Here is a 72,089-nt window from a genome sequence, read left to right as displayed (position 1 = left end):
GGCATTGTATATGGTGTTGAGAACCATTGTATTGCATTGCTTGTTGATCTTATCTTGATTGGTTGGATCATCAGGATCAATGATAGCATAGTCATTCTCGGTCACTTCCCATACTTGATCATTGATTGAACCAAGATACATCCTCATCTTTCTCTTCCAATAACCATAACATGTGCCATCAAAGAACGGTGGTTTGCCCCCCACATGGTTGAACACAACTTGAGCCATAATTTGACACCGAGGTTGTTAAACCTTCAATCAAACGGTGACCACGGCTCTGATACCACTTGAAAGGTCCTAATATGGCTAGAGGGAGGTGAATAGCCTATTTAAAAATCTACAAATCAACTAGAGCAATTTGATTAGTATGACAAAAAGCATAATGCAAACTTGCTCTAGCTCTACAAGGGTTGCAAGCCACATATCCAACAATTCTAGTTGCAATGATTACTTAGGCACCCAAACTTGCTATGTAACTACTCACTAAGAGCTCTCAATCTTGCTACTCTAAAGAGCTCAGCTAGATGAATATAAAAAATGAAGCAAGCTCTCAATTCTAATTATACTAAAGAGCTTGTATCAACTAGTTTGCAAGAATGTAAATAGGTGAGTAGGGTGATTATACCGCCGTGTAGGGGTGAACCAATCACAAGATGGATATATAGCCAATCACCGGGAGAATGCCAAAGACAAGAGACAATTGATTTTCTCCCGAGGTTCACGTGCTTGCCAACACGCTACGTCCCTGTTGTGTCGACCAACACTTTGGTGGTTCGACGGCTAAGAGGTGTTTCACAAACCTCGTCCACACGATTGGACACCGCAAGAACCTACCCACAAGTGAGGTAACTCAATGACACGAGCAATTTACTAGAGTTACCTTTCGGCACTCCGCCGGGGAAGGTACAACTCCCCTCACAATCACCGGAGACGGCCACAAACAATCACCAACTCGTGCCGATCCTCCACCGCTGCACCAAGCCGTCTAGGTGGTGGCAACCACCAAGAGTAACAAGCGAAATCCGTAGCTCAACACGAATATCAAGTGCCTCTAGATGCAATCACTCAAGCAATGCACTTAGATTCTCTCCCAATCTCACAAAGATGATGGATCAATGATGGAGATGAGTGGGAGGGTTTGGCTAAGCTCACAAGGTTGCTATGTCAATGAAAATGTACAAGAGAGAGAGCTAGAACCAGCAATGGGGCTTAAATAGAAGCCCCCACGAAATAGAGCCATTGTACCCCTTCACTGGGTACACTGGACGCTCTGGTCTAGTTGACCGGACGCTCAGACCCCAGAGTCCGGTCGTTTCCAGTAAGCTCCCAAAACCATCTTTTGCCGACCGGACACGTCCGGTCATGCTTGACCAGACACAGACCAGCGCCCGGTGCTTAACCCTAGTCACTGTGCCATCCGACAACACGATCGGACGCAGCCCTTCAGCGTCCGGTCGCTGGGTGATCCAGCGTCCGGTCAGTTGACCGACGCCAGCATCTTTGCGACCAACTCCATTTCACTTCAAACTTCTTCACCCTTGCTCATGTGTGCCAACCACCAAGTGTATCACCTTGTGCACATGTGTTAGCATATTTTCACAAACATTTATCAAGGGTGTTAGCGCTCCACTAGATCCTAAATGCATATGCAATGAATTAGAGCATCTAGTGGCACTTTGATAACCGCATTTCGATACGAGTTTCACTCCTCTTAATAGTATGGCTATCTATCCTAAATGTGATCACACTCACTAAGTGTCTTGATCACTAAAACAAAATGGCTCCTATCATTTATACCTTTGCTTTGAGCCTTTTGTTTTTCTCTTTCTTCTTTTTCAAGTTTAAGCATTTGATCATCACCATGCCATCACCATCGTCATGATCTTCGCCATTGCTTCATTACTTGGAGTAGTGCTACCTATCTCATAATCACTTTGATAAACTAGGTTAGCACTTAGGGTTTCATCAATTAACCAAAACCAAACTAGAGCTTTCACCGGCCCCAGACACCGCCCGCCCCGGTGGTTGGCCCCGGCCGGCCGGCCTCCCCAGGACAGCCCGTGCGGGGAGTTTCCCCTCTACAGGTCGCCCGCCCCAGGACCTGCTCCAGCTCTGTTTCGCGCGGTGGATGACGGCCGTCTTCAACCTGTGCGCGCTGCCGGCACCTCGTCTCCAGCCTCCACTAGTCCCCGCCACATCTCAATCTGCTGGAGGAGCTGAGCCCACCGGTGACGAACTCCCCGCCCAGATCATATCTGCCCAATCTGACGTGCGACTCCCGCCAGGTGCTCATTTTCCTCACCCTTTCTCTCCCTCTTCTCTATTGCGTGCATACAAGAACGTCTCCAGTAGGATGAATGGTTAGTGAGCAAAACTGAGTTGACTTGAATCAGTTGAGCAAAAAAAAGTAGACACTGCATATATGATTTAAGATGTAAATTGAAAACTGAGTTGACTTGAATCAGTTGAGGTTCAGATAAATGATTTCAAGACTGCAGTATGTGAAAAGTATTTTGGACTAGGTACCCTAAAATATTGACAGGGAAAATGACATGCATTAGCCACTCTGTGGACACTGTACAGGTTTGGAGTTCAGGTATCCATTTTATTGAAGACACTAAAACTTAACATTTAAAGTAACTGCAGGAGTGTAATGCTTTTGTTTTTATGAATCATGATTAACACCAAATCCCTGTTCTCCAGATGCACCTGCCATTTCATCATATGTCAATGTAATAGGAACAACCTTTGTGATTAGCAGTCTGCCTTTTTCGTTGACTATCCAGAGAGGCAAGAGCCAAGAAGTTAGGCAAAATGGTACCAAGGCCACACAGGCTAGTAGAGAGTATAGTGCCTGAGCATCAGACATATCTTTTTCTTTAAACAATTACCAGTTGATTCACATGCACGCCGGACTCGCCAGTGTGCCACTATCACACACTTATGAAGAGATCGCTGAAAGAACTTGCATTTGTGTAACTCCTGCTCACCAGGATTTTAAGCCTGATGGGTGGAGTTGTACCTTCGTGTCTCCACCATCACACAAGAGGCGGTTCCTGAGCATTAGGCATATTGTCTGTAGACTGTTTGAGAAGTATTGAACATTCGACAATCTGCCAACACCTAAGAGCATATTTGTAGAATATGTGCCTGCATCAACCCATTTTAATATATCTTCATATTATTGTCATAGATAAGGAATTTTCCTGTCAACTGAAAACAAATTACATCTCAGTGCCTGTGGTTTATAAATGTAACAGGTGTAGGATTATTTGAATCACTTCTTTCCTCTTTTATCTTGTATGGTTTCTGAGAATTCTGGTTTGTTATAGTGCAGCAGTGGTCCAGTGGCCCAATGATAGACTTTTAGCATAGGCTTCGACATAAGCCTGTATCTTACAGATTTGATTGGTTTGCTGTACCTTTTAAGTTGGTTTCTTTCCAAGTTTGTTAGCTAATAGATTAACAAAGAATTGATTCTATTAGGTTGTCAGGGGCGACTGTTTTAAACCTTCTGATCACCTCTTGAGATTAAGTGAGAATAGATCAAGAAACACCCCTATAATTTATACCCCTCACCTCTCATGCTTCTCCCTGTTCTCCTGAACCTCTCTGTAGTCTGCGACTTAAACTACTGTGCTCCAATGGCACTTTACTACAAGTTGTCACGGTCCATCTTTCCTCTAACGAATGTTTATCACTCCATGAACAAACTACCATAATACATGTGCACAAATTGGAGCAGCTACTCGTCTGTTTAACGAATATCCTTGGCCACCACCAGCTACTTTGTTCTTTTATGTGTCATTATTGAACCTTCATTTTCCTTATGTAGAATGAGAAACTCCACACAATTAGACATCTATGCAACCTCCTAGCCTTCTATATATGATGAAATAATCTTTGATTAGTTTCTACTATTACTATATTTCTCACCTCTCTTCTCCCTTCTACTCACCTCTCTTCTCTATTCTCCTCCTCCTCCTCTTACTACTCCTACTACTCCTCTTACTACCTGCTACTCCTAAGTGGCCGGTGCACTTACTCTACTACTACCACTCCACTGCTACACTTACTCTACTCTACTACTTTCTACTTACTACTACTACTTGCTACTTCTAGCTACTAACTGTTGGTTGCTGTTGCTTTTTTTGTCAAATCTCCCAGGACTCGCCCAGGACTTGTTGTCCTGTCTTTTGCCATCAGCTGCTGCACTATGTTTATTAAGCTGTTGTTGCTTTTTTTTTGCCAAATCTCCCCTCTCCTCTCCTCTCCTTTGTTTTGCCGATGATGAAATTGTCCAAGTCCATATATTATATGGAATATGAGCTGATGATCAAGAACTTATGAGGAACTTGGCATCATTAGCAGCCGCCCCTATATTACCTTCTCCTCTCTTCTCTGTTATGATGCCTTGATGCTCCAAGTTCAAGATCAGATGATGATTGACATGTTTCTGAGGCCTCTACTACTACTACTTCTCGTTTTTTGACATATTGTTGTTTTATAGGACTACTTTGTTTTATAGACCTTTTTATTTCTTATACCTTCTCGCATACCTAAAGCACACTTTCTTGCATCTATTAGAACAAAGCGCGAAATAATGTCACGGACACCAGACAGTGCAGCCCGATGCCCCGAGCAAGATGAGCAACCAACCCTTGAGGAGCAAGAACTAGAGGACCAGCTTACTCAGGAACAGTTCGATAACGAGGTAGAAAAGGATCTAGAAGTGATGCTTACTCAGGTAGGGAAAAAGCCTTAGCGTAAATTTTGCTAAAGCTTTGGCTGTGTTACCTCTGCTAACACTTTGACCTGTCGTATATACAGGTCCCTCCTGAAACTCAGAAAAGACGACGTCGATGTCCGCGACATCTCGCTGGACAAGACGGAGTAGAGGAAAGGAGAGTAGAGGCAACAGCCACAAAGACAGATCACGATGCCTCTGCTCCACAACCTCAAGACACAACCACGACTACCAAGCCTAAGAGGAAACGAGGGGATAGAAAAGGAAATCTATATCCAGATAAGACATGCTATGTGATAACGGAGGTCGGGCCAGCAGGGGAGATCCTTGAGCCAAAGGAATTAAGAGGACGATTTCGTAATGCGATCGGGGCCCTAGTAAGAGATAAATTAAACCCAGCAATCCCTAACTGGAAAGAGGTACCAGAGAACACAAAGAAGGCACTATGGGATAGGCAGCTGAAGCTTAATTTTAGATTTCTGGAGGGTAAGCACGAACTGGTAAAAAAAATGCTTTCAGGATGATGGGAGAGTCATTCCGATGTTGGAGGTCGGAGCTCAACACAAAGTATATCCAAAATGGGTTAACTCCCTTCAATGAGTTCGGCAAAATAACTCCTAGTCAGTGGGAGGAGCTCGTGGCTCAGAAGACTTCACCGGAGGCATTGGAGCTCAGTGCCCGTAGCACCGAGCTGGTGAAGAGGAACAAACACCACCATCATCTAGGCCCTGATGGCTACTATGCCAAGGAAGAGCAATTTAGGAAGATGGACGAAGAGGCCACAGCTGCTGGGAATATCGATGTGACGAATTTGAAGGTACGCTCAAGGAATTGGATATATGCGAGGAGTACAGAATCATCCGGCAGTAATCTTAAGTTTAATAAGCCAGAGACCCAAGAGACAGTATCAAGGATACTGAAATATTCTGAAGACAAGGAGAAGGGCTCATTCAATCCTTCCAGAGAGAGGGACGAGCTTAGCCTTGGCTTGGGAAACAAGGAGCACACAGGCCGCACTAGGGGGCTAGGGAAAAGGACAACCTAGAAGCAAGGATTCGAAGAGGACAGGCACATGTACAAGAAACATGGCAGAGACCGGGAGACTAGTCTTGAGCTTCAAGTGAAGGCTCTAGTTGTGAAGGCGCTAGAGGAGCAAGGACTGTCTACGAAGCCACGGATATTAGTGATGCCGCCGGGAGAACTAGCATTAGTTGGCAGCCCTCCGAAAGTTCCTAGCAGCCAAGGTTCCACTGTAGCCACAACCCCCGTCGATCGCATACGGGAACCAACTAGTTGCACCTTGGTATTTCTCAGCGGCCGGCAGAACACTGTGATGGAGGTGGCAACGGGTGTGGCACATCCTCCCGGTGGCTTACACCACAATAATAAGATACCACCGGACTACACTAGGGTCGAGGTGCATACAGTGAAGTCCGAGTTCATGCAGTGGAGGATAGACTACGCAACTCCTGAGAGGCTGGTGTTACTCGGAGACGTTATGGGGTAGTTCATCCTTTGGCACAAACGGGACATTATATTGACTACTTCTTCGCCGCCTCCCCCTCTCCCAAATTTGGAGCAAGTTGTTGAGGTCGGGGAGATATTTTCATCGTCTCGTGACCACCACATTCCTGAGATGCCACATTCTTCCCCGCCTCCTAGCGAGCATGTGCCTGAGAGATGCCACAACCTTCTCCAGCTCGTACCGAGCAAGTGCATGATGGGATGCCACAGTCTTCTCAACAAGCACAGCCGATACATGAACGAGTGCCTCCTGAAGAAGGTGATGCACAAAAAGATGAGGACATGCCTTAATGGGAACTTTGAAAGAAGATTCCAATCAACATAAGACCAGTTTATGTTCCGATCAAAGACGTCTCATCGGTGTCCAAGTGGTATTCCCATGACCAGTTCAAGCCTGAGAACCAAGTTAAAAAAGTCCCATCACGGGATTTTGAAGAGGCCGTCACTAGCAAACTCCACCAAATTACAAAGCAGTATACAAATGTTGATGCCATCGAATGGTCAAAGGATTGCCTGAAAATATATAAAAGAGGCAAGCCCTTCCTACCAAACCAGGACATCCAACGCCTACCACTTGGAATGAGAAGGTTCCATGATTGGTACTTGCGTGTTCTCCCAACGAGCATAGATCTCATACAAGCATGCTTCCCCACCAGCACATTTCGAAGCCCAGTCGGGAAAATTGTCTTTGACTTCGATGACATGCACACATGCTTTCACCTGGGAGAAATGGAGATGAATCTAATTCACACGTGGTGCCTGTAAGTCCTTGTCCTCCCGATATGATATGAATATAATCTTTGAATTTTGTTGTAACTAACCCACGCCGTGATTTGTAGAATGCAAGTGCACATTGTCAAACAAATGCCAAGTGTGAAAGCCAAGTATCTAGACCCTCAAGCTATAGCCCAAACAAATTTTAATTACCCTAAACGGTGGACACTGGATGCCAAAGAGCTAGCTGCTGCAAAGACTCTTCGGGAGAAAGAGCGCATCCGTACGGCGAAACTAAGGGAAGTCCATTAAGGTTGCGGCATACATTGCCCTGGATTTCAAAAATCTCCAACAACACTCTACTATATGGCTACCATACAACTTCGAGTAAGTTCAACTCTATATTTAAAGCTTTGTTCGATATATTTTATTCTATGCAAAAGAGCTTATCTAGTTCTATGATTAAATCAATGCAGCAACCACTGGATTTGTATAGCCGTCGATATTGGGAGGAGCATGGCATGGGTCTTTGATTCATTAGATAGGGACACGGTGACATACAAAGACTTCATATCGATTCTCAAGACGTATACATATCGACAATCCTCATTAGCTTATATGTTTGTATATATACTTGTAACGTTCACTTTTGGATGCTAACAAGTTGTATTTGCTAAAATAATTCGAACAGGGCATTTAGGTTCTATGTCACTAATCATCATGGAAGGCATGATCCAGCAAGGAAGGAAAAGCTGGCTATAAAAACACTATGTGCGGTAAGTGTAACTTACTTCTTCAGTACTCCGTTACATGGCTGTCAAAAGCATTACTTAACATTTTTATATGCAAAACACATAGTGCCCTAAGTAGAAGCCTGGGAGTGTACATTGTGGATACTATATATGTTCTATGATGAGTAACACCGGTGCCTACAGGAGACACCCCTTAAGGGTAAGTTTGAACCTCTTCACCTGTAGTATAAAAACTTCGTACATGGTATGAAATACTAAACCGAAACTTGTTCTCTTGTAGTGGAGAGAAGAGAAAGGAATGAAAAGAGACCCATACAAGGATGACCAACTCTTAGAGCTCGTCGACGACCTTTGCAACTTCATATTGGACCAGATTGTACACGTCAGAGGCGCCTACCATGACCGAGAGTCTGAGTTAGGTACAAATCCTCAGTACCAACACCTTCATGAGAATGAAAGGCTAGCTCTAGGACGTTGATAACAATGTGTATGAAATTTGTATATTTAATGATGGATTATATATATTCTTGTTAATTGGACTTGTAATTGTAGTTTATAGAATACTCTTGTGCTTGTAGTCGCGGTCGCGGGGCGTTCGGTAACGCGAATGCGGTTCGGAACGTTGGTCGCGGGGCGTTCGGCAACGCGAACGCTGGCCTCGGGGTGTTCGTCAACGCAAACACGGTTCGAAACGTTGGTTGCGGGGCGTTCGACAACGCGAACGCGGTTCAGAACGTTGGTCGCGGGACGTTCGGCAACGCGATTTTGAATTGTAAATTTGAATTTTTTTTACGGGAAAATATACTGTAGGGGCGGTTGTAGATTGAACTGCCCCTACAAATACATGTTTGTAGGGGCGGCTGGTAATACGAGCCGCCCCTACAAATCGATTTGTAGGGACGGCTGGAAACACCAGCTGTCCCTATAAATCGATTTGTAGAGGCGGCCTGGGAACCGTCCCTACAAATGCATGATTTGTAGAGACGGTTCGGTAGGGGCGGCTGCAGTGGCGGAGCTTGCATGAATGTGTAGGGGGGGGGCAATTCAAAGCTACGCTGCTACAGTAATTACCAATAGTAGTATAGACAATTGGAATTCTGTGAAAAATCTTTGTTTTTTCAAGTTCTATCTATATAGACTGCAATGAACAATTGAAATTCTGTCAAAGAAGAATGAACAATGTGTGGATTTACATATTTGTAAGCTGTGATCCATTCATCAGCAACATCAAGCATGGTACGAGAGAGGCATGAATTAATTACATGCATGCAGTGGCATGCAAACCTCTAGAGTGATACAGCCGGAACAAGAGAGGCCAGGACCCAGTTTGACCCCACATAGCTCCGTCCGTGCTTCTAACCGCGGGCTAACGGGCTATTTGACACGGCTCCGATAGCAGAAGTGACGAGAAGCTGTAGCAAACACCACAAAAAGCTAAACTATTTTTTTTTCTACGGAAGAGGAGTGACCAATACCTGAGTAAGGGTATGTACGTACCTCAGCCAGAGGTATAACGACACATATTTCAAATCCCCGAAAGGTCACAAGAAACAAGGCGCACTAAATGGGCGGACACTAAGCCTTGGGGCGAGGACTCCATGTGCCACGAGTATCCTAGAGTAACTCGATGGCAAGGACTCAGTTGTGCCCAGGTCACGCAAGCCATCGAGTCACGAGGCATAACTAGGAAGTTTATTAGTCTATGTTTATTAGAATCCTATGCCTGACTACCCTTTAAAAGCTTGTCCATGCTCTGATCCAATCCCACAGCATACATCCTCATTTTTTTTACCGGGCAAGGGGGGGCCGGAGCCCTCTATGGCCAATACATGGCTCCGTCGGTGGGCGGCTGGCCAAACCGCCTCTACAAATGGTTATGAGCCACTCCTAAAAATCGATTCTGTAGTAGTGGCACAATCCAATTTCCAGTTGAACACAAAACAATTATGTTGGGCTATCAAGGGGACCTAGAAGAGGGAGCAGCACATAGTAGACATGTCATTGGGAGGGACGAGCGGGGCTAATGGATGTGTTACATTAAAACTCAACTGGAAAATACTTGCATGAAGTACGTACAGACTTGCAAGCTGAAGGCCAATGGCTGCAGCCAGTGACGGGGGAGGCGAGGACAGACCCTGAAAACGGACAAAATCATGGTGGCTGAAGGCCTCTCGCTGTTGCTGCCGCCGTACTGTTGCACAGCACAGCACTAACAGATGGCAGATGTGTCCGTGACGATGATCAGAACTTGAGAAGAACAAGTCCAACAATGGAGTGCTCCCTCAGGACGAACATGCGACTTTTGACATGGCTCCATGGTCCATGCCTCCATCGCGCGGCGGGGCAAGCTTGAGAACCTTGCATTCTGAACCTGATTAGCGCCATTGCTGACGCAGAGCACACATGATTAGGGCCGGTGTCGTCGGTCGACGTGCCATCGTCTTCCAAAGAAATTACTACTGCTGCGCGCCTGTTTGGTTCATCGATCGCCGGTTCCCTTTAATTTGTTTAGCACACATGCATGATAATTCTTGACTCATCAATGAATTTTGTCAGCTGGCTCAGTTTTTCTGACAAGTTCTTACTCTGTAAAATAAAAAGCATTATCCATTTGATATGTTTTCTTGTGGCTCATGTAACGTGCTCGAGTTGTCCTAGACCATGTATACGTACGTACTAATATATGTAATGTAAGATAGCGGTACATGTTTGTCAGCAAGTTTCATGACAACATATAACGAATTATCGTTGTATGAAAGCAAAGTCGGGTTTCTTTTTTTCTTCTTTTCATTCAAGGGGTGAAATTGATTATGATCATATCGTGTGGCGTGGACGCGTGCCACGTCGCTCCACTTGTAAACTACACATACACTAGACGGCCTACCACATCTCTCTATGCTATAATGGTCCAATCAAAATTATACTAGGCCCCCTACGAAAACGTCCCCCGTTGAGAGCCTACAACCATTGTGTACCTAGAAAAATACACACATGATTTCGTCTCCATTAAAATCAAGGGCTAATAAAACACCAAAACCCATCCGACTGCCGATCTTTGATGTGTGATGCCAGGCTTCTCACCCTCCGCTGCCAGGCTTCTCACCCCCCGCGCCCTCACCACGCCCGACTCCGGAACCCTAAACCCGATAATTATGGAGTACTGTGGTGGTGGAAGCGTTGCCGACTTGATAGCCATCACAGAGGAGCCTCTTGATGAATCCCAAATAGCTTATATATGTAGAGAAGCACTAAAGGTTCTAACATAGTTGCATCAGATTTGAAGTATTTGCTGCCTTGTGGGGCAACTAAATGTCTTCGGATATTGGACTTTTGCGTGCTTATTTTCTTCTCCAGGGCCTTGCTTACCTGCACTCCATTTTTAAAGTTAATAATACAGATATTAAGGGTGGCAACATTCTTCTAACTGAGCAAAGCAGGTGATTTTGGTGTAGCTGCCCAGCTGACAAGAACCATGTCAAAGCGCAACACGGTATTCTAAACAGTGTTTGTTTTGCCATTCAAATCCATGGTTCAAGAAACTTCAAATCGATGTAACAAACAAAATGAAGTGGCAGATGAAACTTGTCCATGTCAGTTTACCATAAGCGGCGCCATTTGTGCTTTTTTTTTACAACAACAACTTTTAATATATAACGTTAAAGCACAGTAGAACAGTGTGGGAAAAGAATTCCTAGATTACAGAGTATAGTCAAGTAAAAGCTACTTCTGATCTGCTTCTGAAGACATAGGTGATGCTTTCATCGGAGGCACGGGGCCCGTCGGGGCCCTAGGGCGCACGAGAAGTGGCCACGACAGAAACATCGAGATCCTCGTTCTCGCACTCTGATAGCACAGTCAGCGCTCCCCTCGGCTGTCTAATCGGCCTGTGTCTTTGAGGATTAGTAGTCTCGAGCCGTAGATAGAATGGAGGCTTCACCGGGCTCAAAAACATGGATCCACAACCACCGATGTCAAATCTAAGGACCTGCTTAATGTTGACGGTCAACCCGAACAGCTGTGTTACCACTTCCATGCCTGCGGAAAGACCAAAATGCAAATGGAAAAGGACCAGAAAAATGCTCCGTATCCACGCCACTGCAACAAAGAAGATGGAGACAGAGAATCCGGGCGTCTATGTCTGAAGAAGCTCTTGTTGCCATCCGCCAGCCACCAAGAGATAAACTGAGATTCAGACACATGATGGCGTGGCAGACGCGTGTCACCATTTTGGAGCAGACCGGGGCACGCATACCTCCTGCATGGGATCCACGATGCACCAGCGGGGCCCAATGCACAGTAGCGGGGCCCCACAGCACAACAGATGGGCCCCACCAGCACCGAGCAACTCGGCGGTGTCGTAGAAGATCGGCGCGGCGGCGGAGGCCCCCGCCGCTTCCTTTCCCTTGGCGGACGACAGCACCGGCGAGTCCTTCAGCGGCCGGGAGCACCGGCGGAGCCATGTATTGGCCATAGAGGGCTCCGGCCCCCCCTTGCCCGGTAAAAAAAAATGAGGATGTATGCTGTGGGATTGGATCAGAGCATGAACAAGCTTTTAAAGGGTAGTCAGGCGTAGGATTCTAATAAACATAGACTAATAAACTTCCTAGTTATGCATCGCGACTCGATGGCTTGCGTGACCTGGGCACAACTGAGTCCTTGCCATCGAGTTACTCTAGGAGACTCGTGGCATTTGGAGTCCTCGTCCCAAGGCTTAGTGTCCGCCCATTTAGTGCGCCTTGTTTCTTGTGACCTTTCGGGGATTTGAAATATGTGTCGTTATACCTCTGGCTGAGGTACGTACGTACCCTTATTCAGGTATTGGTCACTCCTCTTCCATAGAAAAAAAATAGTTTAGCTTTTTGTGGTGTTTGCTATAGCTTCTCGTCACTTCTGCTATCGGAGCCGTGTCAAATAGCCCGTTAGCCCACGGTTAGAAGCACGGACGGAGCTATGTGGGGTCAAAGTGGGTCCTGGCCTCTCTTGTTCCGGCTGTATCACTCTAGAGGTTTGCATGTCACTGCATGCATGTAATTAATTCATGCCTCTCTCGTACCATGCTTGATGTTGTTGATGAATGGATCATAGCTTACAAATATATAAATCCACACATTGTTCATTCTTCTTTGACAGAATTTTAATTGTTCATTGCAGTCTATATAGATAGAACTTGAAAAAACAAAGATTTTTCACAGAATTCCAATAGTCTATACTACTATTGGTAATTACTGTAGCTGCGTAGCTTTGAATTGGCCCCCTACACATTCCTGCAAGCTCCGCCACTGGCCGGGAGGAGACCTAGACGTCCTCCGTTCGCCGCCGAATCAGGGACTGTGGGCGCCTGATTCCCGCTTGAACATCTCGCTGGCTCGCATGCACAGCTGACCCGGTCGGGCGCTGCGCGGCGAGGGGCGCCTAGCACGGTGAAGTTGCCAGCATCGCCTGCGACGGCCTCGCCAACTCCGGAGCAGGATCCCTCGCGGAGGAGGAAAGGCCTGTAGCAGCCTTGGTGCTCCAGCGGGGTCGCAGCAGTCCGCATGAAGGCCGTGATGGGTAAAGCAACGCCGGATGATGAGTACGGCACCGCCTCACCGCCCACCGACGGAAGGGACGAGGACGGCAGCACCGCAGCGGCAGTCACGTAGGGCCGCATGATGGCGTCGTAGTAGTAGTCGGCGCTGAGGTTGAGCGGCACCTTCATGCTGATGACTCTAACGCCGACCGGCTTCACACGCAGCGAGGCTCCAAGAAACGCCGTGACCACCAAGCTGGAGCTCGACGGGCCTTTGATGGTTGCCGAGAGCAAAGGTACACCAGGCGCCAGCACTGGCAGAATGGACAGCATGGTGGCCATGAAGCTGTGCTGCGACTCTTTCTTGTAGGCCTTCAGGTTGCACGCCATGACGTTCTTGCAGTTGCAGCACCCGAGCGTATGTAAAAACGGCACCATGCTGTCTTTGCATCCACCAAGCACGCAACGAAGAACAAGGTAGGAAGAAGAGGACTTTATCTTCGTACTCACCTCATCGTTCCGGTGAGGACCACCGCCAGTCACCATGACCGCAAGTAGCCCGCCCATCACCGAAAGGATAAAGATGAGGAGAACCTCCGTTCTCGACACAGAACCCATCCCCGGTAAAGTTATTTAACAAACTAGACCTAAGGTACCTGCTGGACGGGAGAGGTGGCCAGCCCACCTCCCACAAGCCACCGGCGAGTTCGCCTGAGAAGCCCTGGGAGGGGGCCGGAAGCTGGAGAGAACTGGGAGACTGAAAGAGGAGGAACCGGCAAAACGCCTACGATAGCGTGCACGCAGTTGACGCGCGGTGGGAAGGGGCACGCAGTTGACGCGCGGTGGCCGCGTGCACGCAGCGTGATTTGCTTCGTGGTTGTGGCCTGTACACAAATGGGCATCCTCTTGGCGCCATTTGTGCTTGTGCTTAGTTCTTCAATATGATGGTACTTTTATGGGAACTTGAAGCAAGTTTGTGTTGGAAAATGATTGCTGTGCAGTCCTAACTATTTCTTTAAAGTGTCATACTGCATTATGTTCTATTAGGTTTAAAGTGGCTCCTCTCAAGGTTCCTTTCGCCAGATTGGTGGTTCAGTCGACTGAAACATCAGCCACATTTCAGTCGACGGAACAATAGGAAAAGTGAAAAAATAAAGTACTGCAACATCAAAAAAACATATATTGCAACATCGAAAAAATATGTGCTGCAACATCGAAAATTATGTGCTGCAACATTAAAAATTATGTGCTGCAACATCGAAAATTATGTACTGCAATATCTCAAGCAGTAGTACTGCAACATCGTAAAAACATCTGTTGCAACGACCGGAAAATCCCATTGCAACATTTGGAAATCATCTGTTGCAACATCTCAAAAACACCCATTGCAACATGGGAGGAGAGAATAGAGACCCAGAGCTCGTCGGAACCCTAGCCACTGCCGTGTCCCTCAGATCTAGAGGAGGAGGATGGCTCAGATCTAGAGGAGGAGAGTTCAGATCCAGAAAAGGACCACCTACCTCATAGGAGCCGCCGCCGTCGTCCTCGTCTCCGGTGTGGGCACGGGAGCTGGGTCGCTAGGCAGCGCGGAGTCGCATGGAGCTCGCAGAGGGGGAGGGAGGGAGGGAGGGAGGAGAGGGGAGGAAGGGAGGGAGCGCCGACGGGCGGGCGCGACAACGAGGTGGCGCGCGGCATTTCCTAGCGAGCATGCGACGCGCGGCAGCAGAATGGAGAGGGCGACGCGAGCGCTGCGGGACTCAAGAGTGAGCGGTCGAGAGGAAAAGGGCCGGGAGCGGCGTGCGGCAGGTTGGTTCAGCGCGGGCGTGTCCGGGGCGTGCGGCGGGTTGGTTCGGCGCCGGTGCGTCCGTCGCCCATCATATATCATTATCTCCAATCTTTCAGTGGTTTGACACGGCCCCGTTCGGCTTACCTTATATTCGGCTTATTCGGCTTCTTTTTTTTCACCCGGAACCGTGTTTTTCTCTCACAACATTTTAGCCAGAAATAGTGTTTTCAGTCACTTTCAGCCAAGTTTTAGCAAGACGAACTGGGCCATATAATCTAATAACGATCACCAATATACGTATAACATACGAAGCTTTATCCAAGGGACCAGAGTCCAATTAATGTCTGGGTGGTGGGTACGTACTACGTACGCTAGCTCGCGTATCGTTCTCGTGGGTTGCCTGCTCTGCTCTCAAGCTGATTGTTACATTGTTTCTGCGTTTCCAACTGGGACGATCCTATCATCACGTCACTCATATGGTAGTGCACCTGCACCAACTATGTGACGACGCTACACCCCAACTAATCCCCTACGTTCTACTCGCCACGTCTTCCTATATATGAACACCCCTCTGCTTACTTCGTATTTCAGAAACCACGTCCCGCACTGTGTATTTTTTCAGGGCCTGGCTGCAGATAATTTACACCGGCTCAGCTGCAAACTCTGCAGCGCGGAAGGAGTTCAGAGTGGCCAGATAGAAGGCACCGAGGCAGCTGTTTCAACGTAGGACATCTGTCGAGATGAACTCTGGTATCAGCCTGTTCGTTTGGCTGGGATGGATCGTTGCTGGATTGTGAAGAAGTACTGCTGGCTGGTTTGGTGTGAGAGAAAAATACTGTTCCGGCTGGAATTTTACGATCATTTACGAGGCAATAAGCCCAGCCGATCAGACTGGTTCATAGCGCGCACTCAAATGACAAACAACGGGCAACATATAATTTGGATATTTTTTCTCATGGATGGATGCTAAGATGGATAAACTACCATGAACATATATTGGAGTATAGGAAGGCAGCAGGCTTGATGATACCATTGCTATATTGAAAATTTGTTGTAAGGTTACCCATCCAAGTTATATATACGAAGGCTCAATAATAACATTACTGGTGAGTTCGTACATAATTTGGCAAGCTATCTATTTAGGATATAAATGGCGCATATTTCTTCGAAAAAGTGAGAGACAGGCATTTATATGACACAATGTCACATTTATGGAAATTCGAGATTAATATTTTCTTCCTCTTTCTGCTACTCCTAATATTCGTTTTCTGTTTTTCTAAAAAATGTATGACACCCTAGAGTAGTATCCCTCCCAACATGGGCGAAGAAGACAGGGCCGGTGCTGCTGGCGCTGCAACACGACGAAACCTATTTATAATACGCCACTGAATTTGGTCATCTGCGCCACTGAATTTTCTGATTACAATTTGTATTATCATAACATGATAGGTAGTTAGTTTCAAAAAAAAACATGATAGGTAGTTAGCACATCCCTTCCGTCTATTGTAGCTTCCTCCCTGCCTCCCAAGGTACATGGGAGCATGGTTGGGGCAGAGCCATGGTGATACGTAGGCCCTGTTCGTTTCGCTGAAAAAACAAATTGAAATATTGTTCTGGCTGATTTGTTGAGAGAGGAAAACACTGTTCTGCTTAAAAAAACAAGCTGAAAAGTATGGATTATAAGACAAGTGAACATGGCCTAAGACATAATTTGGCCGTGTCTATTCAGCATGTTCGGTTGGTTGGTTCGTATCGTTGCTGGTTCGTGAAGAAGTACTGTTAACTGGTTTGTGTGAGAGAAAAATACTGTTCCGACTGGAAATTTACGATCGTGTGCGACAAGCCACAGCCAAACGAACAGGCTGATTAGCTATGGCAAATTTGATCCTTCCATCATTAGCAGTCCGCTAATCCATCGATGGCCCCCTAGGATTTTATACTCTCCGCCATTAAACATAATCGAAAGGACATGGACCTAAACGCACAACTAAACAAACTCTCTGAAAGTCTGAACTCTTAACTGCCTGTCTCGATACTCTCGCACTGTTGCACAATTCCCTTCTATTCTCTGAACTTTCTGATCCCACCGCCACTCCTCCCTTTCGCCTCTCCCTACTACCACTCCCCGAACTCACGGCATTGCCCCTCGTCGTCGGGTAAAGCGGAGATGGAGGCCGCGCTGGAGGCGGCACGCGCCAAGGACACGAAGGAGCGGCTGGTTGGCGTGGAGCGTCTGCACGAGGCGCTGGAGGCGACCGCGCGGCGCGGCCTCAGTGCCGGGGAGGTGACGTCCGTGGTGGACACCTGCATGGGTCTCGCCAGGGACGGCAACTTCCGCATTGCTCAGGGAGGGCTCCAGGCGCTCTCCGCCGCCGCGGTGCTCGCCGGCAACCGCTTCAAGATCCACCTCAACGCGCTCGTGCCCGCCGCCGTCGAGCGCCTCGGCGACGGCAAGCAGCCCGTCCGCGAAGCCGCGCGGCAGCTCCTCGTCACCCTCATGGAGGTCAGTTGCTTCTTAGCTGTTGCCTTTCAGAGAGAGAGAGAGAGAGGAGGAGGAGGAGGAGGAGGAGGGAGTTTGCTTTGCTCGCTTCAGGTTGTCGTTTAGTGGAAAACATCAGTAATATGTTGGCTGAAGGCCTGCAATTTCGCGTGCTTTGATATTGTGAATTGTAGTCTTGTATGCTTCGGATGGAACTATGAAACACAGGCGCGGCTTTGCCGCGCCCTCCTTTGTATATACTTAGGGTCCGTTTGGTTGGGCTTTTGGCTTTGGCTTTTGGTCCCAAAAGCCCAACCAAAGGGGCTGCTTTTTTAGGTGGCTTTTTCAGAAACAACTGCTTTTCCGTAGTACAGTTTTGAAAGCTGGTTTGATCCTGTTTTTGGCTTTTGGCTTTCTGCTTTTCGAAATTGGTGGAATAAAAAGCTCTTCCATAGTTGTTTCAAGAGAGATAAAGATAGAATGTATATTTTATACTTGTTTAACCAAATAGCTTTCAGCTTTTCTACAGCTCACAGCCCACAGCAGCTTTCCCACAGCCCACAGTCCACAGCAGCTTTTTCCCACAGCCACAGCTCAACCAAACACACCCTTAAGCTGTTGTGCCTAGGTGCTATTTTGTTGTTATGATTTTAGAAATGAAATCTAGCTATATGATCTTCTATATTTCGCAAGACTAATCAAAACTTAGCAAATCTATTTCACATGTTTTGCCCAAAGCTCTTTATCATCGTCAGGTCTTATTAGAATCCATTCGATGTCAAAAGAAATTGTCTAAGATGGATCACAAAAAATATAACTCAGACACGTTTCTGACCTGCTAGTACTATGGTTGGTTTATGTACAGCAATCGAAGTTATTTCACATATGAAAAAAAAATGGTACTGTTGACTCTTAGGTTCATGAGGAAGTAAAGTATTTTCAAAACTATATTCTGTTTTAGCACCATTGAATAGCATTCAAGCACGTGATACTTATCAACCCTATGGTTCATCCAAATCTTGCTCCTGCAGAGTGAGCATGCTTGTTCCATTCCTCTAAATTTCTTTGATGCTTGAGGCGCACTAAAGCCAATTGCCCAAGCCTCCTTTTTTTTTTACATCCATGAGTAGAGGTTGATTTGGAGGTATCTTCCTTTCTGCAATTGAGAGAGAAAAATCCATAATCGGTTCGATGAGATCTAGGGATGGCAGGCAAGATAATGCTTAAAATCTATTTTGATTGCTAATACCATGATTAAAATCTTCAGTAAACTGGCCTAAGTCTTCATGAAGGCGTTCAATATGGCTCTGTATCTGTACAGTAATGCTCAAAGTGCTTACAATTAGATATCCACACAAGCATATGACACCGAATAAAATGGCGAGATTGTAAAAATTGGACTCTCAATTTTAGGTTGATCCGCATTCACCAAAATCGTATTATTTCTACACCGGGTATAACAGCTGTTAGGCTTATGCAACATCTAATCTTATATATATGGTGGCATAAACAATATGATCAGTCTCTTTATATTCAAATTTAATTTCATCTTGCTGATCATTTTCTATTAGTTTTCAGTTAGTACTCATATTTGAATCTGTGGAGCTTATAATACAGAACATATTGGTAAGCACAATGATTTAACCCTAGGAAATTTGTTTAAATTTTAATGTGCTGTTGGAGTTCATTGGAGAATAAAAACAAAACAGGAACTAAGATAAGTACCAAATATAAAATATCAACTACCAAATATGTAATTTGTGTATTGTTGAAAACAACCAATATCAAAAGCTCCTTAAGCCATTGGATGAAAGGAAATAACAGGAAGGTATCAGTACCAGGTTATACGCTTGGTGTGCCATCAAGACTTTCTAATACTTTCTAGAAACATGGCTTGAGCTGTGCAAAATTAGAAGCTACGTGTTGTGGCCTGGTGAACGTGGTCTTGTGAATGGTTGAACACGTGGCAAGGTAAGAAGTGCACGTTACGTGGCCCTGTGAATAGCTGGTGAATGTGGCCTTGTGAACAGCTGGACACGTGGCAAGATAAGAACGTTGATGTCATGGGGCAACTTTCGTACTAGTAAAGATAGGGTGGTCTTTTATTTTCGGGGGTACTGCTGCTATGCATGGTTCGAGCTAGAACAGAAGTTGTATTGTTAGCATTCTGGTGACTGTGGAATGTGGATTGAATTTTGCTGTGGTCTGCATTCTGGGCTTGAATGTTATGAATTTGAGTTCCGAGGACAATTAGAGTTTTCCGTTGGCTCCAAAATGGTCAACTTTGCTTACTTGAGTGTAGGATGGAGATTTGGAAAATAGGTGTACCTGAATGGTTACTGCATTTTGCATTTCAGTGGTACTTTATTATCGTCTTGTAGGGTAATCTTAATTCATGAAATTTATTTTAGGGGCAAGAATCAATTTTTGGCATGATGAGCTTATGAAACGAACAAGTATTTCCCTTTTTTTGGGCACCATCTCTATTTTGTCATAGTTGGATGCAGCTTTTTGATAAGTGAACATCTCAAAGTTTCAAACCAATTTTTACTATCCATTTTACTTGAGAAACAAAGGACAAAACCATGTTAGATAATCTACTGCTTCATTATGTGAACACACAGCAAGGGAAGGCGGTGCCGAAAAAGCCCCCTGCTGTGGTACTGTAGCCGCTGTAGAGGCAGGCGCCGAATGGCTCACCTGTCGTACTGTAGCCACATGCAGAGACAGACGTAGAAGTCAGTCCTGCTGTGTTATCTAGTCACTGTTGCAGCAGGACAGCTGTACTATGACTAGATGAGTAGAGTTGTATATATAGTTTACCACTGCAACTCAACAAAGAGAGTTCAGATTTGCCATCTTCTATACAGGGCTCCGGCCAACGCTGGTGCTTGTACTGTGTGTGTGCGCTCTGTTCTCCCTTTCTTCTTCTACCTCTGACCATAGTGTGTGGTCGGACAACGTCTGTCGTGCTCGGCCGTGGTCGGCAAGACTGGTGAGTGGTCGACTCACCTGAGCCGGTGATCCTGTGGGCCAACAAGTGGTATCAGAGCCGTACAAGCACCGTCGCCGGATTAACCGCTGGCGATGGCGAACGGTTCGGAGATGGACGACAGCAGTGGCACTGCTGTGGCTGCCCAACCACGACAGGAGGTCGTTGTTAGCACGGTGCGGGAAGTCAGCAGCACCAGTTGGCCGACGCTGACTCGCACCAACTATGGAGAGTGGTCGGTGACCATGAAAGTAAAAGCTTAGAGCCCGACGGCTCTGGAATGCTGTTGACAAGGGCACCAACAATGAGAAAGATGACATGTCAGCGTTGGAGGCTATCCTCGCTGCTGTACCGGTGGAGTAAAGGGAGCCGTTGGGGGCGAAGAGTGTAACAGAACCGACCAATTATACGAAATTAAGTAAGAAAATCATCCTCCAAAGCAGACGATTTAGCAAACTTAAGCCCGTATAACCCGGTAGTCCGTGAAATCACGAAGGATTTCAAACCAACTCACATACCAGCCAAGATCGTAACAATTTTAGCGGTCACCATCACATATTACATAAAAGTTCATATCTCAGATACATCAGAGTTTAAACATAGTTATTACAAGACGAGTTCAAATAGAAGTAGCGGAAGTCATTTGTTCAAAACCACACACACTCACACGGAGTTCAAATACAGTGCCAGCTAATGATCATCTCCAACAAAAGCATCAGACGAGACGTAAGGAATGACCATGCCCATGGTCCTAAGCATCACCCATCGCAGGATAAAGGCAGTTGATACAGTAGCCGTAATACATCTGCCCATCTGCAACAAGTGGGAATAAAACCCTGAGTACGAGAAGGTACTCAGCTAGACTTACCCGACATAACCAAAAAATAAGTGACACCAATGATTATGAAGGGCTTTATAATAGGGTAGCTGACTCCTTTGCAAAAAGAAACATTTTTAGCATTTCAAGAACCTTTCCAAAAGCATTATTGTCAAGTTAATTATTATTAACCTGTCGACTAGATTTGCACCTATACTAGAGCAAACATGTGATTAACAATTAATGATAACCCATGATCATCAACAACTTCCATAATGTCATATTCATTATAACTGTCCAAGTGTTCCATCAACATTACTACGATGAAGTAACTCAAGTCAAGTGCTCACTATCCAGGAGCGATGGCGATTCGAATCGATTCCTAACCAGCTGGTGATTTATTCCTTACACAAACCTCACTCACCCGCTAAAGTGAGGTATCGGTCACCGAGTCAACTATCCAGGAATCTTGAGTTTGCCAAGAACCATATGTACCCGGGGGCCGACCGACTACACTTTGGTCTTATCATCTCGCCCCCGTGTCCTACCACACCTGCTCTGGCACAGTGCGCTACGGGCAATCTACTCGGCCCGAATAATCTCCCAGCTTCGCGGTCGAAAGGTACTTTATTCGGCCAGCTAAATGTAAGGCATGCGTTCAACATGACTCGAGGCCCAACAATGGTCGGTCCTTAATCGACACAGACGGAAAGCACTACAGTTCAAAACTCTGCAAGTCTCCGTCCGGTCTCAACTTCATTTAACACTTAGTTATACCATGACTACATAGTTATCCAAACAGATCCAGGTAACCACCTATAGCTCGCAGGTGACAGGAAATCACCCGACTTCTAGCGGTCTAAGCCAGCTAAGCATTGACTCGACCGTGGATACTAGGGTAACAAGGATATAGTATAACAAAGGTAGACAAGGTATAATGCAGCAACGGTTGCAAACAACTCCTGAATGTAATGCATCAATTAAAGTAAAGCATTTAATTAATAATTGCAAACCGGGGAGAGAAATGCTCCGGGGCTTGCCTCTCTCGAAGGAGCTCGGGCGGTGATCGGGGCACTCCGGAAGTTCCTCAACGTCCTCCTCGTCGGCTTCGGTCACTTCCTACGGCTGCACCTCGAGCTGCTCCTCGGGCTCCTCGGGTATGACGGCTAGGTTCTCGGTTTGCGATCCTGTATGATGCAGGTGCATAAGTGCTTTATGCAAAAGGTGCATCGGATGAAATGAACACAATGAATATGCTTGAATGCAAGGTAGTCAATATCATCCAAGAACATATACTACAAGCACATGTCATCTACTGCATTCTCTTCTACTATTAATATGCTGAGTCAACACATCTCATTAAATGCTTCAAAGATACACCAAAGCTTCACTAATTTCTTAATTATACATAAGGCAACATTTGATTAAACCCTAATTAATAATAGGTTTGAATAGCAACATCTATTTTTATAGCTTAGAAAAATCTTAGAAATTTACCATAGCACAGTACTACCCTAAGTAGTCTACCATCAGATTTTTATGGTATTTGGATAAGTGGATTAACCTACACAAAAATAGCAAGCTATGGCATGATTATGAACATGAAAATACTTTGTACTGTGAAAAGTGTCAAACAACAGATGAAATATTTTTCCTATGTTCTACACAGCAAATAATCACTGTACAAAAATTATCACAAGCATGTTTTATACAAATTTTGCTCTCTAGTAAAAATAATCACAATTTTTCTACAGGACATGCATGGCATATATTTTTCCTAGGAAGTACATTACACAAGAAGAATAACACACTTGGAAGCATATTTTTCTGAAGCATATAGGTTTTACTACACATTTTACAAGATATCAGCAATATCAAGGATTAAATAAAGCTCTACAGAAAAGTATCTCAAAATTGACATGCAATATTTTTATCATGTAGATCTGGTGATAAGGAACCTAGCAAAATTTGTTTTAACAAATTTGGAGCCAAAATGAGTACACAAATATTTTCCAAAGTATTTCTCTTTCCAAATAATAAAAGAAAACTGAAAACGTATTTTTCCTATTACTACTGGGCCGGCCCATGGAAACAACTGGCCCACGGCCAATTTCGGCCTGCGCAACCGAGCGAAGGTGAAGGGCGGCGGCCTGGCTCGGGGCTTCGGCCCACGGCCATCCTGGCCCAGCTCGGCCGAGGTGAAGGAGCCACGCCACACCGGCGTTCCAGACGCCACGGCGGCGCGGGCGCTGCCAGCGGGCCGGCAGCCGTTGCCGGCCAGGTCCGGGCAAGCGGGCGTGCGCGTGGCGTCCGCAAGAGGGTGACAAACCCGAGCAGGCTACACAAAAGGATGGAGGAGGGAAGGAGGACGCATTTCCACGGCGAGGCAAAGCACGGCGGCGGCATGACCGACGGCGGCGAAACGCACAAGACGCTATACCTTGGCTCAAAAGGTGTCACTGCCACGAGCACCAGGTGTCGGGGAGCGAGGCGGAGCGACACGTGCTTGATTGTGGGCAATGGTGGAGCACCGGCGGCGAATTTTGCCAGCGGGGCTGCAGTGGCGAAGACGGCGCGAGAGCAGAGCTCGGTGTGGGCGAAGCAGAGAGGCAGCGCGGGAGAGTGAAGTGGGGAGCGCAGCGGGGTCAGCAGATGAAGGCGAGCGTGTGGAGGGCGAGGCAGGCTAGGGCTGCCGCGTGGCGTGCGTCGCCGGCGCATGGCGGCCACGCGGCGAGCGCGCCCTGACGCGATCGGACGCGTACGCGCGGGAACAGGCACGGCGCGGCGCTGAGGCAGGCCGGGTGAGCGGGCCAGCGTGGGGGCAGAAGGAAGACGGCGCGCTGGCGTGGGCTGGGCCGAGGCGCAGGCGCGGGCATGGGAGGCTCGCTGGGCCGGCTTCGGCTGGCGGGCCAGAAGTGAGGCGGCGGCCCACGAAAGGAGAGAAACCCTTTTTCAAATTCTATTTTCAAGGAGTTTTCAAATATCAGTTTTCCAATACCCTTTTGAGCAAGAAAATGACTTCTTTTGAAAATGGCCCAAAAATAAAAGTTGCTTAGAATTTAATCCTCTACAACTTTGCTTTAAGGACCAACTAAAAATTTTGCATAGATTTTGAATTGGGAAGTAAAAGCTAAATAGGGAGGATTTTCGACCATTTTCAATAAAGATTTCAAATGCATATTTTGTCAAAAGTTTGAATACAAACTTTGCTCCAAAAACTATGCTAAATAATTCTAGATGATTTACAATTATAGCCAAACATGTTGTACTAACCTAGCAAGCATAATTAGGGCAAAAACAACTCTAAACAAGTGTATGCAACATTCATGTTTCACGAGCATGTTTCATATGTTTCGAAGCATGGTTTCAGTTATTATTTACATGATTAGGCATGTATGATTAGGGTGCTTGATGATGCATAATTTGCATGATTTGCAGTGCCTAAATGCTGGCATAACACCGGGGTGTTACAAAGAGCTCTGCTAAGGAGGCGTGGGAGGCTATTGCGGCGATGCGCGTCGGTTCCGACCGCGCAAAGAAGGCGACGGCACAGCTTTTGAAGCAGGAGTACGCCAACCTCAAGTTCAAGAATGGTGAAACGGTGAAAGACTTCTCCCTCCACCTACAGGACGCTCATCAGCAAGCTGAAGAGCCACGGCGTCACCATCGATGAAGAGGAGGCGATCTCCAAGTACCTCCACTCTGTGCCGGCAAAGTACATCCAGATCGCTCTCTCCATAGAGACGATGCTGGACTTGTCCACCCTCACCATTGAGGATGTGACAGGCCGTCTATGGGCGGTGGACAAGCACCTAGAGCAGGCGACAACAACGAAGGACAGCGGCAAACTGCTGCTGAAAGAGGTAGAGTGGGCTGCTCGGAGGAACTCTGGGGTAGCCTCCTCCAGCCGCGGTGGTGATGGCAAACACCGCGTCAAGGCTTCTTCAGTGAAGAAGAAGCAAGTCGACCCCAACGCCTATCGGCGCTGCGGGAAGATGGGCCACCTCGGACGTGTGGGCGCCAACCAGGAGCAGCGGTGGTACCTGTACTCTGGTGCCAGCAACCACATGATGGACTCCAAGGCATCCTTCTCCAAGCTCGACGATGATGTTACCGGTATGGTGAAGTTTGGTGACGGCTCAAGGGTGGCTATCCGAGGGTGCGGCACCATCATTTTTAGGTACCAGAATAGGGAGCACCACATGCTAACGGTTGTATATTACACCCTGCAACTGCGTTCCAGCATCATCAGCATTGGTCAGCTGGATGAGCGCGGTAGCGAGGTACTGATCAAGGACGAAGTCCTTAGTATCAGGGATCGGGAGCAACGACTTCTCGCTAAGGTGAAGAGGTCCCTGAATCGGTTGTACCTGTTCGACCTAAAGGTAGAGCAGCTGGTGTGCCTGGCGGCAAGGCACACCAAGGAACTGTGGCTGTGGCATGCCCAGTTCAGACATCTCAGTTTTGACGCACTTGGTCGGCTGGAGAAGATGGTTCGAGGGCTACCCCACATCAAGCACGGAGGCGAGCTGTGTGACAGCTGCCTGGCCGAGAAGCAGAGGAGGCTACCATTCCCAAAGGTGGCCAAGTATTGCGCGAAGGACGCTCTCGAACTCGTCCACGACGACCTCTGCGGGCCAATCACGCCAGCTACAAACAGTGGTCGGCGGTACTTCCTCCTGCTCGTGGATGATTGCAGTCACTACATGTTGCTGCAACTCTTGATGAACAAGGACGAAGCGGCGGCGCCGATCAAGAAGTTCAAGATGCGCGCGGATGCCGAGAGCGGCAAGAAGCTCCGAGTGCTGAGGACTGATCGCGGCGGCAAATTCACTTCGGTGGAGTTCATTGTGTACTGCGTGGATCAGGGTGTGGTGTGACACCACACCGCGCTATACTCGCCACAACAGAATGGCGTGGTGGAGAGGCGGAACCAGACGGTGGTCGACATGGCTCGATCCATGATGAAGGCCAAAGGCATACCGGCAAGGTTCTGGGGTGAGGCGGTGACCACGGTGTTGTTTATCCTCAACCGCGCTCCGACCAAGGCCTTGACGGGCAAGACGTTGTTCGAAGCTTGGTATGGGCGCAAGCCGAGTGTGTCCTTCCTCCGGACATTCGGCTGCATCGGCCATGTTAGGAAGACAAAGCCGATCCTCATCAAGCTGGAGGATAGGAACACACCGATGGTGTTCCTGAGCTATGTGAAGGGTACCAAGGCATACCGGCTCTATGACCCACGCGGAGACAAGGTGTTTGTCTCACGCGACGTCGTGTTCGATGAGAAGGCGGCTTGGGACTGGAACAGTCCGAGCATGGGGGAAGCTGGCGGCTTCACCAGCACTTTCGTCATCGAGCACCTGGTCATCCATGATGGTGGAGATGCTAGGGAAGAGGTGCTGAGCACTCTGGGAGGGGTGCCGAGCACTCCAGCAACAGAGCCGAGCACTCCTGGGGCGATGCCGAGCACTTCGGGAGGGATGCTGGGCACTTAGGGAGGAGTGTCGAGCACTCCTAGAGGGATGTCGAGCACGCCAGGTGTGGTGCCGGGAGGTTCTGCAGTGGTGGCGATCACTTCAGGACGGATGTCGAGCACTCCCGTAGCGGTGCTGAGGGGTCTTGTAGTGGTGCCGACCACTGCAAGACGTGTGGCGAGCACTCCGGGAGGGGTGCAAACCACTCCAGGAGTGGTGACGAGCTATCCAGGAGTAGTGCCGAGCACGACAACCAGGGTGCCGAGCACTCAGGCAGAACAGGGAACTCCATCGATGCCGATCGAGTTTGCCTAACCTCCAAGTGACATCACTGAGTTCGTGGATGCCTTCTACGAAGGTGAGGAGGTGCGGTTCTGCAGGCTGGATGACATCGTCGGTGGCACAGGGCCCTCAGGCCTAGCTAGTCGGTTGCTCAATGACCAAGAGCTGCTGCTCGTCAGTGCAGAGGAACCACCCACGCTTGCGCTGGCGGAGCGCGACGAAAACTAGCGACGGGCGATGCTGGAGGAGATGAAGGCCATCAAGGAAAACGAGACATGGCAGCTCGTCGATCCACCTCTAGGATGCCGTCCGATCAGCTTGAAGTGGGTGTATAAGGTCAAGCGGGACGAGCTCGGCACCATTATCAAGCACAAGGTGCGCCTCGTAGCCCGAGGCTTTGTTCAGCGCGAGGGCATCGACTTCGAGGAAGTCTTTCGCTAGTAGCGCGCATAGAGTTTGTCCATTTGCTACTAGCCTTGGCAGCAGCAAAGAACTAGCGCGTCCATCACTTGGACGTTAAATCGGCCTTCCTCAACGGTGAGCTGACGGAGACGGTCTTCGTCAGGCAACCTTCAGGTTTCGCCGTCAAGAGAGCAGAGCACAGGGTGCTCTGACTGCGCAAGGCACTCTATGGGCTGTGGTAGGCCCCACGAGCATGGAATGCCAAGCTTGACACCATGCTGGGCGATCTTGGGTTCTAGCGGTGCGCAATCGAGCACGCGCTCTACACGCGGCAACGGGGGAAGGAGGAGCTCATCGTCGGCGTGTATGTGGATGACTTGATCATCACCGACGCGCGTACGGAGGACATTAACAGCTTCAAGCACGAGATGGCGGCTCGTTTTCGAATGAGCGATCTCGGTGCACTCCTACTACCTCGGCATCGAGGTGAGACAGGAGAAGGAGAAACTCACGCTCGGTCAAAACGCATATGCCTCGAAGCTGTTGGAGCGAAATGGCATGGCTGAGTGCAAGCCATGCATGACTCTGATGGAGGAGCAGCTGAAGCTGACGAAGGCCAGCACCGCGGCGAAGGTGGATGCAACACTCTACCAGAGCATCGTCGGCGGTCTGCGCTACCTAGTCCACACGAGGACAGACATTGCGTTCGTCGTGGGCTACGTCAGTCGCTTCATGGAGGATCCCAGAGAGGATCACTGGGCTGCGATGAAGTGGCTACTACGCTACGTCAAAGGGATGGTGGATCAGGGGATCATCTTCCCCAAGACCAGCAGGAGTAGGCTGCAGCTCACTGTGTTCAGTGATGCAGACATGGCAGGGGACATCGACGGGACGGCGGAGAACCTCTGGAGTGCTCGTCTTCCTCGGGTCGTCTCCAATTTCATGGCTGTTGCTGAAATAGAAGATGGTGGCATTATCTACGTGCGAGGCAGAGTACGTAGCGGCGGCCACAGCAGCATGCCAAGTTGTGTGGCTGCACCGGCTGCTGGGCGAGCTGACCGGTGCGGAAGCTCATCCACCAGCACTGATGATGGACAACCAGCCCATCATCGCCCTCGTGAAGAATTCGGTTCTGCACAACCGGAGCAAACACATCGACGTGAAGTTCCACTTCCTCAGGGACTGTGTCGAAGGAGGACAGATCGTCATCGAGTTCGTCAAAACTGGTTGGCAACTCGTGGACGTCCTCACCAAGCCGCTCGGACGTCTTTGACTCATGGAGCTGAAGGAGATAATTGGCATGGAGGGGGTACAAGGGATAGCAGTAGGATTAAGGGAAGAATTATTAGATAATCTATTGCTTCCTTGTGTGAACACACAACAAGGGAAGGCGGCGTCGAAAAGGCTCCCTGCTGTGGTACTATAGCCGCTGTAGAGGCAGGCGCCGAACGGCTCACCTGCCGTACTGTAGCCACATGTAGGGACAGACGCAGAAGTCAGTCCTGTTGTGTTATCTACTCACTGTTGCAGCAGGACAGCTGTACTAGGACTAGATGAATAGAGTTGTATATATAGTTTGCCACTGCAACTCAACAAAGAGAGTTCAGATTTGCCATCTCCTATACAGGGCTCCGGCCAACGCTGGTGCTTGTGCTGTGTGTGTGCTCTGTTCTCCCTTTCTTCTTCTACCTCTGATCATAGTGTGTGGTCGGACAACGTCTGTCGTGCTCAGCCGTGGTCGGCAAGACTGGTGAGTGATCGACTCACCTGAGCCGGTGATCCTGTGGGCTAACAAACCCCTGGTCCTTTTTTTTATAAATGAAGTCAAAAAATAGTTTCAGACTAAGAGCATCTCCAAGAGCCTTTTCAAATTTCACTCTCTAAATTATTATTTGGAGAGTCATTTACATAAAAATCGCTTTCTATATTTCTTCACTCTGCAACAGTTTTTCTATATCCCGTATGCACTCTAGAGAGTTATTGTCGTCTTCTATTTTTGGCTAGCGAGAAATCTGCAATAGAAGACGGCTATATTTAGATAATCATTTAGACAAGCTGTTTGAGGGTAGTTTTTCACCAAAATCTCTATTCCTAGCATTTAGGAAGTATTTAGAGAGTCTCTTGGAGTTGCTCTAAGGCAACAAGATGCCACACATAACTTTTTAATTAATTCGAACTCTTCTAATAAATGAAGTTCCTCGGTGTTCTGGTTTCGCTTTGTTTCCTCTATGGTGCATATCCCTGATATGGTGTTCTGGTATGGTATTCCCTATTGATTGTACCACGTGTCCATGTTAAAAATCAGTACCTGACAACCTTTTTGTGTGTACCATATGGATATCACTCAGAGTAAATTGAACTGATTTCCTTTTCCACGTTGCAATTAGAAAACGATATTCCAACCCTGTCTGTATCTCAGGTTTCTTCACCAACAATCATTGTTGAAAGAGCTGGAAGTTATGCATGGACTCATAAGAACTGGAGGGTGCGGGAAGAGTTTGTACACACAGTTGCAGCTGCAGTAGGGCTTTTTGCTTCTACAGAGCTCCCACTACAGCGAGTGGTTGCTTTCACCTGCATGCAAGGATGATTTCATTTTTTTGTTATCGAAGGTTATTTCCCTTTAGTTTGTTCCATAGTTGTTAAAGGTAAACTTCTTTGGCTTCACAGGTTCTACAATTGATGAGTGATTTAAACCAAAGTGTTAGAGACGCTGCAATCTCATGTATTGAGGTGTGTCACTACAGATATGCCATATAGTTTCTTTCCAATTCATAAGAAATATGTTGTACAAATCACACTTCTTGTTTTGTTTATTAATTTTATGTGTTTTTCCACTTGTGTCTAAACTCTCGCTATAGTTCCATTGTTCATACGCTTAGTGTCTTGTATGTTAGGTTTATTTCCATCTCACATAAGTCTAATATAGCAAAAAGGCAAAAAATCTGTACTTCTGTAGCTTGCACCCTTTTTTTCTGGTTGCTTTCTATTGCTCAGAACATCAGTCACACTCATGCTTAGTGCCTGTTCTCTGATATTTCATAACCACTTTATTTAATAATTTAGTATTAATTCCTTGTTGTGTGTTGCTTGTTTTATACTAGCATTTACTTCTGCTGTATATGTTGTTGCTATATTGCTTTCAAAAATGCATCAATGGCAACTGTTGATGTCCTGCACTTTACCCACACCCAAATATGCAATTTATTTGGCTTTCTCAAAGGCCTTAGAGTGGAAAAGGGTTCCTTTGGTCTACATATAAGTTTTGTTTTTTGGTGCTGGTGGTGGTGTGTGTGTGCGTGTCAGTGTGTGTTTGGGGTGGAGGGTGGAGTCATTTGTGGGATGAATGGCTGAACATATATTTTTTTTCCAGCATGTGATTCTCCCCAAAGACCTGCATTTTTTAAAGCACATTGTATGTAACTTGACTGCTTGCATTATCAATATTCACTGTAGGAGATGTACAGAAACATGGGATCTCAGTTCCATGAAGAGTTGCAGCGCCATAATTTACCTGCCTACATGGTAACCCATGTGGACTCCTTTTGTCATGTTTTTACATCTAAAGTTCACCATGCTAGCATATTGTGAATATCCTTTCTTTGCCTTGTTTGACATTTGCAGCTAAAGGAAATAAATTCAAGATTGGATAAAATAGAGCCAAATGCCCCCTCATCCGATGGAGCTAGAATGTAGTGTAAGGCCAAGAAATCTGTTAGTGCTCCAAAAAGAGGCAGTCCAAAGAAAAAAGGCATGCCAAGGGAACACACATTATTTGGAGGCAAGTTTTACCTTTAGCTTTCTGGATCATGTCATTCAATTTGTTTAGCACCATATACACAAGGGATATTAGTCTGTGACTACAAAGATTTCAAGTAACGGCTACCATATTTTATCTCTATTGGGAGTTGGGTGCGACAGCATCTTCTTTTTGGATATATAAGCTAGAAGCTTCTAGCCCCCCCCCCCCCCCCCCCCCCCCCCCCCCCGCCCAGTGGCAAAAAAAAACTAGGAAACAATGTATGTATTCATTTGAATTTTAGCAAAACTACCATTTCTGATGTTTTGTTTTTCTGTCACGTGTCACTGGATTTTGTGCTATCTATAGGTGATGCGGATATTAACAAGAAACCAGTGGAGCCCATATGAGTTCACTCAGGGAAAGAACTAGTTAGAGATTTCGAAAAGATTGCATCTGCCCTTAATCCAGAGAAGGACTGGTCTATACGTATTGCTGCTATGCAAAGAATCGAAGCCTTGGTATTTGGAGGTTGGTATTTATCAGTTATCACTTATCACCTGTGTCCTATATTAGTACTATCTAGTATCTACATTTGGTTTGTCAATGAGTAGCTTTGGTTAGAACATATAGATGCCATGGAGGACTTGAAGTTCTTGAAAAATGTACCAATGCACTAACTGACAAGTTATTAGCACCTAAGTTCAGTAATGTTTTAAAATTTAAATTTTTTGAGTCAACCATCATGAGCAGGATTCAATTTTTGTATTTTTATACTATAAAAATGCAAGGTTTGGCATTTGAAATGAGATGATATGAAGCATGGTAAAATTGTTTGATATTAGAAATGGCCGTGGCCTTCTATGCAGTGCGATAGGTATAATGCGGACATCTTGTACGGAGAGTAAATTTTTTCAAGAAATCCAAGAACAATACAATCAATATCGACAAATTGACTTGAGTCATCATATATATGAATACAATATCAGCACTTTACAGTTGCAGTTATGCAAATGGAGATTCATGTGAGCCAGATACGCTAACACCATGAAACTGAATTGGACATTAAGTGGAACTGCCTCACATTTACTAACATAATTATAGAAGATAAAGTTTCTAATGTTGACTGTTCGAATGTAACATTACATACTAATTCTTACTAAACCCTTCTTGTTAACATGCTTTGCTTACCCTGTTTGAAACACTCCTCTGTTTATCAGGTGCTGTTGATTATCCATCATTTCTTATGCTCTTAAAACAGTTGGTTCCCCCATTGTCCTCTCAGCTATCTGACCGAAGATCCAGCATAGTTAAACAGGTAATCTTTTCTTGCCTTCTTGCCATTGAAGTATGAGCCTATGTAAGGAAAAAGGTAACAACTCCAAACATGGAAGCTCCACAGTGTAAGTCTAATGGAGCCTAGACATTAGGGAAACTTGATGTGTGAGTAAATTGTCCACTATTCCTTGACACGCTTGAGTAGATTTTATGGTGCATGATAGCACAACACTTGCAACATAAACAAGTATTTAATTACAATATCAAAGATTCATGGAGTGACTGCCTTAGAAAGGGCCGGGGTTAAAATCGACTTTTCGTGTGCCTTTCTGTTCCAAACAGACCAAATCCATGGTGGGCAGGTGGGGGCGACGAGTGGATTTCTTGTGAAGTACTGAAATATGGAAATGGAAATGTAAGATTTTGTTCCTACTAATGTCTGCTTGATGTGTGTTCAGAGTTCAGACACACTATTTGAGAAAAAAAAAGAGTTCAGACACACTACTAATGTCTGTTTGAGGTGTGTTCAGAGTTCAGACACAATAGGTACTCATTCAGTAATACACTGAGTACATGTTTAGCCCTAAATTTTCACTAATGAACAAAATACATCAGACTTGCACTCAAACAAAGCCATCTTGAAAAGCACATATTTAAAATCATTCAAAGCACCTTCAGGTTTGTGAGCCCTGTTCACTTGACTGATAAGCCATGGCTGAAAGTACTGTTAGCTGATTTGTTGTGAGAGAAAAATATTGTTCGTTCGCTGAAAAAGTATGGATTATAAGACAAATGAACAGGCTACTGAAATTCTATAGGCCATTGCATATATACAGTTAGGCGGGCCACAAAAAACTATAGTTAGGCCTCAAAAGACTATAGTTAGCCCTGTCCAAAATGCTATCTAACTAGTCTATACATACTAGAACTGAAGGTAATCTTCGGCACAAGTTAGAGCTGTTATGATGTGAGTAAAACTGCCAAGGACATTGTAATCTTCAGACTCCAGAGTTGCATCTCTGTTGCTGCCATCATTCTCCAGCTCAACTTGGGGTTGTACAGCATCATTTTTCTTTTTTCGCTGCCAATAAAAATTCAACTTGTCATGAAAACACTCTAGCATGCTACCAGCTTATCCAAATGCTAACTCCCTCTGCCTCTTGCTCTGCAAATAATTTTTACGATCATGACAAGTGAAGCTAAGGTTAAATGCTTCGCCAACTTGACGGCTAGCGATCTCATGTGCAGCTTTTTGCCATAAAATTTGCTTAAATTTGTGTATCTTTTTCTCACATCAAAGCCTGTACGACCCCCATATACCACCCAAAACTGCCAAGCCTCATCTGGATTTCGAAACATCAAACCAACTTGAGGTGTTCCCTTGTCAAGTTCTGCCATTGGCTTTCAAATATCTAACTAAATTTTCCTTGTCAAATTCTGTTACAAAGAACAAAGTTTACAGCAAACAATTACTAGCACATGATTGCAGATTTGCAATTTTTATCAAGCTAAACATAGATACTAGCTGGATTGGTACAGACTTTAGTAAAGAATAAGGGTCTGTTTGGTTGGGCTGTGGCTGTGAAAAAAGTTGCTGTGGGCTGTGAGCTGTGAGAAAAGCTGCTGTGAGCTGTGAGCTGTGAGAAAGCTGAAAGCCGTTTGGTTAGAACGACTGTGAAGCTGTAGGTTTGGTAAGAAATGTCTGTAATGCCCCTGAACTGCTAGGAGAATGCTGACATTTAAATTTATTGTAAAACATTGTTTTGTTCACTAATTCGCATGCAAATTACCATTTTAGAAAGGAAAAATTAATTTTCTTAAAGATTTTCATTCACCATTAACATATGGTCCGCATATATGAAATTATAGAATATTACAAAAGACATATGGTTCACATAATGATGTCCTTCTTCAACATAACTATCTCCCTCTCGCACTAACCAAAGCATCGGCTATCCTACTGCGAATGGTATTCATGGTGTCCTCATTCTCTCCGTCTTGATTGTCATCTTCTTGTGTGTCTGCCATTGCACTGTGTTGTAGCAGGTACTCCTCATCACCATCACATCTATCGAACAACTTGTCTTCCAAATTGGTGTCACGAATAAAATTATGCAATGCCATACAAGCTAGAATTATATGCTTCTGAGTTTGAGTAGGAAAACTTGGAATGCCCTTCAAAATACGCCACTTCTGCTTCAAGACCCTGAAAGCCCGCTCAATGACATTTCGAAGAGATGAATGCAAGAAATTGAACACCTCGTTCTTTCCTTGAGGAGCATGTCCATTACGAAGTCGAAACTCTTGTATATGGTATGTGCTTCCTTTAAAAGGAGCAAGATATCCTATTCGGTTTGGATAACCAGAGTCCATGAGATAATATTTACCTATAAAACCAAATCAGCAAAGCCAAATAACAATAGAAATATTGACAACCAGTAACGAAACATGCATACCTTTAGGAGGCATGGGAAATAAAGGAAAATTTGCTAACACATGGTTCAGGATGCGTGTGTCATGTGCAAAACCTAGCCAACCAGCAACCGCAAAAATAAACCTCATGTCAAAATCACAAACAGCTAGCACATTATGAGATGTGTAGCCATGTCGACATGTGTAGTTGACCACTTCGTCTGCTGGCACTGCTACTGGAACATGTGAACCGTCAATAGCTCCAATAGCTCATTTGAAATAAGGCCAGAAACGTTCCTCCTTGACCTTATCATGCTCAGTACAGAAAGTAGGATCTCTTGGCTTGATATTATCTTTTGCTAACTTGCGTAGACAATTCAGTACTTCATGAAATTTAGTGTGAACTGTCCAGAGTGACCGGGTAAAACGATTTTCAGCTTGTGAAAATGATTCAGGTCCTCCAACGATCCACAAGAACATTGCCAATGACTCCATTGATGATACATTATTAGTTGATGTTAAGCCGTAGTTCGAGATTAGCAAGTCATGCAGTGCCATGAAAACATCAGTGCTCATTCGAAACATCTTATAGAAGTACCTCGGACGACCCATGCATCTCATAACCCATTGAAGTCCAGTTTCTGGTGTTTCCCTATACTTTCCTTTGTGCAAATACCGCTCAGTGTATTGGTAACCCATTTCACCAGTAATCGCAGCCTGCTGCGACAGTTCTGCAAGAAGCAGTAGGCCCTTTTGTCCATTTTTTGCCAAATCCTCCATGTTGCCATCCATCTACATAAGACAGGAATCAAAACTCAGGAAAATATTGACAGCAATCAAAACACATACAATAATAGGGATGAAAGCAATCAAAATATTGACAGATCAAACATGGAAGCAATAACTCAGGAAAATATTGTTTCAGAGTGCAGGCAACATTATTTCAAATGGTTCTGAACATGGAAGCAAATAACTCAGGAAAATATTGGTTCAGAGTACAGGCAACATTATTTCAAATGGTTCTGAACATGGAAGCAAATAAATGGTTCTCACAACACAACACTAAAAATAAATAACTGAAAGCTTCTACATGCGCCTCATGTGTTCTGCATGCTCCCTCTCAAGCAAGTCAAACCTTCCTTCTTTTGTTTCCAGCATGCTAAAGACCTCCCTAAATTCAGGCTTCACAATCAGAAAGGTGGTTGTATACATTAGAGCTGTTTTCTCTTGCACCCCACAATCTTTAACCATCTTCATGGCCTCTGCAATGCTAGGGACTTGGCTGGTTGGAGGTGTAGATGATGCTTCAACACTTGTGGAGATCTTCTCTGCTGCAGTTTCTATCTTCAAACATGTGTTCTTGTACATGCGAAAGAATGGGCTCTTCTCATCCTTTTCGTCAGTAGCAGTAGAGGACTCTTTTCGTTTCTTTTTTCCTGGTTTCGATTTTTTCAAAGCAGCCAACTTGACATCATTATTATGTGGAGGTTTTTGTATCTCACCCACATCCTCATCACTTGAGTCATCGGAGGAAATATCTCCAGGACAGGATGCACTTGCCCCGCTAACATGTATCTTATCAAACAACATATGAAGATCGTCAAGGTGCTTCGGTCCTTGTTTTCTAAACCTAACATGATTGCATTTGATACCTTTATCAGGATTGTTGCATCTCTGAAATTCAAGATAAAGTTAACAAGTCAGCCCATATACTCAAAATGCATAACTGTAAATGAAAAAAGAACAGTACACAGTTCTTACAGCTAGGTGTTCATCCCACCATTCGTTGGAGCAGTCAACAGTTTGCTTTGCCTCATTCCATCCAAGACCGGTGGCAGAATTCTTCAACTCCATAAACCATGTATATTCGTTTTTCATATTGTCCAACTTATTCTTCAATTGTTTCTTTGTTTGCTTCAGCCTAGTTTTTTCTTCATACTTAGTTACCAGATTTTTCCAAGCAGTCCTAGTGAACAATCCCAATGGTCTATTCCCAGCTTCTATCTCTCCTTTGCATATGTCAATGAAATGCCTCACATTGGTATCACACCAATCTGCCTTATCAGCCATCTTTTTAGGAGAGTTAAGAAAACAGTGATGTGTCAGCATATAGTAGAACTAACAAAAGCAGGTCACATTGGTATCACACCAATCTGCCAGATGTTCATTGAGTTTGATAGATATGGATCTGAAACCACCACAAGGGCAAAGGATTTTTGTGGCGAAAATTTTCATCACAAAAGCATATTTTTTCGCCACAAATCAGCCTTTGTGGCGACATTGTAAATCGTCACTAGTCGCCACAGATACTCGCCTCACAAATATTCTAGTGATGATTTTACGTTCCCCACAAATGACCACACTCATTAGTGACGAATTGTTGTGCCACTAGTAAAGTGGCCATTTGTGGCCCCATTCGTTATCACAAAAACATATGTATTAGTGGCAAAAAATATGCCACTTATAATGTTTTTAGTGGCGAGAATAGTTGACACCATTATACAGCATTTATGGCAATTTGATTGCCACCGTTACCATTGTAAAAGTGATGAATTATATCGTCACTAGAGACTATATAATAGTGACAGAAGTTTCGCCATTATACAAGTTTACTGTGTCAATATTTGTTCTTACTATTAAATTGTAGTTGTGTTTAATAGTTTCTCACAATATGTTTGGGAAAAAGTGGTGACTTATTAACTCATCCTCACATGCAAATTACGGTGGTAAAACAGCTCACTGGATGTACATTATAGCAATATGATTCTCCCAAATCTACACTAAAAAAATTTATTTCAATAATTCAATTTCGGTAATCAAGCAGTACACAAAATTGAGAACACTACATGAATAGTTTGTTTTTCGACTAAGAACTAATGCGAAGTGCTCCACTATTGGCACGGGTGTAGAAGAAATCTTTTCATGATGTGTCCAGCAGCTTCATGTATTTTGGTCTGCAAAACATGAAACAACAAAGTAATTAAAAACCCATATACTACACAACAGGCAAAAACGTTCATCTGGATGAATTGTAATAAGTCTGAGCACGAATTAGCAACATGATAGTGTAACATGTAAATGTTCTCAGAATTGCTGCTATTCAAAAAAAAAAATCTGCAGACATGCTGTTTCAAAAACGTTGCTGCTGTAGAGATAACACAATAACCAATGAAAGAGTGATACAGAATTCTACTACCATATTTTTTTCATACAAAAGCACACCACTTTCGCCTAATCCTAGTTCAAAAGGTAGGATACAAATTGACATAGACGTGAAACCTAAAGATGCCATCAGAAAGGGAAGTCACATATTCGTACCATTATTTATTCACCCGTTGAAAACTTGGAATAGACCATGTCCCATCAACCTTTTGATATGTAGCCCTCCAAACTTTCATAGCAGCAGGCCATTCACTAGTTTCAAGTCTCGCTACAATGGAATAAAAAAAAGCATATAATCACCGATTCAGAATAATATGTAGCAGATTTTTTCCACACCAAATCGTAAGCAACAATACGAGGCTGCAAAAGCTTTCTTAATTCCTTTGATGCAACATGCTATAATACATCAGATTTTTTATGTAGAAATATTTAGTGGTCCTGAATCTATAAGGCAAACATGTACCAGAGGTCAATTGGTCCCTTGGATCAATGGATAAAGCAGAGGCAATCTCATCAAATTCTCTATCCATTTCAACAATTCATCGAGGCACCCGTGAAGCCATTTTCCCTGTGAAAGAGCAATAAAATTAAAGGAGCAAAACAGCAATGGAATTAATGTATATTTTACCAAAAGGAACAATCTGATAAAAAATAATTGAAAAACGGAATATGAAGGTTCAAAACAATGTGACCAAAACTTTTTTGAGAAATATAAAGGTTGGAGTGAGCCGGAGGCATGGATGCCCATTGGTTGGTGTCTAGCACAAACACGGCATGGATGTGATGCATATTCACAGATCGAAAATCAGAATATCACTATGGAGATAGAGGTACCGTATCTTCGTGCGGTGCGGAGATGGCGATGGCGGCAGCAGGCGGTGGCCGCGACGAACTCGATTGGAGGCCGCGATGATGGATCAACTGGACTGTGGATGTGCTTCATCGGCATCATGGATCCGTAGGGCAGCTAGCCACCGCAGGCATCCCGCGTGCGCCATGGCGATACATGGCTTTGGCAGCCGCTTTGACCCAGAACCAGGAGTAAATCTTGGGCAACTATAATAGAAACATGATGGCCGGATGGAGGAATACTTGGCAATAAAAAAGGAAATACTAGTAGTACATGCATTCACCGATTATTTGGAGGGAAAGGTGAATGGATATTTGGAGGGAACTATTTTCACCAATTATAAGGAGGAAAAGGGTACGCTAGGTGTGAAAAAAAAAGATAAACAAGACCCATAGTATTTCTACTAGAAATTATAATGCGAAAAAAGATAAACAAGACCCATAATATTTCTACTAGAAATTAAAATTTTTAATACCAATATTATTTTAATGTGTGTTCATTGAACTAACATTTTTGCTATTTTTTTAGATAATGAATAAAATTTGACTACAGACCTCTTCAAATAACATGCATCACTTGAAAATGAGTTCTATATCTCTGAAAGGTCCTTCGATGGTATTTTCCAAAAACAAGGTTCTTCCAATGCTATATAACTAATTTTCCCCTCTAAAAATATTACTCCTACAAAGTCTAACTAACTCCACATATTGAGTTTATCATTATAGACAATACAACAAATAAAAAGACATTCATGGGAGGCCAAGAATTGAGTGTAGCTCATATCTATGTATAGAGTGGTCAGGCAAAGATATTCAATATATGTGAACTCAGTGTAGCTCATCAGTTTAGGTTCTTATGGTGTAACTTGGCCACCCTCGTTAGTCATCGATGTAGTGAATCATTTAGATGAGTGTGCATGTAAGCATCTTCCAGCCCTCCTTGGCTCCGCCGCTAACAATACCTACACAATATCAATATTTTTGTCAGATACAAATATGGATTCGAATGTTCTTGAATGTGAATACAAAATGAATGGCTCGGATTCAAATTCGCATTTAGAAATTTACTTGGCTTAGTTAATATCATGTGCCTACCTTTTTGCACGTACTTTTGAAAGAACAATATCATTAAACAAGTCAGGACTAAAGTATGAGTATATAAAATTGTCACTTGCAAATAAATTGTTAAACTAATAATTAAATATATAAAAATCATAAATAATTGATTATTTAAATCATATATTAAATATTTATAAAATAATATAGAATACATAATTGTATTACTAAAGATCAAGCCAAATATCAACATTCGAACCACATATTGGCTAATATTTTTTACAAATAACTCACTCATATTCGATGACTAATGTGCTTTACATCTTAATCAAATACAAAATCGGGTCCTTAATAAATAACCAAGCTCCTTGCCATGTATTCATCGGCATTAATGTTCACCATAAAAATGGAAAGAAAAAGAAAATAGAACAAGAATCTCCTACTTTTTCGCACCCAGATAACGCAGTCCAGACATCAGAACTCAATAATCCGTGACTACCGCTTAAACTCTAGACAACCCCTACGGCCGCCGATCCGTTGCTTCTTGCCTCAGAGCACACGTGCACATCCGGACGGGAGCAAAGCTGACGCGCTCGTGTTCAACACCTTTACGGACAGGTGATACTTTTAATATATGGTCAAATTTCCTAGATAAATTACTCGTAGAAGAAGCAAAGACTGTAGAAGGCTATATATTGTGTCTTCAAGAATCGAAGAAGAAAGAGGTATAACTGTGGACTAACACGTGGGACCATCTTAGATAGGCTTTATGTGGTATGTGTGTTTATTGAATAAGATTAGAGGATAGCTGTATTAATAAGGGGCTGATGCATGGCGACTATTTTAACTAAGCTAGCAAGTCATAACTATGATTTGCCATAGTATTTTATTTGAGCACTAATTGTGTGTCCGGTGGCTGTAGAAGATTTTTACCACCGATAAATACTAGCAGTAGTGAGAAAAATTATTTAACCACGGATAACGTGTTAAATATTTTTTTTGAACTTGATAACTTGTTAAATATTAACAAAACTATGTTTCATCACTCAAATTTGCCACTAAAGATGGATCCTATGACAAAATAATATTTTCACTAATAACTGACATAAGAGTGATGAAAAATAGTTTTTTTCACAAATAGTATGGCAACGAGTGGCAAATTTAAATTTCGCCACAATAGTTTCTCACTAATTGTGTGTCCTGTGACGATAATTGTTTCTGCCACTAATAAATGTCCTATCAGTGAGGTAAATTTTTTTTGCCACAGATATCTTATTAAATAGTGGCAAAACAATGTTTCACCACTAGATTCGCCACTAAAGATGCTTTTTGTGGCGAATTAAAATTTTGTCACTAATAACTAACATAATAGTGATAAAACTTGTTTTGTCACAAATAGTATGGACATTAGTGGCAAGGATAAATTTTGCCACATCATTTTATCACTAATGCTCAGTCTTCCTGTAGTGAACCAGTTACTCATGCCTACACCTTTTATTTTAGTTATGGATATCCTTGACACTAGCTACACATGCGTAGTAATTTATTCATCTATTACACATCTGATCTTAGATAGACATATGATGGGGCCCTGACAATTTTAGGCTGAAAATACCCGGCAAACTAAAGTTACCCTCTACATTCCTGCCTTGTGCATGTGTTTAATTCTTACATTCCATTGCTGTGATTTAGTCAAATACCACTTCAATAATATAAGACACGGATTGTTGTTGAAATATAAAGTGAAGACCACTCACACCTTTTCCATCAGGCCATGGGGGATTACCAGGCCCAGGTCTCATAATGTTGTTCAGCAGCCAAACAATACTTGGGAGGAGATTGCAAGTTGTGGATACTCATGGGGATTGTCAGACTCGCAAAAAAAGAGAGAACAGAGCAACTCTAAACTCCTTTCACAATTTGCTTTCCGTTTTATCCAAGTTTCAAAATCAGGATTCCAACTTAGCAAATTACTCAGTTTATGTAGCACTTGTTCAAATAATCTCCACACACACAATCTGAAAGCGTAAGAACATAACTTCAAACAGTTTCTGGTACACCATCCAGTTTGAATGAATCTAATCAAATCCTAAAATTCCCACATAGCTAAACCATGCAAATCATCTTCAAGATAGTGCATTTAAATCACCCATACACATTCTTTGCTCTGATAAAAGAGAAGACAGCCACACAAAAACAACAAAGGCGCACATTATTTTGAAATTCTAAGCTGGTATCATGGATTGAATATTAGCTATCACTCAAAGTATCGGACAATCATATATGTAAACCATAGTCATTATCAGACTCGCAAAAAAAACAAGTCATTATCAGACTTCTGTTCTATAATCCCCATTGTTTTGCTCATTATTACTAGCCCCAGAAAACGGAGCAGATTTGTATGCTTGGTAGATGGTTCCACCCAGACCATACGTTCAAAGTTCCAACTTAGATACCTACACTTGTTCCTCAAAATGGATCAGTGGAAACAGAGATGCAGGTGGAAGGGGAGTCGGAGGAGTTACCTCACCAGATCTGGAAGGGGAGGTTGGTGGCGTGTAGATCGGGAGGTCGACGATAGGCTCCGGGGAAGGACGAGGCGCCGCTGCCGCCGTCGGCTTCAGGGCGCCGCTGCCGCCGGCTTTAGGGGAGGTGAACGAGGGGCGCCGCCGTGGGCTCGCTGGGAGGATGACGAGGGTCGTGGATGCTCGATTCGGTGGGTGGAGCGCCGCCGCCGGCTTGAGGGGAGGCAGATGGGCGGCGCCGCCGCCGGAGGGCGCGCCAAAACCCTAGTGCAGCAGGCGTCGGGCAGGAACCAGAGGAGGCGCGGGTGGGGAGTGAGAGCGACAGAGGCGTCGGTGGGAAAGAAAAACGAAGGGGTACGCTCATAACCGGTGGCATTGTGGGTAATTTTTGCGAACCGTTCGCCTCACAGCCAGAAAAAGCACGTCTCGGGTGGCTGTGGAGAATGAACTACAGAAAAGTCGCTTTTGTGAACTACAGCCGGAAGAAGCTCATTCCTTTGGTTTAGCTTTTGACTTTTCTTGAAAGCAAAAGCACTTTCACAGCTTAACCAAAGGGACCCTAAATACAAATAGATTTAGAGTAACTGGTACAGATTTTGGTACTCAAGTTTCATAACACAATACTAGCTTTATCACCGTTCAAAAAAGTGTTATAGCAGAGAGAGTAAACTACACTTGCATCCTTGAAACCAATCAAAATCTTGTCAATAGCATCACGACATCATAGCAGCATTAGTTCCATCACAATCTGACAGGAAAGGGTTTGTTCTGAACCTGACGAGAGGCGGACAGGCGGTGAAGGAACTCACGAGTGTGGTGCCCCTTGATGATGTCCCTGCAGCTGCAGAGCTCCTGGAAGGCGTGCCTACGAGAACGCTGGTTTGCACGGTGCTGCTCGACGGTGTCTCGGGGACAGCGCTGCCGGACGGCGTCTTGCCGTTGGACTGTCGGTGCTGAGCTGCTGGGCTACCGGCGTAGCACCGCTTGGCTCTTCCAGTCCGAGGTTGCAGATTAGCTCGACTCCTCCAGGTAGTGGGCGGCGCAGCCCGTGGGAGACCAGCGCGCCGCGCGCGCAGATGGGCAGCCCCTCCCGCCTATTTTTTCATAGGAAAAGCTAAAGAGACTTTCCCTTGTGTGTCATTATAAAAGATCGTAATCCTCAGCGTCACTACTTTAATTTTTTCGTGTCCTTCATGCCACTTCCGTCAGTTTGGGCTCTGACGCCGTCAAACTGCAGGTGTGAAAAGACAAAAATACCCTTAAGTCTAAATATGTTATTAATTTTTTTGAGCATCTTAACAACTTCAAATGAAAAAACTCAAAACTAGAAAGTTGTAGATCTCGTTGAGATCTATAATTTTCATATAAAATTTATTTTTATTTAATTCCGCAAAAAAATATGATTTGATATGATTAATATATCTTAGAAAAATCATCATTTTTTTGCGGAATTAAATGATAATAATTTTTTTTGTAGAAGTCGTTAAGATGCTCAAAAATATTAATAATATAATTAGACTTAAGGGTATTTTCGTCTTTTCACACCTGCAGTTTGACGGCGTTAGAACCCAAACTGACCGAAGTGGCATGAAGGACACGAAAAAGTTAGAGTAGTGGCGCTGAAGACCGTTGAATTTTTCCAGAGATACAAAAGGGATTGCGATCTTTTATAATAGCACACGGGAAAAAGTCTCTTAGATGTGCTGCAAATTCGTGGGAGCCATCAGATTCGATTTGAACGGTAGCCAGACGCCAGAAAGCCAGAAAGGTACGCGGTGACCGAATCTGAATCCCCGAGGCTGGTGTGGACCCCTATAAATCTCGGGTGTACTGGATCCGCCTTTGGCCGTCGTAGAAGCAAATCCCATCCATGTCGGCGCCGGTGCAGATCCCATCCCCACCCGCCTACATCCCATCCATGTCGTCGTCGGCGGCGGCGGCGGAGCAGATCCCATCCCCACCCACCTACAGGTTCCGGCCTAAGAAGCGCGAGCTCGTCGAATTCTACCTCCTCCCGCGCGCCCGTGGCCAGGACCCATTCCCCGGCGTCATCTTCGAGGACGACGCGGCGGGGAGCTCGCTGCCCTGGGATCTCTTCGAGCGCCACGGCGTGGGGAGCGAGGACGAGGCCTACTTCATCGTGCGCTCCAGCGAAGCCAAGAAACCCGTCGCCCGCCAGGACCGCGCCTGCGATGGCGGCGTCGGGACGTGGAAGATGCAGAGCAGCGTAGAGAAGTCCCTGCGCGTCCGCGGCGAGAGGATCAGGGTCCACGTCAGCAACCTCAACCTGCACATGGGCAAAGGCAAGAACAGCGGCAGCGTGGGGTGGGTGATGCACGAGTACAGCATCGCCGCGCCGCCCTGCCCGTCGCTCGTCAAGATCTGCCACATCGCCTTCAGCGGCCACGGTCGGATGCGCATGCGTGTGCCGGATGGCCAACAAGTCCGCCAGAGTAGTGGTCATGCGCGCTGCGCCACCGCGGCCAGCGGTTCATCAGCGCTTCCTTGTTCTGGGGCGATGCTCGATCACGGCTCCTCGGGCGTGGCATATGCTTCTGGAGACGAAGAACCCTCACACCTCGTTCTGATCGACGATGACAACTTCCGGCAGAGCCCTCTTCTTGGCAGCAGCGACTTTCAGGGCTTCCCGTCCGCAGCGTCAGAGCAGTACACGGAGTTGGAGGCGCAGGTGCCGACTACAGAGCAGCAGGACATCGCGGTGCCGCAGTTGATGGTCCAACAATCTACCATGCCGGTGGCGCAGCAGCTGTCTGCAGGAGAACTGGAGTTCTGGAGCTCGATAGGGGTTGATGTGCAGAGCAATAACAGTTTTGATCAGGAGCAGTCCACAGGGGTCCAGAGCAGCTGGGTGGTGCCCAACAACAGCGCCATGGCAACAGGGGCCCAGAGCAGCTGGGTGGCGCCCAACACCGGCGCCATGGCAACAGGGGTCCAGAGCAGCTGGGTGGTGCCCAACAATGGCGCCATGGCAACAGGTCCCCAGAGCAGCTGGGTGGTGCCCAACACTGGTGCCATGGCAACAGGGGTCCAGAGTAGCTGGGTGGCAGTAGACCTCGATGACTTCTGCAGGTCAATATTGACTAATGTGCAGACCAACTGCGCGGCACCGAACTTCGGCAACATGGCCACTGGAACGCTGGGCAGTGGCTGCTCATTGCTATGTAAGTAGAAGAGTACTTTCTGGTCAAGAACTAACTCAGGAATCATTCGGAGCCAAGGAGCATGGAGCAACAGTTTCTAGTCTCTGGTCAAGAAGCTGTTCGGAGATATGCTCGGGGGCTGTAGCTTGTAGTAAGCAGCTTCCACTCTGCAGTGACTTAGGAAGTTTATTATTCAGTGGTGGAAAGCCACCCACTAATGTAACCATTACTCACTTTGTAGCCTATCCTTCTATCATTTTGTAGCCAAGGAGCATAGGCCAACAGTTTCTATCATTTTGTAGCCACACATTAATGTAATCATTACAGTACCTAAATCTATGGGTCTATATATGTAATGTTAAGTTCTTCCCTATAATATTCAGTTCAGACTGTCTTGAATTACAAATGGAACCGTAGGATTTTCGACAATATCCACTCCACACCGCTTCAAGTAGCTGGACAAATTATGTTTCATTTAATTGTTTCTGGTGCGGGTCGTTGGACCCAGGCGGGCTTTTCTAGGGGTGGCTTACGGTTTTGCTAGCGCCTTGCTTTGTATATAAAACTCTTCTACCTTAATTTCAGAAATTCTGTCAGAAAAGTTTTTCTGACAAGACAAGTGACTAATGATGACCTTGCTGACTTGATCTTCTCTACAGGCATGCCATCTACTTAATGTACTATCAAAGGAACTTCTTGGTGATTTTGAACCATGTTCTGAAATATTTATTCCGGTAATCCTTGAAACCAGTTCAGTACTCCACAAATGTGGCTTGATACTTAATTAAGGTTAATATACAATGAAATTGTCAGGTACTTTTTAAGCTTGTTATCATAACTGTGCTTGTGATTGCCGAATCTGCGGACAACTGCATAAAATCTGTAATACATCTACATTCTTTCATTGAATTGTGCTCCCCCCCCCCCCCCCCTACATTACATATTTCCCTTTTTTTGACATGTATTATCTTGCAGATCCTGTGCAACTGCAAGGTTTCACGTATTCTTCCACTTATAGCTGATACAGCGAAGAATGACCGCAGTGCAGTCCTCCGTGCTAGGTATTCGTATTTTAGCATCATATTTATCTGGACATCCATTGTTTTGCAAGCAATTCATGCCTATTTGCTACTATGGCAGGTGCTGCGAATATGCACTCTTAACATTGGAGTATTGGCCGATGCTCCGGAAATACACTGCTCAGCTGATTTGTATGAAGACCTAATAAAGTCCTGTGTTGCAGATGCAATGAGTGAGGTATTGAGGTTGGAATAACACCATCCAAATTTCCTGACTTAGTTCATATTAATGTTCAGTCTTGGGATCCTGAATAATTTCTCTGTACATGTTCTATATTTAATGCCATATTTGCATATACAGGTCCGTGCAACGGCAAGGACTTGCTATAGGATGTTCACAAAAACATGGCCTGAGCGTTCACACTGGCTTTTCATGTCATTTGATCCTGCCATACAGAGGGTATACTTTTTTACTTCTCTGCATGTTCTTCCATTTATTTTTCTTGAATACACAAGAGAGCTGTGTATCATTGCATTAAAAAGATGCTCTTCCATTTAGATTCTGTACAATGTGTACATATAAAGGTAATACTGAAGGATCAAAGTGCTCTTGAACCTGATTTATATTTATTTCCTTTTAAAAATGTCTTTGCTTATGTTGGTGGTTCAAACAAATCTGAGAAATAGCTCTTTACTGAGAGAGCCATGTACTTTTATCTTCCACGAAAAAACATCATACTTGATCTTTTTGTGGGTCACTTGATTTCATGGAATCATAATTGTAGCTGGTTATCTTGGTTACAGCAATGAAGAAAATCACAAGTATTTTCCCATCACAATCATGTGTTTCATTTGATCAAAACATGGCTCATAATAGTCTGTACTCTGTAAATTGACAGCTTTGTAGATGTACTTCTAGAGATCTGTATGAGTAATTCATATGTTTTACCCAGATTAGTTCAAGGTACAGATAGGTTAGTGCTGCTAGTTAGTTTATGAACATTGTATATTTTTTTTTGAAGCTTAAGTAACTAACCATACAGTTTAAGTATTCCTGGAAAAGCAGATTAGCACTGCTACTTAGTTGGTTTATGAACATTGTTGTGATTTTAGCAATCCTAATTGCCTAATGCCCTAAACATACGACATAAGTGTTCCTGCAAAAGCAGCCTTTTTGTATACCTGTATGGTAGCAGTTTTGTTGTAAAAAAAATGTTATATCATGTTTTTTTTTTCGTTAAAAAAAAGTCATGGATGTTTGACAGTTTTATTTACAGAATTTCTTTTAGTTTGATCTAAAGATGGATTTGTCTTCAGATAATAAACGATGAAGATGGGGGCAAGCACAAGAGGTATCCTTTTCCATCATTGTACGAGAGGGGTGGTCAAGTTTCTCGTGCTTCATCTCATGCAGATGGTACCCATTATGGATATGGTACTTCAGCCATTGTTGCAATGGACAAGAGTGGAGCTATTTCTTCTGAATCATCTCCCTCGTGTAGCCATCTTCTGTTGTCACAATCACAGAAAGTCAGTAGAGCTGAAAGAAGTATAGAGAGTGTGCTGAGTCCAAGCAAACAAAAAGTTTCAGCCATTGAAAGTTTATTGAAAGGTGTAAGCATGTCAGACTGGCACAAGTTCTCAGCTGTTCACTCAACAAGCTTGGACCTTGGTATTCTCTAAGCTATATTTGGAATTTTCGTATAAAAAATGAATCTCATCTGTTGTGCAGTGCCATCTCCTTATGGCTTTTATAATATATTAATCTAATACTAAAAAGTTCTTACTTTCCTTTTCATTTCTTCCTAGTGCAGGAGTTGATTACCCATCCTCTCGTGATCCTCCTGTCCCATCTGCTCTACCTTCTCTGGATTCATCCCTGGCTGGCATGACTAGCTCAAGAAATGGTGGTTCTTGTTTGGTGGACACCAAAAAACGACCAAGCTCACCTTATTTGCGTAATTTATCTTCTGTATCAGTATCAGGCTTGTCACTTCCATCTTTAAGAAGATCTTCAGGGAGATCTCAAGATGGTAGCATTATGGATGAGAATCATGATACATGGCCAACCATGAGATCACCAAAAATGCAGATGGACAAACACTATGTGGATATGCCCTATTTACAGAAATTCACCTAACAATCATGTTCAACACTTCCAGAGGCCTCTTAGGAAGCAAGTAGCATCAAGGGTTTCTGTAAGTGGCAGGTGCAGTTTTGATGATGGTCATGTCCTATCTAATGACATATGTGGATATACAGATGGTCTGGCGTCTCTAAATGATGCACTATCTGAGGGCCTTAGTCCAAGTTCAGACTGGACAGCTAGAGTTGCAGCATTCAACTGCGTTCAGATATTGCTGCAACAAGGAAAGAAAGGCATTCAAGGTATTACTCAGAACTTTGAAAAGGTTATGAAACTATTTTTTTCGTTTTTTGGATGATCCTCATCACAAAGTTGCACAGGCAGCTTTCTCCACACTTGCAGATCTTATTCCAGCATTCAAAAAGAAAAGAATCTTACCATGCATCTTTTCAAGACTCATCGATCCAAAAGAGTTGGTTCAGCAACCATGTTCCTCGACCTTAGAAATTGTTGGCAGAACATATTCTATTGACATGTTGCTACCTGCACTAGTACGTTCACTGGATGAACAAAGGTCTCCAAAGGCAAAACTGGCTGTTCTTGAGTTTGCAATTAAATCATTCAAGAATTACAGAATAGATTCTGGAGGTTACAGTAGCAGTGGTTTTCTTAAGCTGTGGCTTACAAAGCTAGCACCTTTAATACATGAAAAGAATGCTAAGTTGAAAGAAGCATCTATTTATGGAATCATATCAGTTTATTCTCATTTTGATTCAGCCGCAGTCCTAAATTTCATCCTTGGTTTGTCGATTGATGAACAAAACATTGTGAGGCGAGCTTTGAAGCAATATACTCCTCGTATTGAGGTCGATTTGGTCAACTACCTTCAGAGCAAGAAAGAGCGTGCACGTCCCAAATCTTTTGACCGAGTTGATTCTAGCGTTTCTTCTGAAGATGGTTATGCTGTGACATTGAAGAATAGCTTTCCATTTGGGCACTTTTCTGATAGTTTGCTTGATGCTGGACGAGGGAAAAAGATGGGTACAGTGCAAGAATCAGCATTACTTAATGTTCCAATTGGTCGAACTACCTCTGATGTCTCTATTGATCACGCTAAGCAATGTTTTGAACGCACCTCTGAAGCTGAAGTTCTTATGCAGAGTAGGGAACTAAACAACAATACCCGCTCAGTTGTAGAAACTGTGCATTCATGGGCAGATTTTCCTGAAAAATCAGATGCCACCATGGATGATGAAAATTTTACTGGAACTCATTGCTTGGATTTGGGCCATATTCCATCTGATGGACATAGTTCTGTTCTAGCAATTTCTAGGGAGCACACTCAAGAGGTAGATCAGTTTGTTGATCCTAGCTATGTGAATATTATCCCACGCGTCAGTAATGGGCCTAGCATACCACAACTTCTTCATCAGGTACTTCTGCATTATGCCCATTTTCCTTTTTCAGCTTTGTTGATTCTGCCTGTATTGCTGCATATGTATTTCTTTTATATTTTTTATTTTGTGCTCAGTACAGAACGATTATTATTTTTTAGATTGGCAATGATGGTGACGTTTCAATCCTAGAAAAGCAGGACGCGTTACAGCAGTTGGTTAAAGCTTCCTCCAATAAAGATAACTTTATATGGACTAAGGTTTTGCTTCCGTACCCTTTCAATTTCTTTTTCATTTTCTTTGGAAGAACAACTCCGGTGTTATTGCTTTCTTTTATCTGTTGGGTCTTTTTTTGTGAATTTTTCTCTTGACAATTGTACTAAACTTTACTCAATATCATACCCTTTTGCATCTGGTGCTACAATCCTTTTGTGGCTTGTACGAGAATAAATGAGCGTTCCTTTGTCTGTTCAGGTTGCATGAAGTGAAAAACAATAGACACGTGTTTCATGCGAGTTGCATCATATTTCTTTTTGTCTTGTTGAGTTGCATTTATTTTCACTTCTTTGTTTAACATATGAAATCATTCGCGGTGTTTAACATACCTGCTTTCTAGTATAATTCAAATGTTGACTTATTAAAAAAATCGATACTGGTTTCTTTGAAAGATGATGATTCACTGTTTCATAACAACAGAATCTTTTTATTTTATCTCCATTAATTATTGCGTGCTTTTCAAAGAGTACTTTACAGCATACTCGTGCTATCAAATATTACTATTATTCTGTTTGTGAAAATTCATGTCTAATATCAACTTTTCTGTGTTTCAATAGTATTTCAATCGAAGTGTTGGACAATTTTGATTCCTCTGTGAGGGAGATTTGTCTGTTGTTAGTTGCTGAGATGCTCCACAATCAGGTTTTCTGCTCACTAGTCATTCATATATACTTAGGCCCTGTTTGGATCCTGTGGTTTTAAGAAACTGTAGTATAAAGAAACTTTAGTTTTAGAACAAGAGAGGTGCAAAAACATGGTTTAGAAAAAAACGATCTAGAGTGGAGTTTCTAAAACTTCAAAAAAAACTATAGTTTTAGCAATACTATGGTTTTCAAAACTACATAGATCTTTACATCCAAACACCTTATTGTTTTTAAAATAAAATTATTTCATAAAACCATGGTGTTTTACTAAAAAAAATACTTTGCATCCAAACAGGGCCCTAGTAATCTAATTGGTAACCTGTTGGATTAATAATGGCAAATTATTTTTTCTAAGAAAGATTCTATGGAAGAATCCATTGAGATTGTTCTTGAAAAGCTCCTTCACGTGACCAAAGATGATTTTGTGAAGGTATATTTTCTTTCATTTCAGAAGTTCTCTCCTTTTTTCCATGCTAATGTTTTCTTAATGCTAATACAGGTTGCAAATGAAGCACATCGATGCTTAAATGTCATGTTGGCAAAATATGACCTTTACAGATGCCCTTCTGTATGTCCAGTACTTATTAATGAAAAGAATATTCCCACATCACTACCTGTTACAACAAGCAACTTACACTTTCCTGGATTTTCTTTGCTTGCGCTGCAGATTATTGTGCCTTTGCTGGCTAGTGATGATGAAAAGACACTTGTCATGATTATCAACTGTTTGACAAAGGTATCTAGGTTTCGCACTGTAATTATGAATGCTAAAATTTAAACTCCATTTGCCATTGTAATTTTGTATGAGCAGTCAGATAACAAAAATAATGAACTTTCACTTAGTTTGGCACATTTTTATGTGGCATATTTCCCTATTATTGAGCAATAAACAAGCATCCTACATTTAATACATGTAACTTGTCTCCTTCAGAAGTCCTGATCTTGTTGACCATTGTTAGGGACCGTAGCTGTAGTGAGGCAGTTTGGCATTATATTATATCAACAGAAACCTACAATGGTTTGGATTATTGTCCTGCGTAGCATTGCAATGCAATTCAACTATTTATTTGAGTGTGTACTGCTCGTAGAATCACACTCATTCAGAATCATTGCGGAGTATGTTCTGAGCAACGATGGTTTACTGTTTTGATCTTCTGGTAATCTTGCAGCTTGTGGGGCGCCTCTCACAGGTGGAATTGATTACTCAACTGCCTTCATTTTTACCAGCACTGTTTGATGCTTTCAGTAATCGGAGTCCAGAAGTTTGCAAGGTGCTTACCTATTCTTCTGAAACGTCTTTCTTACAGGTATGTTACTATGTTAGTTCTTCAGTCAGGGAACTTTGAAGATTATGCAAAAATAAAAAAGGAATCTTTTTCTTGTACTTAAACACAGAGAGATAAGGGTGCTAAGCTTATTTACAGCATTGAGACCTGACATTCATTTATATGCAAACAGTGATCTCTCTTTCTGGTTGTGAGCTGAATAGAGAACGGGAATGTGTATGGTTCTGTAACCAGATGAGCAGGATTGTTCTAGGATTTTTCCTTTAGAGTTAAGATTTGTTACCAAATTCTAAGAACTACTCCATCCGTTCCAAATTATTGGTTGTTTTGGCTTTTTTGTAGATACATAGTTAGACATAACGTATATTTAGGTGCATAGCAAAGCTGTGGACCTAGAAAAGCCAAAATGACCTATAATTTGAGGGAGTAGAACTCTTGGTAGTTTGGTTGCTGTATAATCTGATCTCACAAAAGTAGCCTTGTGAGGGCCTTTCAGCAATCGTGTTGTGGAATTTTTATTTCTCCTCCTTAATGCAAAGTGTGCGGTCCTCTTGTGTATTCTTGAAAAAAAAAATCTGTATCCCAACCCCACCTATCCAAACAGGTTCTATATAAGAAAAGTATAACTAAACCTATTTATTGTCAATCATTAACTCAATAGTTACGTTGCCACTAGCATACCTTCCAGATATGCTGCAGATCCGATAACACCACTGAAGTGCTCTTGTTCACTTAAGCTTCATTGCACTGTCCTGACTTCTGAATAGATCATCTGTCCATATTTGGTCATTATTAGCTCACACTATTCACTCTTTAGCATGTACTTAGTGACTGCCGATGTTATTTGGGTTATGTAAGACATATCTACTGTTTTAATTTTGTTGCATGTTTCCGGTGTATATCTGATATCATTTACGCTTTCCTTCAGGCTGTTGTATTCTGTTTAGTGGATATCTACATCATGCTTGGGAAAGCATTTGTACCATATCTGGAGGGTCTTAGTAGCACACAGCTGCGCCTAGTAACTATCTATGCAAATCGGATATCACAGGCAAGGTCCGGTGCGCCAGTGCATGCTAACCAATGAGTCATGTTTCGTGTACCATAGTAACATTTATTTGTATTAGCTGGGTTATGAGTTTCATTCATTTGTACATAGAGCAGATGAGATGCCATCTCTATCTCTATAAACGAATCCTGCACCAAAAGTAGGCTAACGGATAGGGCCACGTCGTCCGTTAGCCCGCTGGCCGTCTGATCTGACGAAAGCACGATGTGGACCGTTCGATCGGGCTAGTTACGGGTCTCCCACCATTAAGGCACGAACCCGGAAGGTCACGAATACTCGTGAACCGACCCGTCACCTCTGCGGCGCGTCTCCTTCCTCCCGCTGCTCCACTGTCCCCCGCACCTCCTCCTCCCTCCTCCCCCGAAGGCACGAGCGAAGCGGGCTACGCTGGCAGCACTTGGCGCGGGCGAATCAAGTGGGGCGCGAGGTGGGCAGGTCACCAGCACTGGTTCCGGCGTGGGGCAGGGGTACCGGCGAAAGGGCGGCGCAAGACACAGCGACCTAGCCCGCTGCTCCGCCGTCTGGGTGCTATACCTTCCACGCCGTTGAAAGGTCCTAATGGCTAGAGGGGGGGGTTGAATAGCCTAATAAAATTTCTACAACAACACTTAACAAAGTGGTTAGACAATTATGAGGCGAAGCGAGTGTTGCGCTAGCCTACTTAAAATGCAAGCCACATACCACAATTCTAGTTTAGATAGTGTCTATTCACACAATAGCAAAGACACTATCCTATGTTAGTGTGCTCTCAAAGACTAACTAAAGAGCCACACCAACCAAGCAAGCAAGCTCTCACAACTAGCTACACTAAAGAGCTTGTCAACTAGTTTGCGGTAAAGTAAAGAGAGTGATTAGGATAGTTATACCGCCATGTAGATGAAGTACCAATCAATCACAATGATGAATAACAATGAAGACCAATCACCTCGAAATCAATGATGAACACAATGATTTTTACCGAGGTTCACTTGTTTGCCGGCAAGCTAATCCTCGTTGTGGCGATTCACTCACTTGGAGGTTCACGCGCTAATTGGCTTCACACGCCAAACCCTCAATAGGGTGCCGCACAACCAACACAAGATGAGGATCACACAAGCCACGAGCAATCCACTGGAGTACCTTTTGTTGCTCCGCCGGGGAAAGGTCAAGAACCCCTCACAATCACCACGATCGGAGCCGGAGACAATCACCACATTCGCTCGACGATCCTCGCTGCTCCAAGCCGTCTAGGTGGCGGCAACCACCAAGAGTAACAAGTGAAATCCGCAGCGAAACACGAACACCAAGTGCCTCTAGATGCAATCACTCAAGCAATGCACTTGGATCACTCCCAATCTCACTATGATGATGAATCAATGATGTAGATGAGTGGGAGTACTTTGGCTAGGCTCACAAGGTTGCTATGTCAATGAAAAATGGCCAAAGATGTGAGCCACAGCCGGCCATGGGGCTTAAATAGAAGCCTCCACAAAATAGAGCCGTTGTACCCCTTCACTGGGTACTCTGCGCTCTGACCGGACGCTCCGGTCCACTTGACCGGACCCTGGACTCAGCGTTCGGTCCACAGATGGACGCCACGTGTCATTGCCTTCAAACGCTGTTCGTCATATTCCAACGGCTATGACGCTGACCGGACGCTCCGGTTAAAACTGACCGGACGCTGGAACCTCAGCGTCCGGTCGAGTACAGTAAGGGTCGAAACCTGGTTTTCCTCGACCGGACGTGTCCGGTCCACCTCGACCGGACACAACCCAGCGTCCGTTGGTAAACCCTAGCCACTGTACCGACAGTCAACGCGACCGGACGCAGGCAGTCAGCGTCCGGTGCTTCTGGATCCAGCGTCCGGTCACTGGACCGACGCTGGCATCAGCTCTGTTCTCACTTCTATCTTCTCCACCCTTGCTCCAATGTGCCAACCACCAAAAATTTGCATCCGGTGCAATAGAAAATAGGCATTCTATTTTCTCGAAAGCGCCGAATCCCGCCTCGCAAGCTCGGCGAGAGGGAGAGAGGGACCCAAACCCATCTCAACCCTGCAAACACCTTGTGCACATGTGTTAGCATGTTTTCACAAATATTATCAAGGGTGTTAGCACTCCACTAGATCTTAAATGCATATGCAATGAGTTAGAGCATCTAGTGGCACTTTGATAACCGCATTCCGGTACGAGTTTCACCCCTCTTAATAGTACGGCTATCAAACCTAAATGTGATCACACTCTCTAAGTGTCTTGATCACCAAAACAAAATAGCTCCTACAAGTTATACCTTTGCCTTGAGCTTTTTGTTTTTCTCTTTCTTCTCTTCAAGTTTAAGCCCTTGATCATCTCCATGCTATCACCATTGTCATGTTATGATCTTCATTTGCTTCTCTACTTGAAGTGTGCTACCTATCTCATGATCACTTGATGAACTAGGTTAGCACTTAGGGTTTCATCAATTCACCAAAACCAAATTAGAGCTTTCAGCCGTTGCGTCCGCAAGGATGCACCCTACCTTTCTGCCCCAGCGCCTTTTGCCTGGCTGCGGGCTGCAGGCCGAGAAAACACATGCGACGCAGCTGACCTCACCGCACACTTCTGTGCATGGCTGCCGCGGTGCCTCCACCGTAGCCCGGCTCCCATGGGTCACGTCGTGGAGCAAGCTGGGTTGGCGCAAGGCCGTGGCTGGGTTTGCACCACGCCTATGAACAGCAGTTCGCAGATGGCCGGGGATAGTGCCAGTGCCAGCCGCTGCCAGTGCCTGCTTGACGAAATGCCATTTGTAGGATTGGCCACGCTGCCATCGCACCAAGTCGCAGCCAAGCATACCTATGGTCCTTCACCTGATAAATATGGACAACGACGAGGACAAGGAGAGCATTGACGCCAACTACGTACCTTGAGACCTTCTCCAGCCGGTGGCGGACAACAACGATCCCTCTAAACAAGCATCTCTATAACACAGGTACGCAAACAGCTGAAGGGAAGAAATGCATCAGAGTTGCCAGCTCAAACACTTCCGTTACTTCAATTCCAACATGCATGTAACAATAAACTTCCTGGATTACATTCTTGCTTAATTTACATGATATGGATTTGAGAAGCGAAAAATCAAAATGCTGGAATGAATGATTAATTTTTAGGCCAATCAACATAGAGAAGGAGCTCATCCATAAAATCTGTTTTTAATTCCATGATACTTTGCATATGTCAGTTTGTAAATTTCTTCAACATCAATGTGTTATTCACTAAAAAATTGTGGCCCTGTTCGCTCCACTAAAAAGACAAGTTGAAAAGTACTTGTTGGGTTCATAAACCCGGGGTCCCTCATGGACCTGCTTCCCAGCAAAAGCTCGGCCCAACAGACGACGTTGCGAACGAAGAGCAACTCCTGGTCCGGCCCAAAAACCTAACGATAGGCCAGAAGGGCGATCCAGTCTTCGACTGGAAGGCCTGACCAAGGAGGAACGACGCTCGCTTCCGACTTTGGCCCACCTCTCCGACCGGAAGGCCTGGACAAGGAAAGGACAAATGCTCGCTTCCGACTTTGGCCCGCCTCTCCGGCCGGAAGGCCTGGCCCAGGAGGAACGGCGCTCGCTTCCGACTCCGACCCGCTTCTCCGACCAGAAGGCCTAGCCAAGGAGGAACAGCTCTCGCTTCCGACTCCGACCCGCGTCTCCGACCGGAAGGCCTGGCCAAACGCCGCTTTCGACTCCGACCCACGTCTCCGACCGGAAGGCCTGGCCAAGGAGGAACAGCTCTCGCCGGGATGCACCGAACCTCTGCTTATAGCTCTTCTCTGACTTCCGCAGTCGGAGCCGACTGGGACCAACATACCAGGGACACCCGCTTGGTGAGGACCCAGGAAACGGGCAGAACAAGTAAGGCAGGGCGCTCAAGTCAACCGCAATACCAAGGACCGTACCCTGTACACCTGTAGGACAGTACCGATAGAACATGTCAGAAGGGTGCCCTGCAACCTTCCAGGCATGTCAAAACCCAAGCAGTGTTGTGGGCGCCGACGTTTGCCCTATAGTGTTGTGGGCGCCATCAATTCCCATGCCAGGCGAACATGGTAAACCCCCCCCCACATGCCTCTGGGCATCAACAGTGTTGTGGGCGCCGTCATTTGCCATACATGGTGAACATGGTAAAACCTTCCACATGCGTCTGACATCAACAGTATTATGGGAGCCTACCATCATCTTGTACCCGACGGCATGGGCAACAAGACTTAGCAGCATATGTACACACACACTCTCTCTCTCTTGTAAGGCCGTCCCCTTCATCTATAAAAGGGGATACGCTCTCTCCCAATAGAGACGATTGGGACGATTCGATCAACACACACACACGATCGACTCGAACAACCAACGATCGATCCGAACGAACAAGGATCCCAACGAACAACAGACGTTCAAACACTTAGCACACGTCGGAACTCCTGTCACTCTCGGCCCTTTGGTCCGGAGTTTGATCGGACCTCTGATACCCCCAATCTTTCTCCTTCTCATTTGTAACCCCATAGCAAACTTCGAGCACCTGAGCTCAGGAATAAAGTTACCGACCGACTCAAACTAGACGTAGGGCACATGGCCTGAACCAGTATAAACCCTGTGTCATTGAGTGTTAGGCCACATCCGATCACAACGTACGTCAAAACTACAAATTTTTACTTGTTGGTCACTTTTTGCACCGACAGTTGGCGCCGTCCGTGGGGAAGACATCGTACGTTCACTCTTTTGGTCATCGGATGGCCCACTTTTCTGCCATCTTTGCCATGGCGGGCTCAAGTGATACGACTTGCTTCGGCTCGCTGAAGTTTCCCATACTCCCACCTATTGGGATGTGGGGTCCTCCCGTCTTCGAGCCGTCCTAGACCTTTCTCTTCGGAAGCCTAGACTTCGTCGCCGATCAGCTCGGCGTGCTGCGCCTTCGCGAGAAGGCACTTGTTCTGGCGCCCGTCGGAGGGACGCCCTCCGTCGGCTCTGGAACACCCGGCGACTTCAATGATGAGGCGCCTGCGCTTCATTCCGAGCCCACGCTGGGCTCAAACCCCACCGTGAGTAACATACATACTGTTATTTACTCGCTATTTACTATCTTCCGTCGGCTCTCTGGAGGGACGCCGTTGTTCCTGCCGTGACCTCCATGCAACTGGTTCCCCTATGGCCTCGTGTCCCCGCGGATGCGTACGTACGGGGGCTCCAAAGGATGCTGGCGCCGCCCCCTCTCACATCCGAATTCGTGGGGATGGCGAGCTTTGCTCCTGCCTCTTTTCACGACCTCATGGATGACGATGTTGAGAGCGACGGCTCCTGCATCGGTGATGTCGTGGCACCGAGCCACCCTCTGTCCTGGGAGTGCGCTATGGCGGACGCTTCGAGACAGCCGCTGGTGGTAGTGGAGTCTCTACAAACCCACACCCCTCTGGACCCTCGCGTGTGCGTAGGAGCACGGCGAGGAACTATGACAAAGGTGGTAGAACCAGCCGCCACCCACGTCGGCGCGCTCGTCACAGCACGCTGCGCCCCATGCGCATAACCCGGCGAGCGGCGCCCGGGGTCACGCTAGCCAAGTCTAGCGCAACATCATGGATGGGGGAAATGATCCTCCATAGTTTGCTCGGGCTGGCCAGAACATCGCCGCCGCGGCGATGCTTCTGCGCGGCCTTCCCGAGCCGGACAACCCCTAGGAATAGGCGATCCACCAGAACCCTAGGGCATTGGTGGAAACCACCGCCGTTCAATAGGCAGAGAGCTCCGCATCGCGACACTAACTCGCAGCCTCTCTCCCCACCAGGGGAGTGGGGACGTACCAGACGAATCTCTCCATCCGCTCACCGCTGCAGCCACCAGGCATGGAACAGGCAGCCATAGTTGCACCATGGCCTGACCTGGCGCCCGCTCCACACCGGCCCCCTGTGCGCAAATGCCTCGGGCTGAACCGAGATGCTCACAGCGTCATCAGCAAATGGCGTCGGGCCCAGCATGATGATGACGTCTATCGGGCGATAGTGAGGGCAGGCGACATAGACCCCGGTCGGACCATTGTGGGAAGCGGTGAAATGCACCCTAGGCATGGTTGCCAGCCAGACGACCGGAGTCCCTGCTCGAATGGCCTAGGACCATGGGCCTTTTATCGACGCATCCAAAGAGCATCGTTCCCACAGTGCTTCCGACCGCCCACCAACATCACCAATTATACCAGAGAGACGAATCCCGATATATGGCTCGAAGACTTTCGGCTCGCCTGTCAAGCCGGTGGAGTGGACGATGACCACTTCATCATTCAGTACCTCCCCATCTACGTGGGGAACATGTTCGAGCATGGCTCAAATTCCTCCCACATGACAGCATCCGCGACTGGGCGGACCTCAAGAGGTCTTCGTCGGAAATTTCCAGGGGACGTACGTCCGCCCTAGGAACTCCTGGGACCTCAAGAGTTGTCAGCAGGAGCCCAACGAGTCCCTACGGGATTACATCCATAGGTTCTCGAAGCGATGCAACTCCCTTCCTGATGTCGTTGACATAGACGTCATCAGCGCATTCCTATCTAGGACAACCTATGAGTCCCTGATCCACAAGCTTGGCTGCCTGAAGCCCTGTACCACCTACGACCTACTCGATGTCGCCACAAACCATGGCTCCGGCGTGGAGGCGGTCGGAGCGGTCTTCAACAAAGGCCGGGACAAGGGCAAGGCCAAGTGCGAGGACCAAGATGAGGACCCCTCTACGCAGAAGGGCAAAAAGAACAAGAAGGATCGGTGCCGATCGGCCAACTCCGCATTGGTCACCATGGCTAATCGCGTGGGCAAGCAGCCCCATCAGGGCCTGCCTGACCACTTCGACAAGCTCATGGATAGCCCATGCACCAACCATGCCTACCCCGTCAAGCACCTCTACAAGGACTGCGAGCTCCTCAAGCGCTTCCTACGATAGGCCAATGGGCTGAAAGAAGGAAAGGGCAAGGAGGCAGCGGCCAAGAAAGGAGGCACGACGGGCAAGGATGGGGACAATTTTCCTGATCCTGAGGAGTGCATCATGATCTTTGGGGGGTCCGATGCCGTCTACTCCAAGCGCTAGCACAAAGTGCGCTACAGGGAGGCATGCGTCGCCGAAACGGCCGTCCCCTCCTTCCTTAGCTGGTCGGAATCTCCGATCACCTTTGATCGAAGGGACCATCCATCCCACGCGCTAGACCGGGGCGCTACTCGCTCATCGTTGACCCCATCATCCACAAGAAGCGCCTCACCAAAGTGCTAATGGATGGAGGCAGCGGCCTCAACATCCTCTACGTCGACACCCTCGACGCCATGCGCATCCCCCGATTGGAGCTCCGTTCGGCGAGCTCTCCCTACCACGGCGTGATCCTGGGAGCACAGGCGTACCCGCTCGGGCAGATCGACCTACCCGTCATGTTTGGCGACCGAGCCAACTTTTGCTTGGAGGTTCTCACCTTCGAAGTGGTGGACTTCATAGGGTCCTACCATGCCATCTTGGGGCGGCCATGCTACGCCAAGTTCATGACGATCCCCAACTACACCTACCTCAAGCTGAAGATGCCGAGACCAAACAGCGTCATCACTATGGGACCGAAGCTAAACCTACCTCAAGCTGAACCTACCTCAAGCTAAAGATGCCGGGACCGAATGGTGATCCCCAACTACACCTACCTTCTCGCACGCCTTCACGTGCGACCGTGAGCATTTCAAGCTCGCCACTATTGTCATCAACTCGTTCGAGCTCCCGCAGCTCGGAGAATCATCAACTCCAGTAGTCCCAGACTGCAACAAACCAACCTCCTCGATACGGTGACCGAAGTGATCCAACCGGGCGCCTATCGACTGAAGGACGACAACAGCAATGTTCTCACCAATACTTGGAACATCGAACAGCTACGTTGCTTCTTCCCCTAAAACAAGTTCTTACCGCTTTCTTTTCATTCAAATGTTTGCTCCTACGAAGCACCCTGGCCCGAACACTTTCGGCCCGGGTCGCTCGGGGGCTCCATGAGGGTGCGATACCACCTCTCTTTTTTACTATCATATGGTAAATAAAATTCACCCGAACAAAAGGGTATTCCGTTCCTTTAATTACGTTACGTAACTTTGCTTTAAACATTCCGACCGATCACACCCTGCCATGACCTACGGTTACGAGCAGCTGAGCCTCGTGGGCCACGCCTAAGTTCTTAAGGTTGTAGCCTATGGTTCAAATGGGCAGGTGGGAAAAAGAAAGAATAAAAAACAAAGCTATGCTAGGGTAAAAATAAGGAACGGATGGGACAAGCTTCCCCTCATGAAGTGATTCCATCACAAAACGAAGTCGATGTATTCATGGATACAAAAAAAGTTTACACAAGGGGCTCCCTCCACGAACTTATCCCTTACGTATGTTGACTGTTTTTCTACTCTAAATACTACTATGACCATCCGGCAGCATCAGCTGACGGCGCGACTGGCGAAGGTAAGGGCTGCTCGCTCTCCGGCATGGTGACACTAGGCTCGGTCGGAGGCAGGGCGATGTTCGCTTCCGATCCAGGCTCCGCTCCATCCATAGGCTGGGCGATGTCCTCTTGGCGCGTGCCTTCGGCCGCATTCGCACGACGAGCATCCATCACCCACTGCGCGAAGATTTGCTCGGCCACCAACTATGCGTGTGGCAGCAAGCTCTCCCCAAGCACATGGATGTCCTCCGTGCTCTAGCCATCGGCATACCTGCTATAGATGGAGGTGAAGTTCAGGTCCGGGTGGTGCGTCGCCACCGAAGTCAGCACCCTCGATGTCCCATAAAACATCCCGTCAGAGATGAGGGGCCAAACTTCATCCGGGACCTCCGCCAGTCGGATGGCGGGCGTGCTGGTGCTCGGCGACGACCCAAACACTTCTGAGACAATGACCTGTGCGATGTTGCAGATCTGGTCAAGCTTCCCCTCGAGAGTGCGTCGCTCCTCCAAGGACTTGGCTAGCACCTCCACATTCCAACCAATCGTTGCCTTGGCCATCTCTAGGTCCCGCTCCAGTGACCCCACCTTTCTGCCCAGTTCTGGAAGAATGACGACAAGCTCAGAAATAAGGAAAAGGAAAAAACAAGACATCGACCAAAAGCAGAACAGGTACATACCAAGGCGAGTGTTCTCAAGGATGGAGAGTCCTTCCTCCTACCAAGTCACCTGCTCATGAAGCCGGGCGTTCAACTCCTCCATCCCAAGCACCCGGCCCCGTAGCGCGAGCACTTCCTGGTCGACCTCTGATTGGACCTTCCGCTCCGACTCTAGGGCCTCTAGGGAACTCTAGAGCGCCGCCTCGGTCTCCGCAAGGTTACAAGGCAACTATACTTACTCCCCTATTTTTCCTCTATTTTTATAGCAGGGGACACGCATAGCCGATGGACCTGAATTCCAGCAGATGCCGAGCGATAGCAGGAGGTAAGGCGAGGCCACATCTCCATGATCTCTGAGGAGCATGCCTTCCGAGAAATACGCATCGGGAAACAAGCCGTCGAAATGGAGTTGCCAGATAGCTATTCATATTTTACTGCACTCGCAAGAAAGTTCAGATGCATCACATTTGATCTCGTCGGACACTATACAGTATAGAGCTATGAGTAAAACTATTACCAATGGAGTGCACTCGGTCACAACATTTGTATCAGTAGTAGTAGTAGTCATGAGTGGCTTTGATCTGTGTTGAACCCAACTCGTCTTATTTTTGTGTATTTGATAAGATTTGTTGAACTTGCAAGAACCATGCATCAAAGATAATTTTATTCAAAATTCGGTTTTTATAATCTGATGTGTGCCTCTGCAAACCAAGAGAAATTGAAGCAAGTCCTCATAGTATGCCCCTTGACTATCGTGATTGCTTGGATTAGACTGCACTATCTATACCTCACAGGATCACATAAGGTCCGACCGTCTGAAATCTTGACTACTCGGACGACATGCTCCTGCATTCTCATGTAGGCATGTGGGCGTGGATGGCGTCAGTAGCCTGTTATAGGAGGGGATGTCGCCTCCTGGCCCATCACATTGACGGGATGGGGCAAAGCCCCATCGTCCACCCACGCAAATGTCTCGGTCATAGGGTGGTCAATGCCCCCCCAAACTATAGCAGCAGAGACAAGGGCGCAAGAGGGAAGGTTATCCCTACTACCTTCTCTCTCTAGAGCTCCTGATTCCATCCCAAAGATTTTGCCTTCCACCCTACTGCGCCACTGACGCCTCTTGCTAGGACCATGGTAGAGTGGATGAGGTCGTCTATGGACCGAGCTGAGTTCGACCAATTGCGAGAGAGGGGGGTGATCCCTAAGGCCACCGAGGAGGTCGGGTGGAGAGTCCCGGCGAGAAGCGAAGTGGAGCCGAGGCTAAAGAAAAATGAGGTCGTCTCTTTCATCCCTTCCCACCTTCTTGGGTTTGGGCTGCTGGCGCACCCCTTACTGAGGTGGTTGCTGTACTACTATAGGCTCTGCCTCCATGACTTAACCCCAGAGGGGATCCTCCACCTCTCAGTCTTCATCATGCTGTGCGAGGGCTTCCTGGGAATACCTGCCCATAATGATCTATGTCAGTTTCTTTTCTGGGTGATTCTGTTAGCGTCCTCTTGGCACCGTTGTTGTCCGATCGGGGTTCCTCGATCGAAGTTCATCCTAGATTGGAGGAGCGCTACCTGAGCCTTGACCGCCACTATGTTGCTGACCTAGATTAGGGGCATAGGTGGCTCTACGTCCCCAACAATGAGCGGCCACCGCTGTTGACTTTTTCTCATGACCGACTGCGTCTTGACACACCGGAATTGTGGTTAAGGCCGCCAACCCTGTCAGAACCACAACATTTGTGCCTATTGCTGGATGTGATCGAGGATCTAAAGGACTAGGGACTGACGGCGCTGAGGGTGATCCGTACCTTCTTCAGTCGTCTGGTCCTCCCTTTGAAGATGAAGGGCCACCCCCAGTGGGAGTTCCAGGATGCAACAGACCCTACAATCGAGTCAAGCGTCCCCATCCGCTTGGAGGAGGTAGATGATCTGACGATGACAGCTATTGGAGTGTCCACACAGGATCATGGTGATGGGGAGGCCTCGAATGCCTTCCACATCAGCAATCCTCCTCCGACAGACAGGCCTCTCATCGGTGTGGTCTCTGACCCATCACCAATTCCCCTTTCGAAGGTGGATCATCACTATACCGCTATGCATGTTGTTCATCTTCATTTAACTAGAATATGCGAGCAATGCTCACACTAGCTAGTATGTGTTCATGCTGTTTAATTTAACTAGTTTTGGAATGTGCCTACTTTCTCAATAGGTGAATGTGGGCATGACAGCATCCCAAACCTCATTGGCCCTGGAGCCCAGTTCTTCGTCCGTGGTCGTGCTCGAAAAGCATCCCCGCAAGGTATCCACCGATGGGGGCAGGCACCCGCGATTCCATAATTGGCTGTGCCGGTCAGTTCGGTATAAGTCATTTGCATTCTCAATCCGATCACTCTCCCCCTTATCCTATATGGGGTTGAACTTGTCTTGCATTGTGCAGTGCTTTCTCCATGACGGCGCCATCCTCGATCATGGGGCTTCCCCCCGGTGTTGCCAGAGAGTCATCCCATCGCCGCTCGCCATCGCTGAGCCCGTGTGTCCCGCATAGTCCTTGGTTCTGAAGTGGACGAATCGTCAGAAGAGCGTGAATACTCAGACAACGTAGACTACCATCAATTATTAAAGGATTACCACAAGGTCCAAGTGTTGTTGTCACCGTCTAGGCTGAACGCCAAGATGCAGTGCGGTGAGCTGGACGTTGCGCGTGACGTACTTCAAGTTTCTAAGAATGAGGCCTCCCAGGCGTGAGCCAACTGGGCGATGGTCAAGGAGGATGGCCATAACATGATGAACCTTCTTATGGAACTGAGGACATGGGTCCAGACCCTGCAGCTATGCGCACATGCCGCCAGTGACGCGGCCTTCCCTGTGGAAACAACGGACAATCCGGTCACCGTAGAGGAACGCCTTCGAGCTCTGCTAGTCCACCTTTGAGCCATGGTGACCAAAGACATTCTTTAGGGGGTTGCCATGGCGCTGGCTACTGCCCAGCTTTAGATTGGCGCAGCGGTGAGCGTCCAGGTGGCGGAGCAGGGTTTTCCGCTGGGATCGAAGGATGATGACATCGCTAATCTGGTTGAGAGTTCGAGCTGATCGCCAACGCCGTCTTAGCGAAGGTGGACGTGGAGTTGATCCTGCATGCTAGCCTCGACCCTATCTGTGGGATGTATCAGTAGTATTAGTAGTCATGAATATGTTTGATCTGTGGGACGCCCTTGCAAATATGTGAACTCTTATTTGCTTGTTGGTGTTAACTTTTGTTGAACTTTGTATTAGGTGGGTTAAACTCTATTGAGCATGGTGTAGCTCAGATCCTTTGGTCATTTTGTAGCTAGTTTGTAGCCCCTGTTGATTGCTTTTCGCTACAGAATTCTTTCTAGTTGTCTTTGATCTGATCTACAATATGCTAAACATTCATGAGTGCCTTTGATCTCTGTTGAGGCCAACTCGTGTCTTCGATAAAATTTGTTGACCTTGAAAAAACCATGGAGCGAGGAGTTCATCTAAACAAGTCTTTCCTTGATCTAATGCAGAATAGAGGAGCCATAGTTGTTGACTTTTGCGAATGCAAGAAAGTCTGCCCACTAAGTATTTGATCTTGTAGGATAGAATAAAGTGTCGTATGATGGACCAATTAGTCTGCCCCTCGACTGCTATGACTGCTTGGATTGGAGTGAAATAAGTATAGAAAAGACCTATCACAACCGCACCAGGCATTCAGGTGTCAAGCATGTCATGGTGGTCAAAAGTTCTTTCTCTTGATTCACTTCTTATGTCCAGCTTTCCTGCCGCATTCGCTTCACTCTCGTCCCCTTCCCTCATCCAATAGCATCACATCAATCGCCTACCTTCTGGCTCCCCCCTTCCCTCACCCGTTTGCATTTTCCCAACCTTGTCACTCACAACTTTTCCCCCGACCATGTCCCTCTATGATATTAGACGAAATGACATTTACCTATTTCTTGTAAACCGTATGTTCACCTAATAGTCCGAGCAACGTAAATTTGAACGGGTCGGACATGTAACTCTTGTACTTAGCTATGAGTAGAACTTTTGCCTAATCGGCTGTGCTACAAACAGGAGCTGCACTATTTGTGGCTACATGCATGAAGTAGTACGGTATTGGATTCCTGAAGCGGCAGCTTGAAACATAGTTGAGGGTGTGCAGACGATCAAAACCTATATGTAGCCATCTCTAGCTAGCTGCTGCCCCTCGGCTACCATGAGCCTATGACTTCTTGTAATGGAATGCACTGTATACTTCATCGGATGACAGAAGGTCCGGCCATCTAAAATATTCACTACTCGGATAGTACTAGTAATGATGAACATCATGAGGTCACATCAAAAGCCTGTTCTTGCCCAGGCATCCCTATGTGTACAAAGCCTAGCCTCACTCCCCTTGCATTGCCAAAAGCCCTGGCCTCGCACTGCCTCACAAAGTCCCTACCTCCGCCTCTCCATCGGTTCCCATGAAGACTGTCCCCATGAAGCGCTCCAGGTCCTCCTCTAGGAACTGTGGCCGGGCTCTGGTCCATGCTTCCTCCAATGTGCTGGCGCACCCCACTTCGATGCCTGTTCATACCCTTCTCGACTGCTGGTACCCGTCGCGCTCCTACACCCCATCTCCTAGGCTGCCATTTGTCTCCTAGTCACCCACGACGACGATGTTGATGCCACCGGCACTGGTGGTTCGCTCGCCACTGCCACTCCCAATGCGGTCCACCTCGCCATCATCATAGGCACCATCACGGTCCCACACATTGTCCCCTAGGTTGGCATTGGTCTCCCCATCGCCCACAACGACGACGTTGACACCACTAGCACCAGTGGTTCGCTCGCCACCGCCGCTCCCAGTGTGGTCCACCTCGTCGTCGTTCGTGGCACCGTCGTGGTTGAGCTCGCCATCGCCGGATCTGCTCCTAGTGCCCCAAGGTAGGAGCGGGTCTCCTGTAATGTCACGATCTCTCTCGCCATCCACCGAGGACATGTCCGAGGGCTCTATAAAGGTGGCCTCATCATGGTCCAGCTCGCCTTCACCGGATCGGCTCCCGGCGCCCCATGGCAGGAGCGGGTGAAGTGATCCTCCGGTTCGACGTGGTGGAGAGGTTTGCTGGTTTCAACCTAGGTAGCTTTACCTTGCAGGCATTGGATTTTGATCGTGCTTGTTGGTACCCTTGTTGCTTAGAGCTGTGGGATGGCTAATCTTTCTAGTAGCACTGCTATCCTCTTATTATGCTTGTAGCCATGCCTAGCTCTGCAAAACCAACCCAGGAATTGGTGCCTAATCTTTTATGCCACCAAAGCACAGTCCGGCCATGTTGTATTAGATGAGGCCAGATCATATATTAGGTGTCCGACCAGCTCTTTTATCTTGGACATGCAAAATCAACAACCAAAGGATAGTCCGCCCCCTCGTTTTGCCATAGGCCGGACATGCAAAAAGTGGTGCAGAAGTGGAAGGGCAACAAGATGAGTTAGGCAGTGGTTTGAACTTAGTTAATTGTGGTATATATCTGGATGTCAATAATGTTGATGTATCTTAATCTATAATTGGCAGTGCACTTGTTTATTCAGTGTTTGTTCGGTGTTTATATAAGTTTGTTCATTTCATCGCAATGCTGTTCACTGTTCAAAGAAAGTCATTACCTGTGCACCCTCATCAATAGCACATTCCAAAATACATGAAAAGCACTAAAAAATAGTTAAAACCACCATTATATTGATTCCTAATTCCTAATATTTATCTGGGTACATGAGGCCATTCGAAATAGACCAAAAGTGCACTACAATGCACCCACCATTGTACTACTACTAGTTAGTACTAGACCTACTACTACTGTACTAATTAACTAAACCTACTGATCGACGCTGCTGCCACCGCCTTTGCCGTTGTCGCCGCCCTCCTCGTCATCCTACTCCAACGAGGAGTCATCCTCGTCCTCAACAATCATGTTGGGGGATGGAGGGCTGAGCCTGCACTTCTTATTGCACGACATAGGGCCGAACCCCAGTGGAATGGTCTCGGTGATGTTGTCCACCTCCTCCGCCAGCGCCTCCTCCTCCTCCTCCTCCTCATCCTCTGCCGCCTACGGCGCCTCCTCGTCGTCGTCGTCGTCGGGCTCCCTGTTGTCTTCGGCGGGCTCCCTGTCGTCTTCGGTGGGCTCCTCCTCGCACTCAGGGCTTAGCATCGGTTGATTCACCTCCTTGCCATCCTCATCTTCATAGTCGGTGGAAAACTTGTTGGATGACCCATGCCCCAATGCTTGCTCTACACGCCGCCGGTGAGTAGGGATCAGCTAGTGAGTAGGGATCGGAGGAGGTGATGTGATGTGTACTGGTACATATGTATGAGAGAATACCCTAGTCGGTGGTGCTCTCTATAGCCTACTGGTCATTTTAAAGAGGAGAGCCGGATAGTTGCTCTCCCACAGGACACGACGATGGTTAAAGAGGAGAGACGAATGGTTGCTCTCCCACGGGATGGAATGATGGAGGCTTGACGGTTGGTTGGCATCCCCCATTTCATGTTTTGACTCCTGGGATTGGAAATAGTGTACACTCAATGCACCCAGTCACCTACCCACCCAGTAATTTAAACTGTGTCGTCGTTGCGAGTTCCCATGCTAGTTCACGGAGGGTATTTAGAGAACTCCTACTATGACCACTGCTTGGCCGCCTCCCCTGCCTCCCCCTCAATCAACACATGTCATGCCACTCCACCTCTCTAGCCCTCCGGCTCACCACCGTCCACATGCCATAGCTCCATCCACACTGGCAATCATGTCACTGACGGCGCTCCCTACCGACGTGCAAATTGAGATCGCCGACCACCTCGCCGTGACCTTGGATCAGGCCATGGTTGACCACCGTAGCCTATGGGTGACCTGCTCATCCATGCGCTGCATCTACAGCGACCCCACCTCCAGTCAGCATCTGGCACTAGATTGGGTCAAACATGGGAGGATGGGGGCCAACCCCATCAACTACTATGCCCTCCTTGCTAGCCTGACCCAAGTTAGCATCCTAGAGGCTTGCTTCCTCACCGGGATACAAACTGTATTCATAGAAAAGCACATCCTCTAGCCATGCCTCAATGATCTCCCCCGCACCGCCGATGGCGGGCACAATCTAGTAGCCTATCTGGTCACCATATTGCTCTATAGGCACAATGGTGGTGCCAGCGACAATGACACTGTGAGGCGGTGCATGAGATGGGTCGAGGGCAAGGAAGAATCAAGGGCGGCGGTGGCAGACCAATGAGTAGGTGGCGAAGCAACAAGGGGTGTGTGCTATGACGCTGCCCGGCCATCAAGGTGATCTACAATACAATGTGGGGATGGTTGTCACTGCTGCTGCCGGCGTAGGTGCGCGGTGATCTTCCTTGCACAAGCGGCGCTTGCGGCGATGCAGACGGAAGGGAAGGAAGGGTTGTGTATTGCAGCGAGGACTGTAGGCTTCATCAAGAAATCCATTTTTTTGAATGGGAATTTGGAATAAGAGACTAGTCCTTTCACTCTCTGAAATGTAGTGTATTCTAGCATTTGAAATTTATCCTCAAATATAGTGTATTCTGTAGCTTTTGATTTCCTGTTGCTTTTGCTTTTCTGTTGTTTTATTTCAATTATATTTGTTTCCTTATTTAATGAAAGTACTAGGTTGAAACAGGTTTCCCTATATAACATGAGATGTGTCTGGCTCGGTCAGGTTTACTGTTGGCATTTCTTAGCGTAATCACCAAGTCAGGAGGTTTTAAGTCCATCACCGGTAACGGCGCTAGAAATGCCTATTGGTATTTCTTAACACCATTACTAAGATTGAGTTAATCTTAGCAACGCCGCCAAGAAACACCAACTATGATAGTCCTTAAAGATTATAGACAATATCCATAAGCGTACGGATATATCGTTGTAGAATTTCACCTAGAAGTATTCAGGGTATCGTTATTTATATTTTCCCAAAGGAGGGCATGGTACAATGTGTCTAGCATAGGTAGAAACATGATTACATACTTGCATAGTGGACCATAGCACATGACAAGGGTAAAAACAGTATTTCATGGATAGTGAACACACATCTGGGCCAACCTCAAGGATAAAAGGAAAACAAAGAATAAAAGAATGTTCCTACATGGAGCCAGCATGTTGTAATATAGCCATACAAAGAACAATGGATGATCATACAACGCATATGGTTAGAGCTAGAACTAAGTGTAAGATATGTCAGGAGGCCACTGTTGACGGTAGTTAACAACCATTATAAACCATCAATAAAACATGTATAAGGGCATAAATATAATCACCAATGAAGGTTTAGGGGTTTAAACTAACAAATTCCATGAGTTTTGGTGAATATGTATTTTCTGTAGGGTTTATCTAGAAAACCATCAAGGTGGACCTACATGTCAGATTTAATTGCGCTTATCCACCGTGAAACGGCCACTAGAAGGTTCTAGAAGACTCGAGAGGACTCCACACCGAAGTGGGGGACAAGAGGCTACCAAGTGGGGCCGCTGGGACCCACCTGCTAGCCGCCCGGCCCTAGGGGCCCACCTATCAGCCCCTCGTCTCAATGTCGGTTCTCCACCACCTCCAAGGTTGCATCTAAGCTGTTCTTTAAGTCGGTTTGATCCAAGGGCTCATGTTGGATGCTTTGGGCTATATATACCATCCCCTGCCAGCCCTAGGCATAAGATAAGTGATCAAGTCATTTGAGAAGATAGAAACTCTAATCATCCTCAGAGCTCCATGATATTCTAGGGCATAGCTAGTTAGGCTAGGTCTAGAGGGAGGCAGGCAGGCTTCGCTTGGATTCCCAATCGTGTCAAGAGCATGGTTCGGTATAATATTTGTACCCCTCTCTCTTTTGTATCTCTATTATTTTTATATGCTTGCTACAATTGTTATGACAACATTGGTATTCATCTTATTCATGTTCTTCATTATAATGTTCAACGTCTACTTTGATTATATACTTAGTATAGATAGTTTATCATTATGTTTATGCATAAGTTCCTATAGCGCTTGCTCTGGTGTACATGGGGTGAGTGGTCGACACTGTGTAAGCGTGATGCTTATACATTGTTTACCTGTGGATACACCATATATTCTGGGTCATGTGGTAGATCATGGATGTGACACTCCCGTTGAGTCCTTTGTAGTCCACTCCCCTTATATAGGTGCAGTAGGATCTGGTTATGAAGGAAGAATAAGCTCTGTTCTTAATCTTCCTTAGTAATATCCCTTATGTGTAGATATGACGATGATCTTAACAATGATTACTAGGTGTAGTTGCACTAATCAATATATGCTTTGACTTGTAATTAAGAATGACTTAGGAATTATTCCTCTAATATTCTACCTAATCATGCTAATGCCATAGAAAGGAGTACTCTGAGTGATTTATCATTATCATTACTTATCATATATATATATATATATATATATATATATATATATATATATATATATATATATATATATATATATATATATATATATATATATCTTATCCTATGACTTATCCCTATTGTGAGTAGAATATTGGTTATGGTTTACTTCTCCTTCAATAGTATAAGTTA

At 46.0% G+C, this 72,089-nt stretch overlaps 1 protein-coding gene and 1 pseudogene across 1 annotated transcript; one reads left to right on the top strand and one right to left on the bottom strand.

Annotated features, from left to right (window-relative positions):
- The first annotated feature begins 17,096 nt into the window (after positions 1-17,096).
- Positions 17,097-53,462, top strand: LOC136477767 (CLIP-associated protein-like; annotated as a pseudogene).
- Positions 35,994-36,977, bottom strand: LOC136477770 (uncharacterized). Its single transcript, XM_066476026.1, has 2 exons — positions 36,669-36,977; positions 35,994-36,581 (listed from the first exon to the last, which is right to left on the bottom strand). Exons 1-2 carry the CDS (start codon positions 36,975-36,977, stop codon positions 35,994-35,996), a joined length of 897 nt encoding a protein of 298 aa, XP_066332123.1.
- Positions 53,463-72,089: the final 18,627 nt, after the last annotated feature.

This window comes from Miscanthus floridulus, chromosome 8 (assembly GCF_019320115.1).
Source record: "Miscanthus floridulus cultivar M001 chromosome 8, ASM1932011v1, whole genome shotgun sequence".
NCBI classification, from domain to species: domain Eukaryota; kingdom Viridiplantae; phylum Streptophyta; class Magnoliopsida; order Poales; family Poaceae; genus Miscanthus; species Miscanthus floridulus.
Note: the sequence above shows the minus strand (reverse complement) of the source record. Positions and strands in the feature narration are given on the sequence as shown.

Coding starts and splice junctions, on each gene's coding strand:
- LOC136477770 (XM_066476026.1), bottom strand. CDS start 36,977: ATGGCTGATAAGGCAGATTGGTGTGATACCAATGTGAGGCATTTCATT. Junction 36,582..36,668: donor GGTGGGATGAACACCTAGCT/GTAAGAACTGTG, acceptor CTTGAATTTCAG/AGATGCAACAATCCTGATAA.